Consider the following 72089-nt stretch of genomic DNA (forward strand, 5'->3'; position numbering starts at 1 on the left):
AACAAGTCGGAAAGATGCTCGATCGTAACCGGTGTACCGGAGGTGAGCAAACTGGACGCCATCACCCGGAACTCTAGACGCAAACCCCTGAAAACATATAGGTTCTGCTCATCCGGAGACACCGATCTGCCCGCCATAGTCAGCTCCTCAATCAACACCTGAGCACGCCCTAGGTACTCGAAAGGAGAACTATCACCCTGACGAAGCCCTTTCAGCTGCCCAAGCAAGCCAAGAGCTCGAGCGCGAGTGGAGGAACCGAACGCGCCTTCAACTGCCAGACAGACTGCCCGCGACGTCGTACGACCTACCGCGAGATACATAGCTTCGTCGGAAATAGAGGAGACGAGCATCGAAAGGATCGATTAATCCTGTTGCACCCATGCGACAAACGCTTCGTTCACCACCGGAGGAGTGCCATCAGCGGCGAGAACGGTCGGCTGAGGGCAAGGAATGGAACCGTCGACGTAGCCGAATAGACCCTGGCCACGGAGGAAAGGAACTAACTGGGTACGCCAAAACAGAAAGTTACGTGAGGTGAGCTTGATCGAGACAAAGTGGTGAGCCGACGACATTGTCGGCGGAGCCACCACCGGAGAAGACGCCGGTGTACTGACAGTGACGGTGTGCTCGGACGAAGCATCGGTTTGATTAGAAGATGCCATCCAGGATCGAAACAGAGCGATTGATACCAGATGAGAGTACTGTGCTTGTAGTATTGTATTGATAATCAATAATAATCAGAGTACAGAGATATATTACACATACATACTAGCTAGAAGTAGAGTTACACAGAGACACAACTATAGAGACCTAATAATCAATAGGTATTTCATTTACAGGAAAATATGGGCTAGGGAAAGCATCGTTTTTTGTGCAAAAGTGAACATAATTTTCTACATTTTTGTCCAATTTTACGAAAATAAAAAACTGTAAAGAGAAAATAACTTTCTATATATTTTTGTCCAATCTTACGAAAATCAATAATAATATCCAATTAGTTAACTTTATCAACAATCCAAGCTATGCCCTCTGAAAAGTAGCATTGTTCCAAGCTTTGTTGTGACTGTACAACAAAGGGATTAGTTGTGTGCATTGTCGGATTGTTTATGTATGGTTTAATTGTGCAAATCTGGTGAAAGACTGTGTGCACATGGAGAAATTCCTCGTGGAATTGAAGAAGCAGCAATAACTTGGGACTATGAAATTGTCAAGGGGATATAGTGATGGCTTTCGAGCACTACGGTTGAACTACATGCGGGAGATCCTGCCGAGTGAAATTGATGAACATTAAGCTCGTAACATCATAAGCTGATAAGCACAAGGCAAAACCAAAACAGGGTCGACTAGGAAAATGAGACACCGTGCAGATTTGTTTGAACATATTCGTACGGACTAGTATGTATGTTTTTAGGGGTTTGATTTACGTTGCAGCACAAACTATTTAAGCAGCTACTTATGAACGTAACACATGTTTTGGGTTTATTTACTACGTCAAAAGTATTTAACTTGACCATAAATATTTCGATTGGTCTGTACTGTCAGTTTTCGATCAATTATGAAGGTTCGGTTAAAATTTTGATTATTTCGATTATTGATCAATGCTCACTCCTATCTATGAGGATACGTTGAAATTAAGTTCTTTTGATGTATACAAAGAATCTATGGAATAAAGATCTACCGATATATAGTTTTGTTGTTCCTAAATCTTCAAAATTACATCAAAATTTTGAGTTTTAAAGTACTTAATTTGTACATTGTTAGCATCATAGTATTTCTAACGGAGGGATTTGTATTCCAATAAAAAAAAAATAATAATATAATATAAAATAAAATAAACAGAGGGGTTTCTATCGTAGTTTTGGGAGGGGAAAATTGTGAAGGCAAAACTAATGTTCAGTAAAATATATAACACTTTTTTAGTTGCTAGATGATAACATTACCAAGTATATATATATATATATATATATATATATATATATATATATATATATATATATATATATATATGTATTTTCAAACAAATATAAAATACTTTATTTTATAATTTTTCTCCTTTCAATTCCCAACATATAAAGGTTTAAAAATTAAAATGTATTTATAACCTTCAATTCACATGGTATTAATTAAAAACAAGTCTGAAATATATATGTTATGAATAAACATGTAGAAGTTTATGAAATATAATTCATACAAGCTCACACAAAAGAAACAATGATCAAAATCAAGATTAGCTCATTCCTACACTTAATACAAAGCAATCCCACTTGTCAATGAAATAATTTCTCAGACCAAATTCAAAGCGCTATAAAAAAAATTAATAAAAAAAAAAAGACAACCACATACTCAAAATATGCAACTAAATAAGTTTTTAAAGATAAATTATAGTAAAAACAATAAACCTTAGGATATTTATTAGGGATGGGCAGTAGAGGAGCTAAGAAATTAAATAGAAATGTTTCAATTGATGTCATTATTGTCGAAGTCATCTTCAAAGCAATTGAAGAAGTTAACATTGGTGATCTCAGCATCTTCTTCCTCTTGAATGTCCAGCTACTCAAAAATGATAAGGATTAGTTATTTTAAACTTTTTTCATATGAAAAACTAATAAATATTAAGCATTCTAATAATATGACAAAAAGTTACAGATTATAACCAAAACAGAATATGCCAAAAATATTTATTTAAAACTTTAGATGCAGAAAACATGTATTTAGAATTTTAGAAATCAAAATCATATATATATATATATATATATATATATATATATATATATATATATATCAATATTATGAATAATCTTCAATGCATAGTAAAAAAATTTATGCAAACCTTTTCAAGTTGTTGTTCCTCAAATTCTACTCCTCCGTTTCCGCTTGTTCGTTTTCTTCAATAATGGTTGGCACCTAAATTTAGTTGCATTAAGTAATTAATGACTACGATAAAACAAAAAAAAAATGAAATTTTGTATTTAATTATATATTATAGGAAGTTTAGAAAATATTTGGTGTTGTAAAGTTGTATATTTTATTAATTAATTCCTCAAAATCTCCTTCACTATCTTCATTCTAGTTCCTCTTCAACAGTTCTTTGAAATTTAGTTGGATACAAGAATATATTAATTAAAGACTGGAATGAAATAAAAATTAAAATAGCATACAAAAGTAAGGTTGAGTGAGTTGTATATATAGATACCCAAATATTGTAGGCACGAACAACAAGTTCATTATTTTCATAATCTCTTTGCTCTTCTTGTATTTGTTTGGCAGAGTTGACAAGTCCAGAATAACAATGACACAACTCAATCAACTGTAGAGTGAGTATTTCTCCAAAATTAAGGGATTGCTTCCAATTCATGACATTCTTTAAGAATTAGGCGTTCAAGGACAGGGAAATCATTATCACCAGTGGCCTCCCAGTGCATCAAATCTGATCTGTAAATAAGCAATGATTTTAACTGACAAAAACTACCTTCAGTTAGTTCCCAATATCCTCCTTGGCAAGCTCCATTTTTAAGTTTAAGCACCTGGAGGTTAGGCAACATACCTATAACTTTCATAGCGTCCCATGGCACCAAAGTTCCCTTCAGTTTCAACTTTTTGAGCTGTATTGGAAAAGCATCCACAACTGGAAGTAAAACAGGATTGTGTCTGCTTTCAATTTTTAGTTCCTCAAGATGACCTAAATACCTCAAATTATCCAAACAATTGGGCTGTCCAAATTCCACACGGCCCTCCATGAAAATTCCCATCACTTTTGCATCCGGAATCCTTAAAAACACTTGCTCTGTACATTGGAATGGGCGCAACCATTGAACTGTCTGTATGTATTGATGAACCACAGTTGGAGTACCCAACACAAGTAGTGTTGTGCAAACTTGGAGATGTCTCAACTTTGGCAACTCCCAAATTTCAGGTATCAAAGGATTGGGGTTGTCTGCACTTGTACTGCCACCCCAATTTTCTAAAAGCACAAGAGTTTGTAAATTCCAATCCTTTAACACGGGTAAACTGTTAAGAAACTTGGATGGGCGCAGAGCTAGGTATCTCAAAAGAATTAGATCCGCAACAAATGAAGGTATACCGTTAATGAAGTGGAGAGAACCTAAATCTAGTACTCTCAATCTCTTGAAATAAGGGGTTTCAGGAAGTTGATAAACTTGAGGAGTCATATGACAATCATCATAAAAGCAAAAGAGGAAACCATACCAGTTGAAGCCATTGTGCACATCAAGTTTAATAGGATACATTGATTCAAAACTTAACCAACGTTGAGTCATCATTACAGATGAAGTATTAAAAGAACTATCTGCAACACGTAGGAGGCCCTCCTTCATTGCTTCATTCCTACAAAACTTGTGTACAATGTCGTGCACCTTACATGACTTAATCTTGCCATCTAAGCTCAAACTGTCAACCAAAACTAAACTCCTAGATACAAGATCCTTTAAGTAATCCTCACCAACTTCTTCTAAGCTCCTTTCATCTTCTTCTACCTTCACAAACCCTTCTGCTATCCAAAATCTAATAAGCTTTTTCATTGCGATTGCACTATCTTCACGAAAAACTCCCAGATATAAGAAACAAACTCTCAACACATTAGGTAAGTGGTTGTAACTCAACCTGAGTATCTTTGAAAGGCTTTCAGAAAGTTTTTTGGTCATAGTATTAGTGGCACATAATAGTTTCTCAATCTCCTCTGATTGAGACTCCCGTAGTGACTCATTGGTGGTTTGTACAAGTCCTGCAACTATCACAATTGCAAGCGGCAATCCTTTACAATACTCAACAATGTGTCTCCATATCCCTTCAAGTTTCATAGGCAAGCTTAAGCTTAAGCTTCAATAATTGGGAATCCTCCCACTAAATAATTCCCAACTTTGATCTGGATTTAGGAAAGGCAAGTTTAGACAATAATTATGTGATCCTCCTGTAGAAATGGCCACTTCTTGAAGTCGAGTGGTCACCAATATTCGACTTCCATTATTTTCCTCTGGGAAGCACCTTTTGATTTCATTCCAGAACCATGTTCTCCACAAGTCATCTACAACAATGAGATACCTCTGACCCATTAAACATTTACGTAATTGGCTTGCTAGATCTTCGTTGCTTTTATTGATGATTTCCTTTTCCAGGGAGATTTGGATAGTAGACAAGAGCTGAAGAAGCATTTGTCGAATGACAGGTTGTACAGACGCTTGTGCAGACACAGTTGTCCAAGCAACAACGTCAAAATGAGATGAAACTGTTGGATGTTGATACAATGTTTGAGCAAGCTTTGTCTTGCCTATACCTCCCATGCCAACAATGGGCACAACCCGTCTTTCTTTCCATGAATCTTGAACAAGTAACTCCAAAATCATATTCACTTCGTGATGACGTCCTACCATTGTTGAGCTCCAAAGTAACTTTGAACCAGCAGAATGATGTTCAATCTTTTCACTGGACGAAGAAGGAATATCAATATCATCATCTTTTATTTGCAAATCTTTCATCAGCTGTTTGTTCTTCACCAACTCCATAAACTCTCCGGTGCATTCCATTGCATTTCGCAAGAATATTTTAAGGAATCTTTTATGTTGTATATACTTGCGAAGTAGTCTTCCAATTAATGGCGATCTCCGGTGCTCTCTGCCATACCTATAAATTATTTGTGATTCAATTTCGTCTTCTATTCTTAGTGCAACCTCTATAATTCTCCATTTCCACTCTTTGGTCGGCTTGTCATCATCATTCAATTGATCCGCAGAATGATTATCAAGAAAGGCTAGCAAGTGAGCAAGCCTTCGATGGAGAGCTTCCACTGCTTCTGTCTCTGTATGGTCAAGAACAAGGCGTGGATGAGGTTGCAGGAACTCAAGCTCTATTGTTCGCATCAGTGAAGTTACAGCAAACCAAGCCATAGCCAATACCAAAACTTAGCTTGTTCCTCTGTGTGTGTGTGTTTATGAGTGTGTTTTGTGTGCAATAATTATTGGTCATCCAACTATTGAGTGGTGTCAATTGACACCACTCTTCCTAAGTCCTAACTTGGCTCCACCAATGGTGATCTTAGAGCATCCACAATGGTTGGAAAGAATGTGGGGATAATGTAAGAGTGATTAGGAAAGAGAATGGGGTAGGGGAAAGAAAAAACAAAAGAAAAAAAAAAAGAGAAAATTGATTTAAAAAAAAAAAATTAAAATCTAATGCGGCGCGCCTGACGCACCACCGGGCGCGTGCAGTGCACGCGCCCGGCTTTTGCCCAGGTTGTGGGCGAAACGCGCACAGCCTGACTTCTTCTTCTTTTTTTTTTTTTTTAATTTTTTTTTTATAAAATTTCTGACATTAACCCCAATTTTGCGGGCACATTCTTTTCCAAATAACTCATCCCCACATCAATATTATTTTTGGTTTGAGTGATTTATTTCTGAAATAACTTCACAATCTCTCCTTAGTGTGGATGCTCTTATCTTATTATACAAAAAGCGATTCCTCCCTCCCAGAGGCGGACATGTCATGGGCCCCCACTGCCCAAAATTATTTAGCCCCAAAACGACGTCGTTTTGGAGCTTTTATATATATATATATATATATATATATATATATATATATATATATATATATATATATATATATATATATATATATATATATATATTTACGCGCATTGCACGATTGAGATAATGCTCAATGTTTTTTTTTAAATAAGTACTTTAAATCAACGTTCAGGATTATCAAAGTTAAAAAAAAATGCGGTGGCAATTTTGTAATTTTTGCATCTAGGTCAAAATTAAGGTGAGCGAATCTGTGATTAATGTGCGTGAGTTTTGTGCTTAATGTGCGTGTGTTTTGTGCTTAATGTGCGTGAGTTTTGTGCTTAATGTGTGTGGGTTGTGCTTATCGTGAGTAGTTGTTAAAACTTAAAGTCTGTGAATTAATACTTGAAGTGCGTGAATTTTGTGCTTAATGTGCGTGTGTTTTGTACTTAATGTGCGTGGGTTTTGTACTTAATGTGCGTGAGTTTTGTACTTAATGTCAGTAGTTGTTGAAACTTAAAGTCTGTGAGTTAATATTTAAAGTGCGTGGGTTTTGTGTTTAATGTGCGTGAGGTTGTGCTTAATGTGTGTGGGTTTTGTACTTAATGTGCGTGAGTTTGTGCTTAAGATCTAACACTTAAGGTGCGCCTTAGCTTATACTTCTTTGTTCCAAACACGCGTTTTTTTTTCTTTTTATAATTTTCATTGATTTGAGCCGTTGATCTAAATTTGATCAACTGCTCAGATTTAACCGCACAACCGCACGGGAAGCTATACCCGCACATGAACCATTCCCTATATATATATATATATATATATATATATATATATATATATATATATATATATATATATATATATATATATATATATATATATATATATATATATATATATATATATATATATATATATATATATATATATATATATACTAATAAGAGCCCAAGAGAGTTAGGCCTATAATGGGTAGAAAAAATGGTGGTCAAGTTTTTTAATCAAATGAATGGCTCAGATTGATCAGATTTTAATTTTTTCTTAAGATTTACTAATTTATCCTTAATGAATATGATTATCCGTTAACTTTTCCGTTAAATATTATCTTTTCCGTTAATTTCTGTTAGTTCGCCGTTAACTTATTCATTGATTTCAATAAGAAAGGTCTTAAGTTCAAAGTTTGAACCCCATCCCAATCAAAATTGGCATATTTAGTACTCTATTTTACTTTTATTAAATTAAATAATAATAATTTAGTAGTTACAATAAAATATAATACATATGCATTTCAATCTTTAATTTAGAATTATGTATCTACAATACTTTTATTCAAAAAAATTATTCATTATCAATAAATTAAATAACAGAAATAATTTCATTAGTTATATTGTCTTTATTTTTCTCCAATATAAAAATTCTTTATATTCAAATTCATCAATTGATTATATTCGCTACATTGTCCCTACAATGTCTTTATTAAAAAAAAAAATTATTCATTATCAATAAATTAATTAAGAGAAATAATTTTATTATATTATATTGTCTTTATTTTTCTCCAATGTAAAAATTCTTTATATTCAAATTCATCAATTGATATATTCACTACATTGTCTATTATCTTTTTTGTGCACTATTTTTTTTAATTAAATATCAAAGTTATAATACAAAATAATGTTATATATTTATTTACCAAGTATTTTATTAATACCATGAAAAAATTAAGAAAAATATAATTAATAAAGCCAATCATATTAACTACTTGAGGAATTTGTTGACAAAGAGAGTATTCAAGTCACACAACAAATTGAAGTGAGAACTATTTCGTAATGTCCTTGTTTGATAATCAGTAGTTAGTGGTTAGCGTAAGCGGATTATATTAGCTGATTTGACCAGCGAATTATATCAACTGTTGGTAAAAAGATATTTGAAAAAATTAGCTTTTTAGATTAACATGTAAAATGACATAAGGGTATACATATATTTAATAATAATAATAATAATAATAATAATAATAATAATAATAATAATAATAATAACAATAATAATAATAATAATTGTTTTAAAAAATAAAAAAATAAAAAAATATAATTAAGTCAATCATGTTAACTATTTGGGGGATTTATTTACAAAAAGAGTATTCAAATTACACAACAAATTGAAGTGGAAAACTACATCGCAATGTCCTTGTTTGACAATCAACAATTAGCTCTTCAATATTAGTATATATTTAAAATTTTATGCCCTAATTTTTATTTGCTCTCCCTTATGTCCCGTATTTGGTTTCAACCATACCTATACAATTATTTTATTGACAATTATAATCAATCTTGACTACATTATCTTGCATTTGTAATCTTAGAATTACCTATTTAAATACGCAAATTCAACATTCAATTATTTATGCATGAACAATTCTAATATAATCTTGTCTTGATATACTTTAAAGTACTTATTAAAAAAAAAAACATTGGGCATTATCCCAATCGCGCAATGCGCGTAAAAAACTAGTATATATATATATATATATATATATATATATATATATATATATATATATATATATATATATATATATAGGGTAGGGTAGGGTTCCCAGTGAGAACATGTGCTTAGGTGAGAACGTGAGAACACATCATGTGCATCCATCTAATATTTTTTAATGGTCTAGATTAGATTAAAGGTGTGCAAACGCGATATATATATATATATATATATATATATATATATATATATATATATATATATATATATATATATATATATATATATATATATATATATGAGCCCCAAAACGACGTCGTTTTGGGGCTAAATAATTTTGGGCAGTGGTAACAAAAAACTTGTTATGCAAGAAGTTGTGTACGGGGACAAATTATGAAGTGCAACTGTATGCACCATGGTTGCAAAAATGACGTCGTTTTAACTTAAAACGCGCGTCCCACTTAAAAAAAAAATCAGTTTTGATTATCGGCAACAACATTATGTTGTGCATAATTTGAACTATATATCCAGAATGAATGAACTAAAAATTCAGAATGAATGAACTAAATATCCAGCATGAATGAAAAAAAAAAATTAGTTTCGATTTCCATCTAAATATCCAGAATGAATGAACTAAATATCCAGAATGAATGAATTAAATATCCAGAATGAATGAACTAAATATCCAGAATGAATGAATTAAATATCCAGAATGAATGAACTAAATATCCAGAATAAATGAACAACATAATGTTGTTGAGGGGAATAGAAATTGATTTTTTTTTTAAGTGGGACGTACGTTTTTAGTCAAAATAACGTCGTTTTTGCAACCGTGTGCATCATGCATGGTGCACACGGTTGCACAACATAACCATTGGTGTATGTGTGATCAAGTTGTATAGGTCAAAGAGCATAACATTTTGGAGAAGTAGAGGTTTACTTTAACTAATAAAGTTCTTATGCATCTATGAACATATACTACATTGTAACATAATCAATAGTACTAAAAAAAAAAAAGTTCTTATGCACCTTTCATATTTTGTCTATTTGTCACAATCGATTACACATCTATTGAATGAAGTGTCCAACAGCTCTTTAATGGCATTCATTTATATATTGTACTTAGATTTTCTAAGTTGGTTCTGTCATTCTGTCTCACTATCACTAAATCTTGGATATGTTACACAAATAAAATCTATTGGTCGACTTAAACAACCCTACTAATTACTGGTATAACTTAAAACAATTTTCAAAAGACTTTTACTCAATAAATGTAGATTTGTCATTGCTTAGGATTTGTTGATGAGCCTTTGTAAGATGCTTATTTGCTAAAGCAAAAGATCAAGATCTACCAGACTGTTGATAGGATCTACCGATAGATCTATTAGGATATGTAGGAATTCAGTTCTTTTGATGTATACAACGAATCTATGGGATAAATATCTACATATATATAGTTTTTAGTTCCTAAATCTTCAAAATTACATCAAAATTTTGTATTCCAATATACTTAACTTATACATTGTTAGTATCATCAAACTCTAATAAACAGCATTTCTAACAAAGGGATTTGTATTCTAAAAGAAATATTAAAAAGAAAACAAGGGGGTTTGTAGTTTTGGGAGGGGAAAATAGTGGAGGCAAAACTATTTTTAGTAAAATATATAATACCAGTAATTTGTAGTTACTAGTTGATAACATTACCCGCCAACTACTATGTAGTGTCATGACACCTGTTACCATTTCAAATGGGTGATAGCTTGTAAAGAATTATGAGTGTTTAAAAAAAAAAGATGAAAACATTAGCAAGTATATATGTAATTTCAAACCAAAAAAAAAAAAAAAAAAAAAACAAATATGACATACTTGATTTTATAATTTTCCTCCTTTCGCAAAATATAAAGGTTTGAAAATGGAAATATATATAAACTTCAATTCACATGGTATTAATTAAAACAAGTCTGGAATATTTAGTGAATAAAATGTAAGTAGAAGTTTATCAAATATAAATAATACAAGCCCACACAAAGAAACAATAATCCAAAATCAAGCTTAACTCATCCCTACACTTATTGCAAAGCAAATCCACTCCTCAATGGAACAATTTCTCATACCAAATTCAAAGCGCTAAACTCAAGGAAAAAGGAAGGAGAACATCCACAGACCCAAAATGTGCAACTAAACAAGTCTTTTAAGATAAATTATAGCAAAAATAATAAACCTTAGGATTTTTATTAGGGATGAGCAGTAGACCGGGAGATATGAAGTAGAGAAGATTGTTTCAATTGATGTCATTATTGTCGAAGTCGTCTTCAAAGCAATTGAAGAATTCAATATTAGTGATAGGCTTAGAATCCACTTCCTCGAAAACTTGCCTTGCAACGTTGCTGGATTCAGGATCACTTGCCTTGTACTTCACCTACTCAAAAATTATGAGGATTAGTTATTTCAAACTTTTTCGTATGAAAAAAAAAACTAATAAATATTAATCATATATTCTAATAATCTGACAAAAAGTTATAGATTATATATAACCAAAACAAATTATGGCAAAAATATTTATTTAAAACTTTAGTTAGATGCAAAAACCATGAATTTAGACTTTTAGAAATAAAATCATATATCAAAATTATGAATTATCTTCAATGCATAGTAAACAAAATTTGTTTCAAATCATAGTCATCAACATAAAGCGGGCTATAGAAAACATGAATAATATATAGGTTTTAGACTATTAAACTTGTTGCAATTTTCTATCCCGTGTATATACTGTGATGATATATATATATATATATATATATATATAATTAGACTATTTTTGTTGGTGATAATGAACCACAATCGATTTAATATCCGTAAAATAATATTTATATATATACACACGAAATATATATAAAATATTATTGGATATATATCCGAAATATATATATACACACAAATATATATAAAACGGACCCAACGGTTATATATATACATGTATATCTACGAAAAAGATATACCAATATATATCAACCAAAAAGAAAATATAATCCTTAGATTATAATTCCAAAACAACAAGAAAGAACGGATTTTTGCTTAGAGCATAATCCAAAACAAGAAAGAAGAAGAAAGAAAGAAATGTAAGAGTTAGGCAAAGTGTCTGTCTTTCCTTAAAACCTTATTTGCCACCTCCCAAAAGTGCTAGGAGCGTTGTGGCCTAGGTTTCCCAGGATAAAACGTACAACGGTTCGACGTTTGAGCACCCAAACGAACGAACCCGGCGAACTAGAGCACGGGCAAAACACAGTAGCAAGAAAAGGAGTAGGAGTAGAGGTTTTGAGAAGGAAAATTGCTTATCTTTGTGTGTTGTGTACTCTCGTGTTCTTCCCACACTTGTTGTAAATCACTTGCTCCTACTACCTCTTCTTATATAGGAATTGGAGTACTAAATAGCATTTAGTAGGCATTCATGGCACGTTGGTAACATCTGAAACAGCTGGTCATTAGTGCAGGTTTAATTCAAAATTCAAAATGAATTAATACAGAGGTTAATTCCTGTAACGGATGAATTAAATCTCCACTGTCCAGAAACAGCTCTGGTAGACCGAAGTGCTGTTCAGCTGCAGCTGCATGCTCTCGGCCAGGCCGCAGCGCACGAGAGCAACTCTCGTGTTGCTTGGTCTCGGCCAGCGCACACGGTTGCTCTACGAGAGAGCAACTCTCGTGCCAGGCCGCAGCGCACGAGAGCAACTCTCGTGTTGCTTGGTCTCGGCCAGCGCACACGGTTGCTCTACGAGAGAGCAACTCTCGTGTTGCTCTCTGTTCGGCCTAATGCTCTCGGGCCTCTCGGGCCAGGTCGAACCCAGGCTTAGAGTTTGGAAAACTGATACCGAAAGTTGGCATAACTTAGCCCGCAAGGCCAGCCAATTTTCGGACGACATTCGTGCCCGAAGGTGCCGGCGCACACGAGCTCGGGCTTGAATCAAGCCTCCCCGAAATCATCTCTAGTTGGAATTTGATTTGCACCCCCCCCCCCCCCCCCTCCCCTCGCACGAGAGAGCCTCTATGCTATACAATTCTACAAGTTCTAAAAAAGCTCTAGTATAAAAGGGGGGTGAAATCCTCTTTCCAAATCAATGTGGGACAAACCTCATTTTTCCCTTACATTTTCCAACTCAATGGGTCTACTTTGAGAATCAATATCTCATTCACCCATTATCCGTTTTGAGCGTACAATATATCAATCTCTTCGTCTCACTACGAAGAATCCGAATCCACTTTCACCCGATTCAAATCGGAAGTAGACCCCACTGATAATTGTACCACAAAATAGCCACTTAACATGTCATTTTATGCCATTTTAATGCTATTTTTCCAACAATCCCCCACATGAATGAAAAATTGATTTCAGGGTATTTTGAAATCGGAAACAAACTGTGTTCAATGGTCGATCCCTGCATAGGATAGGTAGGGATCACTATACCCTTTGAACCTTCCCTTGTAAAGACATGTTTACTCTACTGGCTGTACGGTAGAACACGATGTCTTTGAACCGACTGCCGTTTGTGTAGACGATGACATATCTCACACAGGAACCTCCCAACCATGCTCTGTTCTCATGAGTGTGCCCATTTTGGTCGTGGGTCACCGTCCTGGTTCTGCAAGAGTTTGTGAAGAATTGTGCCCATCAATTCTCCTTTGAAGCGACCCTCACTTCTCTCTCACATAGGTGATTCTTTTTCCGAGTATCCCGCATACTCACACATGTCAACCGACATTCGAATCATTAAAGCATCAACATGCTAACCTTGCGCGGGAGTCACTGTTCTAACGAGGAGTGGTAGGGAGTCCGAGACCCCCACAGTGACACGCTCCGTTCCATAATTTAGTTGTCCCATTGAACCTAGGTACCAGCTAGGTTGGGTGTCCACTATAGAACTTTTAGTCTAAGGGCTTTAGACCCATTCCTCGTTCCAATTTCTCCACAACCATTTGCTTACCCTCGGGTTAGCGAGTTAGCGGCCGCTACGTTATCTTTTGACATCACGTAGTCAATAGAGATAACTCCCGTTGTGAGAAATTGTTTAGTGGTATTATATCTACGACTTATAAGTCTAGACTTACAATTCCACATTTAACTCTGTACTTAACCAATTTTGGCTTGACTATCGCAATGCACACAAATTGGAGGTACGAGTTCACCACTAGGAACATTCTCGAAATAATGGCTTAGCCATTCGGCCTACTCGCTCGCGACACGAGTGTAAGGCTATCAGCTTTGATCCCGTCGGATCTTAGCTTTCACAAATTCATTTCGAGAATTTCTGTCCAACCGACTGCACTGGCCTACGTAAAGACGTAGCTTTTGATGGACTTAGCGTCCTTTGATATCCGTGCTATACTTTCCAAGTATGGCTAGATATCCCACGTTGTGCAGTCCAAAGTCACAAGCATACATAAGTATCTCATAACTTCCACTATTGCCTTTTAGTGCGTAACACTAAGGTTACTCGTATGTCTACCGAGTTCGTTAACCGCTAAGGCAATATCCAGCCTAGTACAACCTATTAGATACAATTAAACTACCAATAATCTGAATGTATTCTCCATGAGAAGTACAATACTCGTGATTATTGGCTAGTTGTACGTTAGATCTTACGATGTCCAAGCCACTTGATTAACATCCTTTGCAAGGATTTAATCAACACAATGAGATTGGCTTAACACGAGACCATACGGTCTTCTCACAATTTTAATCTCAAGGATTAAATCTGCCAAGCCCACACCTTTGATCGCATGTCAAATCTCAAATTTAACATGTTCTCGGTAGAATTGATCATGTGATCGTTACTACCCACGTTGAGTTTATCGTGTATGGACAAATAGTGATAACCTCATCTATCGTACGCATTACGTAGACATTTATCACATTTGTTTATACTGAACTAGTGACACATCATTGTATGATAAAAACGTACATGCCAAGTACTAAGGCAATTGTTTCTTCAAACCAAACAATGATCTTACCAGTTACACACTTTCTTTCCATAGCGCGGAACCACGAAACCCTCGGGTTGTTCCATGTCTATTAAGAAAGCGATACATCCATTTCGATAAACTTCCAAGTTTCGCTAAACAGCTCTTGGGAAGTATCATCCTAATGGATTTCATTCTCATCACAAGAGAATATATATTGAGGTAACTGTGGCACTCGCATTGCATGTAATTTAAAATTACAAGCTCGGCCATTTTACTTCGATATAACCAACCGATTTTATCTTCCGACTAGTGATCCGTTTAGGATCTAGAGGTTTTACAACCCGAAGGAAGAACAACCAGTTCCAAGTATGATTCTTTTAGATAGAATCTACTTCACGCTCGGTAGCCTCTCTCGGGTTGGTCCATCTGTAGAAGTCACAACTTCTACATATGTTCGAGGCTTGTTTTCTAACAACCTTGTCAGAAAATCCAATTTATTTTCTAGTAAACAAGTTAGAATATGCGCGTCACATTCTAGCATGTACGTCAGAAAATCTGGACCAAGGGATTTTTCAATCCTGGCTCTCTTGCTACGTCTAGCTTTGAGCTCGGGTTCTCTTTCATACCCTTCAACCATAGCTACGTCGAAAGTTCCTTTCAACGTGCTAGGTCCTTTATTGAACCTTCACAGAAATTACATCTTCAAAGAACGATGAATTTCTTGATTCAGTTTATTGTGTTCTTATGTACATCCAAACTATAGGACTCGTGTACTAAGAACCCAATATACACCTTTGGCAAGATACCCCCACATTTCAGGCATTAGTAGGAAAATTTCCTACGTACCCACAATTCGTAAGGATTTCATACGGGTAACCTTATTTAAAAGGTACTTACTTGTCCAAAGTATTGTCTCACCCCACGTACCTTGAGGTAGACCCGAACTTATCAACGTCTTGATATTTACGTTCGGCAACAGCGTTCGATCGATTGAGGTGAATACCGTACCGTACTCTCGAGTACAATACCAACGCTTGCGCCGAAATCACCAATAGGTGTTTCATGTTCACCACATCAATTATTCATAACCGCATTAATTCACGATTAATTTGGTTTTTCCTTTTAATTCTTATAAAGAATAAACATGTGCTGCACATTAGCACATCTCGTAGAAGCTAACAGATTAGCCTTTACAAATTCATTCGGTTTAGACCGAAAGGCCACAAACCCGAAACAGTGCTTCCGAAATTGAAGCACGAATCAGTGCTTAGTAATGAAGCACGAGACATGCTATACCAAGCACGAATCTTGCTACCAAACTAACGTACCGATTCCAAAGCAATCTCTATTGCTTTAAATTATAAACTCACAACAACCATTGGTTGCTTGACTTATAATTCCAGTGCTACTTGGCACTAGGATTATTAGTTAATTTCACAATTAACCAAAAACTCCTTTCGTGCTAATCACATAACACTTTTACAACGCTAAATTTAATTAGCCATATACGAAAGATTTAAGCTAAGTAGATTAGCATTAAGATCAATCATAATCTAGCACCTTTATTGCTATTGCCAAAGCACCAAATGCTTAAGTTTTCAACACCTAAAGGTGCAGCCACCAAGTGGCCGAAAGTGCCTAATTAAGCACTCTACCTAGTGCTTGATAGCACTGTTACAGTGTTTTAATTTGCACTTCCAAGTGCCAAATTAAATTGCACTTTCCATTAGTGCTACAAAAACACTATTCACCAAAACACAATTTGTCTCAAATTAAATATACTAGTATAATTTGGAATTTTTGATCAAGTTAATTATAACACAATTAACGAGAACAAATCAACCAAATTTTCCAACTAGTTGAATCAAACTCATATAATCGTTCTTAGAATATTATTTAAAATATTCAACACTTGAGCTGTGACGCTCTCGATTATATAGTTATTCCAATTTTTGACAAATTGATCCTAGAAATCCGTATCGTTCTACATGAACCTGAACCGAAGTTCGTTACGGGATTTCAACATGTAACACGCTTGTTACATTTCATTCCGGCCGTTAAGCCATTTTAGCATTTTCCACATAATGCTACGTGATGCACTAGGCACCCGTATTGAATCATTTCATACATTCAATATTATTTCATCAAATAATTCGTATGTACTATGATTCAATAGCTCAATGGAACAATTCATTTTTTTTATTCAACAATAAAAAATGTATCACAAGGATACTACAACATTTATTTAATAAATGAATAAATAGGAAAATTATATTGGAAACAAATTTCCTTTTTCCTATCTCGTAGTAATCCTTTAACCCGTGTGCCTTGTTCTATTTTCCAACCGTCCACTCCACGAGGGTGGTCCATAGCGCACATCGGGGGTACCTTGGTTGTGACCTCACTCGTCCAACCATCCACACGTTTTAAACATAGCGAAATTGTCCTCAACCTTTTCACCAGGATGACGGTTCGCTTCGTAGTGGCATTTCTCCTTCTTCTCATAATCTTCTTGAAAGCTAAGCTTCCGCTTGAGTTTCCTTCGATTACGGTTGAAGTCATTGGTAACACTACCATAGTCCTCCGACCATGTAGTCATTACACCATCATAGGATCCTTCGTGGATTTTAGCCGATCCGTTAGGCAACACAATAGGTACCAATTGTGTGCCATGAGCCACAGGTCTACCGGATCGTGAACCAACGTTCCCCGGAGCACCATCGTGTGTTTTGCAACTCCCATGGAAACAACATTTCCAACGTTGCTGCCGACAACCGGCATCACGGAATGTGCAACATCGTTGCCGTTCCTACCATTTGAATGTGCACCTCCGGCAACATTCACGGATCCAACACTTTTGGAGTCCATCGATTTGTTCATTATCAAAAATAAATAAGGTTTTAAGATTGTTGGTGATAATGAACCACAATCGATTTAATATCCGTAAAATAATATTTATATATATACACACGAAATATATATAAAATATTATTGGATATATATCCGAAATATATATATACACACAAATATATATAAAACGGACCCAACGGTTATATATATACATGTATATCTACGAAAAAGATATACCAATATATATCAACCAAAAAGAAAATATAATCCTTATATTATAATTCCAAAACAACAAGAAAGAACGGATTTTTGCTTAGAGCATAATCCAAAACAAGAAAGAAGAAGAAAGAAAGAAATGTACGAGTTAGGCAAAGTGCCTGTCTTTCCTTAAAACCTTATTTGCCACCTCCCAAAAGTGCTAGGAGCGTTGTGGCCTAGGTTTCCCAGGATAAAACGTACAACGGTTCGACGTTTGAGCACCCAAACGAACGAACCCGGCGAACTAGAGCACAGGCAAAACACAGTAGCAAGAAAAGGAGTAGGAGTAGAGGTTTTGAGAAGGAAAATTGCTTATCTTTGTGTGTTGTGTACTCTCGTGTTCTTCCCACACTTGTTGTAAATCACTTGCTCCTACTACCTCTTCTTATATAGGAACTGGAGTACTAAATAGCATTTAGTAGGCATTCATGGCACGTTGGTAACATCTGAAACAGCTGGTCATTAGTGCAGGTTTAATTCAAAATTCAAAATGAATTAATACAGAGATTAATTCTTGTAACGGATGAATTAAATCTCCACTGTCCATAAACAGCTTTGGTAGACCGAAGTGCTGTTCAGCTGCAGCTGCATGCTCTCGGCCAGGCCGCAGCGCACGAGAGCAACTCTCGTGTTGCTCTCGGGCCAGGTCGAACCCAGGCTTTCTCTGATACCGAAAGTTGGCATAACTTAGCCCACGCAAGGCCAGCACACACGAGCTCGGGCTTGAATCAAGCCTCTCCGAAGTCAGTCATCTCTAGTTGGAATTTGATTTGTACCCCCCCCCCCCCCCCGCGAGAGAGCCTATATGCTATACAATTCTACAAGCTCTAAAAAAGCTCTAGTATAAAAGGGGGGTGAAATCCTCTTTCCAAATCAATGTGGGACAAACCTCACTTTTCCCTTACATTTTCCAACTCAATGGGTCTACTTTGAGAATCAATATCCCATTCACCCATTATCCGTTTTGAGCGTACAATATATCAATCTCTTCGTCTCACTACGAAGAATCCGAATCCACTTTCACCCGATCCAAATCGGAAGTGGACCCCACTGATAATTGTACCACAAAATAGCCACTTAACATGTCATTTTATGCCATTTTAATGCTATTTTTCCAACAATTTTAAGGGGCGTTGAGGTGATTTCACCTTTTTATAATAGTATTTTAATTTTAATTTGCACATCTTAGAGTAATTTCCTAAAACCATTACATTTAATCTATTTGTGAACTTAATTGGTTCACGTTTTCATAAGTGTGGTGGATTTTACACCAATAAAGTTGGTTGTATGAGTAAAATGTTAGAAATTTATGCAGGAATAAGTGATTTATTAATGACCAGGATTTAATGGTTGCTACCTGAATCTAGTTACTTTTTAAATAATTAATGACCATAAAAAAAAAATTGAAATTTTGTATTTAATTATTGGAAGTTTAGAAAATATTTGGTGTCGTAAAGTTGTATATTTTATTTTAAACTTTGTATAAATTTTATTGATAAGAAATATTAGTTTCAAAAAATATTTTGCATATGAAAAGTCAAAATTAAAGACAGTTATAAAGTAGAAGTATAAAGAAATTAGTAAAATATTCATGTATTAGTTAATAAAAAAACAGAGTTTAACGTTGCTCTAAAGACAAAAATTGTAACTTACTTTAATCGCCCGTTCGATTCACGGAATAGGCCAGGAATGGCATAGCATTCCCAGTAATAGGCCTATTACTTTGTTTGGTAACTATTTCTATTACCAGGAATAATATTCCTGGTAATAGCCTATTACCTCAAATAAGGTAATAGCTATTACAAGGGGTCCTCCTGGTATTAGCCTATTACTTAACGCTCAGGAATAGATTTTAGAATCTATTTTCTTTTTTACCCCTTCCTTTAACCTAATTTTTTTAGCCTATATATAAATTTATCCTATTTCACCACCGTCGTTGCCGCCACCACCACCACCACCACCACCATCGCCGTCGCCGCCCCCACCACCACCACTACCACTACCACCCCAACACCACCACCGCCACCACTACCATCGCCACCACCACCACCATCGCCACCACCACCACCGCCGCCACCACCACCACCGTCGTCGTCGTCGCCGCCACCACCACCACTATCACCGCCACCACCACTACCACCCCAGCACCACCACTGCCACCACTACCATCACCACCACCACCATCGCCACCACCACCACCACCATCGTCGTCGCCACTACCACCACCACCATCGCCGCCCCAGCCACCACCACCGCCGCCCCCACCACAACCACCACCACCGCCATCGCCACCACTACCATCACCACCACCACCATCGCCACCATCACCACCACCACCGCCACAACCGTCGCCGCCCCCACCACCACTACCACAACCGTCACCGTCACCACCACCACCGCCGCCCCCACCACCGTCACCGCCACCACCACCACTACCACCCCAGCACCACCACCACCGCCACCACCACCACCATCGCCACCATCGCCACCACCACCACCATCACCAACATCACATATATTTATAAGGGTATTTATGTCTTTCAAAACATATTTCATTTCTATCACTTAAATCAACCAAACACTGTAATATAATTCCTAAAGTCTATTCCTTCTGCGAACCAAACAATAGAATACAATTCCTATTCTATTCCTTGTCTATTCCATTCCTTATGGAATATCATTCTTATTACCTCAAAATTCATTCCGTGAACCAAACGTGCTATAAGGTTATGTTGCAAGAAGGACTAAAATGACTACTAAAAAGGAAATAATTAAATAACTAAATGCATTTTTCCCAATAATTAAACATTGGGATAAAACAAATAATGAAAATAAAATACAACAAATCTATAAATGTTACTACTTTTAAGATTTATTTTTTTAATACAAACCTTTTCACGTTCTTGTTCCTCAAAATTTCCTCTTTTCACTTGTTCTTTTTCTTCAATACTTACGCTCTGAAATTAAATAATTAATGACCAAGACGAAACCATAATGTTTTTTTAAAATAAATAAATAAAAAAATACAAATTTGAGTGAATTATAGATCGAAAAACCTGAAAAGTGTTGTAGTCATGAACTGCAAACCAATTATCTCCATATGACTCCTGTTGCTGTTGCTGAATTTGTTTGGCAGAATGAACAAGCAAAGAATGACAATTGTAGAACTCAATTAATTGCAAAGAGTATAGGTCACCAAAAGTGGAAGGGATCTTCTTCAAACCACTACAATATATAACGATGAGGTGCTCTAGGATAGGGAAAGCATTTTCAGTAGCTGTCCACTGCGCCAACTCCATTCCATGAATGAGCAGTGATTTTAATTTAGGAAACCCACCACCATTAAGTTTCCAATCTTTCCCAATACAAGCTTGATATTTAAGTTTAAGCACCTGGAGATTAGGCAACATTCCAATAACTTCTTCCATTGCATCCCATGGCACCAAAGTTCCCTTCAATGTCAACATTCTGAGTTGTACTGGAAAAGCACTTGCATGTTGAAGTTCAATAGAATTACCATAATCGCCATAAATTTTTAGTTTCTCAAGCTTCTGTAAATTTATAAGATCATCCAACCAATTTTCATCTAACCGAATCAACGGTATGAAAATTCCCATCACTTTTGTATTTGGAATTCTCAAAAATACTTGCTTTGTGCATTGGGAAGGGTGCAACCAATAAATTGTCTGCAAGTACTCTAAAACAACACTCAGATTATGGATTATAAACATCTGGCTAAATTGTAGATGCCTCAACATTGGCATCCTACAAATTGAATATACATTTGTTGTAAAATAACTATCCACCCCTCCTTCTTTGTCTGCCCGAAGCAAAAGTGTCTGTAGATTAGAACTCGCTTTCGACTTCCACATTTCTAATTGTAGACCAGGGGTGGCTATGTTCAGAGCTAGGTACCTCAAAAGAACTAGAGCAACACCAACACCACAAATTCCAATACTCTCAACATCTTGAAATTTGTAATTTTTTTAACAAACCAATTAACTTCATCATGACAAAAGGATAAAATGGATCGAGATGCATTGGAGATATCATCAGATGAAACATCCATTGTTTCAATACTTACCCAACGATAAGTGTGTAAGTGACCAAAATGTCCATCTACAACATGTAAGAGGTCCTCCTCCATTGCTTTCCTCTTACAAAAGTCATGTACAATGTCATGCACCTTACATGTCCTAATCTTACCATCTAAGCTAATTCTATCAATCAAAACTAAATTCCTAGATACAAGATCTTTTAGAAAATCCCCACCAACTTCTTCTAAGCTCCTTTGACTTTCTACCTTCACAAACCCTTCTGCTATCCATAATTTAATAAGTTTTTTCACAGGAATAGAGCTACTTTCTGGAAAAATCCCCAAATATAAGAAACAAATCTTCAAAAAATTAGGCAAGTTGTTATAACTCAAAATAAGTATCTTTGAAATACCTTCAACAAGATCCAAACACATCCTTTCATAAAGTATTCTCTCGGTCTCCTTGGAAATCCATAGTGACTCATTGATTGCTCGTGCAAGTCCAGCAGCTATAACAATTGCAAAGGGCAATCCCTTGAAATAATTGACAATGTGTCTCCATATTGCCTCGACTTCTGAGGGCAATCTTGCAAGATGAATCTGTTGAAGAAATAAATCCCAACTTTCTTCTGAATTTAAAAAAGACAGGTTTAGAGAACAATTATTATACGATCTTGCATACACGGCCACTTTACCATGTCGACTGGTCAACAATATCCTACTCCCATTAAGATCTTCTGGAAATGACCTTTTAATTTCCTCCCAATGGTTACTGTCCCATATGTCATCTAGAACAATCAGATACCTCCGACCAAGTAACCCTTTACGTACTCGGTCAAATAGTAGGTCATCGCTGAGTTGATGGATGAATTCCTTCTGTTTTGGATCAATACACAACAAAAGCTCACGAAGCATTCTACGTCTGTCATATGTTGCAGACGTAGATACGGTTGTCCAGGCAAGAACATCAAAATGAGATTTAACTAATGGATCGTGGTACAAGGTTCGAGCAAAAGTTGTCTTACCTATTCCCGCCATGCCAACGATTGGTACAACCAGTGTTTCTGTAGATTTGTCTTCAAGGAGTAACCATTTGATACGTTCCAATTCAGCTCTGAGGCTGTGGGAAGGGAAGAACTACTACTTTCAATCCTTTCCCTCGATGAAAGAATACCATTCATTTGCAAATCTTCCTTCACAAACTTTTTTGTCAACTCTTCAATTGCATCTTTCAAGGTGTAATGAAAGCTTTGAGCAAGAGGAATCATACCCTGTCCTCCTCTACTATAACTATCAATTACTTTTGATTCAATTTCATCTTCTATTCTCAGGGCAACATCTTTAAGCCTTGATTTCCAGTCTTGCATTGAATTGATTCTCAGATTTCTCAAGAAAATCTAGCAACTCACGTCGCCTTCCATGGAGTGCTTCCGCTGCTTCTGTGTGGCCAAGAACACGTGGGTTGGGGGATAAGAACTCAAGATCTACCGTTCGCATCAGTGAAGTCAGGGCGAACCAGGCCATGGCTTACTCTTAATTTCCTGGATCTGCTGTATCTTATTTCTTCTGTTAGTTTGTAAACTGCAGTGATCTGAAGTTTTTGCAGTGATATACACTATTAAAGCAAACCCAATTGTGGTTTTTGCAGACTAAAAAGTAAAAACCAAAGAACATGCTTTTTAACAAATGGAAATGATGCATTTTGAAGAGTTTTTTCCTGCAAAGACTTGACTTTGCAGCAAAAAATTAAAAAATAACGGACGCGCGTGCTTGGGTTGCTTCAGAGTGGCCGCGGCCTGGGGGCCACTCTGATTTTTTTTTTTTTTTTAATTTAATTTTTTAGGCCTATATGCTAGTTTGCTACACAGCAACGGCCAATCATTTTATTTCTTTTGTAAAATTATTTTTAATCTTTTTTTTGTTTTTCTTGTTTGATTTTGTTGTTAAATTTTAAAATTTTGTATAAAATTTTATGTAATATAAATGTAATATATAACTTTGATACCATATTATTAGAATTGAAAACTTATAATTATAAATTTGTTTTAATTTGACATGTTTAATTTAAATATAATAAAAATAATTATTATAATTATAGTTTTTATAATGATAATAAATAAAGAAATAATTAAAATATAGTGAAATAGAATCGTAGGTTCACAAGAAATTTTGTAATTGAGTGAGATATTAGATGATGAGAATATCAGGGTCCACAAAACACGGGGGGGAAGAAACTCCAAAAGATGAAGATGCTCTTACTCTTTCTCTAACCTATGTTGATTTTTTAGGGTGTTGAACTATGCAATGCGAGTACTTAATTGATAAGCAAATAATTCAAGGGGAGATTAGCTAGGGGTGGGCGTTTTGGTCGGTTTTTTTTTTTTTTTTTTTTTTTTTTTTTAAGATCTCCAAATTTCATTTTTTCCTAATTTTCCGAACATACTACCAAATAATACATATTCACATAATCAAAATTCAAAGTCTAAACATTATATAACAAAATAACCATCGAAAGTTCAAGCACAATACCAAGTACTAATTATCAAGCATCAGTAGATTTTTTCGCACAACCGACTCTTCAGTTAGTTCACTTTGAAATATTTTATTGACAAGATGAATAATCATATATCTGTATAGTTAATATTAAAAGATAGTTAATTTTTGGACACAATCCGTCATTGCTAGTGCACTGGAATATTATTTTCCAGTTCACTCGAAATATATTCCAATACTAGAAAATAATTTTAGTGCACTAGAAATCAAAATTAGAATGGCAATAAAGCACATCAGAAACATGAAACTAAGGAAAATACTGAATATTGTAAATATAACTCAAGTTAGATATAATTGTGAGATAAAGAACAATTGCGACAAACAACAAAAGTGCAAAGTAGAGAACAAGTTATAAAGAAATCAAATAAAAAATTTAAGGGAGATACTAATGAGAATAAGAACTAAACGGTGGAGCAAGCATCAAGGGATGATGGTGATGGTGATGATGATGGTGATTATTATTATTATTATTATTATTATTATTATTATTGTTGTTGTTGTTGTTGTTGTTGTTGTTGTTGTTGTTATTATTGTTATTATTGTTATTGTTATTATTATTGTTAATATTTTTATTATTTTTATTATTTTTTTCACCAGTGTGATGCACGAAATGAATTTGTTATAATATATTAAGAATATTTGGATCGATATATAATTATTTAAATTAGAATATCAAATATTATATAGTGTAATTGAAGGTATGATTTTGATTGTTTATGTGTTTTTATGTTATCATTGCTTGAATTTGAGCAAATAATTGCTCAAATTAATAGCTAATGTATAGATGTACGCATGCGGTGCTATAACTTTTGAGATTTTATTTATTATTGTCCAGTATTTTTATAAATTATAAAATGTGCTCGTTCTCTAGCAACTCAGTTATAAGAATGAATTGATATCCTAAATCATTTGTATGGAAAATATATTTTTTTGTCTAGATATATAGAAATTTTGCCATTTAAAAAAAACATAATATCACCGATTGTATTTACACATTATTGAAACCTCTTTGTAGACAACATTGGTAGTAACAACACAAGTATATCCATCTTCGTCTAGAGCTAACACCTTCAGTCCATCAGGATGAGCGACTCGAGTATAAATATATAATAGTAGAATATCATTCAATAAGTGATCATTTTATATTTTCAGTCAGTTAGTAATATCAGATTCATTTTCAGTCAATTATTCTTTTTTTATTTCCAGTCAATTAGTCAATTAGAATATTAGATGCAATTATATTTTTAACTAATTTCCGTTCCATTTTTAATTGATGATGTAGAATATTTTTATTGAAATATTTCCATTCTATTTTTAATTTATCTTTATAAATGTTTAAAATATACATTTACTATTGATGATGTAGAATATTATTATTGAAATATTTCTGTCAAATTTGAATTTCCGTTCCATTTTTAATTAAAATGCAATTATCTTGATTTTTTTTTCATTTTAGTCAATTATGGATAATTTTTTATTTGCAGTCAATTATTAATATTCATTTCATTTTATATTTTCAGTCAATCAGTAATATCGGATTTATTTTCAGTCAATTATTCTTTTTTATTTTAAGTAAATTAGTCAATTAGAATATCATATCCAGTGATATTTTTACTTAATTTCAGTTACATTTTTAATTGATGATGTATAATATTTTTATTTAAATATTTCCATTCCATTTTAATTTTCGTTCCATTTTTAGTTACTTTTACTATTGTTTAAAATATGCATTTACTATTGATGGTGTAAAATATTATTATTGAAATATTTCCATTATATTTTTAATTTACCTTTACTTGATGATGTAGAATACTATTATTGAAATATTTCCGTTCCATTTTTAATTTCCATTTCATTTTTAATTTTTGTTCCATTGTTTAAAATTGTGAAAGATTTAAGATATAATTGTGATTTGATTTATTTTAATGTGTAGTATTATTGTGAAAAATTAAAATGCAATGATTTAATCATTTTCTTTTCCATTTTATCCAATCATTTTTTATTTTCAATCAATTATTAATATTTATTTTCTTTTTTCCAATTAACCTAATTTCCATTTCTTTTTCTACTTTTAATTTTCGGTCAATTATTAATATTCATTTTTTTTTCAATTTACCTAATTTTTGATCCATTTTTAATTGATGATGATGTAGAGTATTATTGTGAAATATTTATGTTCATTTTTTAATTTACCTTTACTATTTACTATTGTTTGGGTGGGAAATCAAGTAAATATGATTTTTTTTAAAATTATAGTATAGATTAAAATGCAATAATTTGTCAAGCACATTGTGCTCAGATGACACCTGGGTTGGACTCCCATATGGGAGATTGGCAGGTTGTGATTTTGAGCCTTAAGCGTTATTGACTATGAACAGATAAAAAAAATGCAATGATTTAATCATTTTCTTTTCCATTTTATCCAATTATGAATCATTTTTTATTTTCAATCAATTATTAATATTTATTTTCATTTTCCAATTAAGATTCCAAAATGCTATTCAGTAGCAGACAACTGCAATATTGTCCATCAATCTGCATTTACAATCAAAACAAAGAAAATTTTAACAACTGATTCAAAAAAAAAAAAAAATACAAAATACAAAATACAATTATACCTCAAGCCTCTATAGGTTCCCATGTGTCAAAATCTGAACCATAGCCCTTCCAATGTATCTTGGAAAGCACATAAGGTTGAGAGAAATTATATTTTAGACATTTCTAAAGAAGATAGCAACTCACTGGAGTTTCAAACGTACCTTAAAGTATAGTATAGTCCATGCTTTTTAATACTATTAGGATCTCCATAACAAATTAAAACGATATTGTATCATAGTATACCAAACCTAACCCTAATATATTTTGAATATTCGGGCAGGTCAGATATGAAAATATACAACCCCACTCGAAATCCCTTATCCGGCATCGTTTAAGGTTGCTGTTCGGATAGTGTTGTTCAGATGCGGGTTGGGTCGGGGAGCTTGGTTTCGGATTTCGGACTGGGCGGATTTTTCAGGTCGATCGAATTATGCACAACCCTAGATATATTTAAAACGTGTTTAGAGCAAATCGACTCGAAGATGCAAGTCAAAACAACCCGGAATAGTTCAACCCCGTAGTTAACCAAAGGGCCCAAGGCTCCATTGTCGAACTTAGCCCCCCAAAGCTGACCACAAGATCACGAGTACAAATTAAATTTGACAATAAAAATTAGACTATTAGCAAAAAAACAAAAAAAATAAAAAGCAAAGAAACATCTTCTTTGTCGTCGAAAAATGTCATTGCCTAAAATAGGATTTCACATGAAAAAATCATCGAAATGATCAAAAGTGTCTAAAATATGATAGTCTAGGTTGTTAACTGACAAAATTGATTGTCTGGGACTAAATTTGAAATTGCCAGTAAAGACAAGACTTCCGGTGGAATTAATTTATTGAGAAAATAAAAATAAAAATAAAAAGTATTGAAGAGACAAAAATACTCTTTTTTAAAATACAATTTCAGCGGAAAATTCATCCAAAGACATTTTGGAAGGACAAAAATGTCCAGAATATGATAGCTAGGGTGTTAAATGCGGCAATTTATATCCTACACCACAACGCGCGTTGCACTGTGCGCCCAGATGCAAAACGACGTCGTTTTATTTATTTATTTATTTTTTTGAAATTTCCCGCCCCAGTGAATGGCAGTTATTTTTTCTTTAAACAAAACCTTTGTTCAAAAATGTACATAATGTTATACTAGAATACACATAATTGTATACATGAATTTACATAATTATATAACAAAATATACATACTCTTTTTAAAAGATAATACACATAATCTAACATAATACATAATAAACATAAACTTTTAACATAATATACATCAACTCTTAACATAATACACACAAATTTTCTGATTCGGATGTACATAATCGTATAAAAAGAATGTACGTAATTGTATAAAAAATGTACATAATTGTATGAACAAATATACATAATTGTGTGAACAAATATACATAATCACAGCAACTTCCTACCGCGCCTCCCAAAACGACTCCAAAACGACGTCGTTTTGGGAGGTGCGTGGCACACAGTGCTACGCGCACCGTGGTGTAGGATATAACGATTGGTTAAATGCAAAATATATATATATATATATATATATATATATATATATATATATATATATATATATGACTACCCATTTAGTATGGTAACCAAAATGCTATCAAACTACATGGTAATTAGCCACTGGAATTAATTCTTAATCTAAAAACATAATAAGCCTCAATGAAAGTTATATCCTTGATTTATGTCCCTATTTTTGTATGCAAATAAATGTGTACATTTTACTTTAAATGTTGTACATTCCAATGTTATTAGACAAAGCTACCCTTACACCGTTATAACACCATTATTTTTTTTTCATTAATAACACATCATTATTATCATACACCTATATCTATCATATCTTTTTCCTATTTTTAATTATCATTTTATTAAAATCGTTATATATTAATTTAATACTTAATTATATTTTAATTAAATTTCTATAAATGATAAATTATATATGTGTGTGTACAAAATACATATATTATTTGTATATATATAATTCAAATTATAATTTTTAATTATTTGTGTTTATCAATGTTTTAATATTGGGCATGAATTTTCGCGCATCGCGCGTATACAATGCTAGTATATTATATATGTACCTTCACCTGATTATATACATGTTCTAATGTTGTTCTAAATTCATAATATGTGGATAGATAAATAAAATAAAAGTACATAATGTTAGGAACCATGTATTAGAATTTTGATGATACCAATGTAATGTAGAAAGTAGACCCCTAACTCTTTCGTTTTTATTGTATCGCTACTTTCGTTCTAGACGAAAGTTGCCATAACTCATATGTAATTCGTGTTAAGCTAGAACAAACACACGAAAGGAGTTATGAATAGAAGATAAGCTGATCAAGACGAAAGAAGACTCCACAGCAACGAAAGAAGGAGTTGTCATTAAGAAGACAGTTCTTTTCAACAAGTATTCTTCTTCTCATCAACAAGAAGAATGTTCTACCTGTCTGATGTGACTACATCCTAGGACAATAAGGACCTCAACTCATGGGACACGCTACCCGAAGAGCATTTAATGAAGTTGTACTATCTCTGGAGCTAAAAGACAAAAGTCATCAGATCCTCCATACCTTCAACGGCTACATAGTACAAACCCATTAATGAAGCATTAAATGCATGAGGCTCCATGGTCCTTGTCCAACAGATAAAAGGTTTAAAAATTCATTTCCCTCCAACGGATGAATTTTCATCACCTATATAAACCAACCTTCATCAACTAAGAAGGTGCTGGTTCATTTTATCACTCTACTCACTCTCTTGCAAAAAGCTCTTAAAAGTGAACAAATCTCAAAGTTTTTTGTGAACCAGCTAGTTAAGGTGTTAAGGCATTTGAAGTAGATCATCCATCACTGCCCTACATCTTGTAAGAAGTCTTGCACATTTGAAGCAATCATCCCACACCTACAAGACTTCACAGTTGGAGGAATCAAGAAATTCTTTCTCACCAACCTCAACTTAGAAGAAGAAGTTGATAGAGGCGGAGTAAACTCTCGGAGTTGAAAAACCTTCAAAGGCTGTCCGGCTTAGTGATCAAGGAATTCTTTGTGTATTTGTACTAAAGAAGTGATAGTGCAATCCTTCCAGCAGTTGTGGAAGAAGAGTGGAAGTAGGCAAAGTTTGGCCGAACCACTATAAAATCTCGTCTCGCTCCTCTCTTTACTTACTGCTTTAGTTTACTGCTTGCATATCATCATTTTCATCACTTATCTCATCTTCTCATCAAACTCGTGCAACCCTCTCTTAATAATCTTTCCGCTGTGCTTATCCTTCTCAAAAGTGTTGTCAAGGTTTTTCTATTAAAGAATTTAAAGAAAAACGAGAGTCTATTCACCCCCCCCTCTAGACTCACCATACAATCTATCGGGACCAACAAGTGGTATCAGAGCCGAATACCTTGAACGGTGAAGGCTTTTTGCGTTTTACTGCTTGGTAGATCCACCTTTGATTTTTTTTTGGGGATCTTCCTAGTTGCACGATTTTTTTTAAAAAAAAAAAAAAAATGGAAAAGGAACATGCACAAAATCGCTCTAGACAGCTTGCTTTTAGTCTTGCCAAGTTTGATGACTGGAAATTAAGAATGCAGGCTCTTCTGTGCTCTATTCATGATGAAATGTGGGATGTCATAACTACTGGACCTATCACAGTGATGATGGCAAATGCACAGGCTGCTGCTCAAGGACCAGATGCTCCACAAATAATACCAAAGCCGAAAGAGCAGTATAACTCGGAAGAAAGAACAAGAGCAAACCTGGACAATGTGGCAAGGAACATTCTTTACAACTCTCTAGATGATTCACTCTTCCCCAGAGTCAGAAAATGTAAAAATGCTATGGAAGTATGGAAAGTTCTAATGGACTTGGGAGAAGGAGATGAACAAGAAAAGGACAACAAACTGACAATAGCCATGAAGAAGTTCGAAGACTTTAAGATGCAACCAAACGAGACGATCATGGAGATGGAGTTAAGATTCACAAGACTAATGGGAGACTTATCAGACCTTGGAAAAGAACTCACCGAAAAGGAGATGAATCTAAAAATTCTTCGTGGATTGCCGAAGTCATGGGAAATGAAGGTCATCGCGATGAGAGATAATCGTGACATGAAAACAACACCCACAGCCAAAATCTTCAGTGATCTCAAAGCATATGAGTTTGAACATGAACCGAAAGATGCTGAGGAACCAGAAACGAGAAATATTGCCCTCGTAGCAAATCAGGCGGCGTCAACCCCTAACAGGTCGAAATCTAACTCTTGTGATTTTTTAACTGACGAACAATATGCCCTATTTGTCAGGAAGATGAAAAGATTCATGAGAAAGAACAACTTTCAAGATCCACAACGGTCAAGCCACCGAAAGAGGCATGAAAGCTTTCCTCAGGCCTCAAAGACCGAAACCACTGATTCACAGCTGTTGTGCTACAACTGCCGAAAGCCAGGGCACTTCAAAGCAAACTGCCCCTATCCAATGGTTAGCAAATATCAAGATGGAAACAATATCACAAGCTCTTCAAGGGAATCTGGAGAAAAACACAAGAAAAGTGATAAACCAGAATCATCAAATTCCAAGAGTGAGGGAAGAAGAAAAGCAATGGTGGTTGCCGAAAACACTGAAAAAGCAATACCCGAAAGTAGTGCCTCAAGCTCAAGCTCAGAAGACGAAAGCAGTGATGAGGAGAAAGGACTACTATGCCTCTACAGCCAAGAATCAGAGGATCTATGCCTCATGGCAGATGAAGAAGAGGTAAACTCTCAATCTTCTTCTTGCTCTTCAGCCGAATCAAGTTCTTTAGTGAGTCAAACCTCCAGTGAATCTGTCACTAAAATGATGAGGAGGTTTAAGTTAATAAATAGCACTTACTCCAAGTTAAAAGAGGAGAACTCTCGGCTCATGACTAGCCATAATGAATTAGAGCAAGTTCGCATTGAGAACAAAATGCTGATCATTGCTAAGGAGCAGCTCGAGAAAAATGTTCTCGCTCTTAAGGAGCAGTGCACAGCAAAAGAAAAGAGAGAGCAAGAATTGCTTGAAGTATTGGACAAGTTTAACAAGTCATCCAACTTAATGGACAGAATGTTAAACGAATCCAGACTGCCCGGAGAGAAAACCGGAATTGGTTTTAACTCCAGCTCCTCTTCACAAGTCGAAACGAACAAATCCACGAATGCATACTCACATGAGAGTCTTGCAACCATATTTGTTCAAGGACCAACCCAGCTGCCCGAGCCTATGATGGTACATAACAATGTCACAGCACCACAATCAACAAGCCATCCAAAAGGAAAGGCTGTACAACGAATTGTGGAAACAGGAAAGAGAAAACCTAGTAAAGGCAATCCTAGACAAATATGTGTCAAAAGGAATGGACCAAATGGCAGTGGAAAAAGTCCACACCAAAAATTGAGTCAGCCTAACTGGAATTCTCGATCCTATAAAAAGACAAATGTTAACCAGAGGCAATTTCGTCCAAAGAGTTCTGCTCAGGAAATCTCAAAGAACGGACAACCTGAAAGGATCCTCAGAAGATCTGGGTATGGGAATGGAAGGACTGGGCCTTCAGAAGAAGATTGGTTTGTTTACCCGGAACTCCTCTCGAGGAAAGCTCTAAAGATAACACATCGACGTAAACAAACCAATTATCGTTGGCATTATGAAAATCCTTCACCAAAAGAACAACAAAGGAAGTATAAGGACAAAATCTTTGCCAATGTTTATTTCGATTATCGCACCTCCAACGGATACAAAGGACCAAGGATGAGTCATGTGCACTCTAGGTTAATGTGGGTTCCAAAATTGACTACTAACCCCCAAGGACCCGAAACTAAGTGGGTACCTAAAAATACATAATCTTTGATGCAGGACAAACAGGTCATATGGTATGTAGACAGTGGATGCTCAAGACATATGACTGGTGACAAAACAATTTTGAGCAACTTCAAAGAAATAAATGGACCCAAAGTCATCTTTGGAGGAGAAACAAGTGGCCAAACTCGAGGAAAAGGAGATATCATCAAGAAAGGAATAATCATACAAGATGTCTCTTATGTAGAAGGACTTAAATTCAACCTTCTAAGCACAAGTCAGTTCTGCGATAAAGGATACAAAGTAGAATTCCTTAAAGAAGAGTGCAAAATCATAAACACGAAGGATGGCAGGACAGCACTTACAGGCCAACGAAAGAAGAACATGTATGTAATTTCATTAAATTCTTCTAATACTAACATTTGTCTTGTAGCTAAGAGCAATGCAGATCTCAATCAAGAATGGCACAACAAGCTAAGCCACTTGAACATGAAGACAATAAATAAGCTTGCAAAAAGGAATCTTGTGAGAGGCTTACCCGAAACATCTTACACGAAAGATAGGTTATGTGATGCCTGCCAAAAGGGAAAACAGCTGAGATCGTCCTTCAAGTCAAAAGACGTAGACACAAGTTCTCGATCTCTAAGCCTTCTGCACATGGATCTTTTTGGACCAATAGATCCAGCAAGTTTAAGCGGAAGAAAGTACACCCTTGTGGTAGTAGATGACTTTTCAAGATATACATGGGTTCTTTTCTTGAAAAAGAAGAATGAAACAGAAACGGCTCTGCCAAATCTTCTGAAGCAACTTCAAACAGAAAAGGAAGTCAAAATAACAAGAATCAGATCGGATCAAGGAACCGAATTTGTCAACAAAGTGATAAAGGATTTCTGTGCTCAAAATGGAATATTTCATCAACTCTCGGCAGCACGAACGCCTCAGCAAAACGTAGTAGCCGAAAGAAGAAATAGAACTCTAAAAGAAGCAGCACGAACAATGATCTCACACTCAGGTCTACCAAAGAGATTTTGGGCTGAAGCCATAAACACCGCATGCTATACACAGAACAGATCCTTAATCAACAAGTCTCACAACAAAACACCATATGAGCTATGGAAAGGTAAGACTCCAAATATTGGATATTTTCATGTTTTTGGGTGCAGGTGTTTTATTCACAACAATGGCAAAAGCTATCTTAAAGCATTTGACGAAAGAGCTGACGAAGGATTATTCATGGGATATTCATCCATAAGCAAAGCATTCAGAGTTCTGAACAAGCGAACAATGATTATCGAAGAATCCATCCACGTCAAATTTGATGAGCAATCTGAGAAAAACCCTTCTGGATACAAGATACCTGCTATCCCAGCTCAAAATACCCAGAAATCCGTAGACGAAGACATCTCAGACGAAGAAGACTTACTTTCGTCCTACATGAAGTATCAGCCGAAAGTACCAGAACCCGAAATGTCATCTGAACAAGCAAATGGAAATCAACCTATCAATCCTTCTAGCAACGCACCATCTGAACCAATGATCTACATAGACCTCCCTTATATCCCAGAGATGGATACTCAGCCTTCTCAAGATGTCTTTGAACCAGATCTTAGATGGTTGAAAGATCATCCACCAGATCAAGTTATTGGAGATGTTCAAGAAGGTGTTAGAACAAGAGCGTCATTACACGAAAGTATGATGGCATGCTTCTTATCCCAAATAGAGCCGAAATCTGTAGATGAAGCTTTATGTGATCCTGACTGGGTAATAGCTATGCAAGAAGAACTTCATCAATTTGAACGAAATGAAGTATGGGAACTAGTACCAAGACCATCACATCAAAATGTCATTGGAACTAAATGGGTTTTTAGAAACAAAATAAGTGAAGATGGACTCATTGTTAGGAACAAAGCTCGCCTTGTGGCTAAAGGATATTGTCAGGAGGAAGGTATTGATTTTGATGAAACCTTCGCCCCCGTAGCCAGATTGGAAGCTATACGAATATTCTTAGCTTTTGCAGCTTACAAAAATTTCAAAGTCTATCAAATGGATGTCAAAAGCGCCTTCCTGAATGGACTTCTTGAAGAAGAAGTATATGTTGAACAACCTCCTGGTTTTGCTATCAACAATGACCTCGAAAAGGTGTACCACCTTAAGAAAGCTCTCTACGGTTTGAAACAAGCTCCACGAGCTTGGTATGATACACTATCATGTTTTCTAATCAATCGTGGCTTCACGAAAGGAGTGGTTGACAAAACACTCTTTCGTATAAAGGATAATGATCATATCCTACTGGTACAAATATATGTTGACGATATTATCTTTGGAAGCACGAATCCAGATCTATGTGAAAAATTCTCCAATCTCATGAAAGGAAAATTTGAAATGAGTATGATGGGAGAACTGAATTATTTTCTAGGCTTACAAGTCAAACAATGTCCTGATGGGATATTTATAAACCAAGCCAAATACACAAAAGATCTGATCCGAAAGTTTGGCATTGATGGAAAAAGTTCCGTCAAAATACCTATGAGTACATCCCTTAGGATGGACATTGACAATGAAGGAAAGGAAGTTGATCAGAAAAATTTTCGTGGTATTATTGGCTCTCTTCTATACCTAACAGCAAGTAGACCCGATATCTCGTTTGCTGTTGGTGTATGCGCTCGCTTTCAGGCTAAACCGAAAGAAAGTCACCTGAGTGCGACTAAAAGGATATTGCGATATCTTAAGGGCACACAAAATGTCGGCCTCTGGTATCCGAAAGAAGGATCATTTGATCTGATAGGATACTCAGATGCAGACTTCGCAGGTTGTCGAATCGATCGAAAAAGTACCTCGGGAACATGTCAGTTCCTAGGAGGAAGACTTGTGTCTTGGTTTAGCAAGAAACAACATTCCATTGCTACTAGTACGGCTGAGGCCGAATACATAGCAGCTGGAAGTTGTTGTGCTCAAATCTTATGGATGAGACATCAATTAAGAGACTATGGGATAAATGCCCAAGAAGTGAGCATTAAGTGTGATAATACAAGTGCTATAGCAATCACACACAATCCAGTTCTACACTCTCGGACCAAGCACATTGATATCAAGTATCATTTTATTCGTGATCATGTTGAAAAGAAAGATATTGCTCTCGAATATGTTAATACCGATGATCAATTGGCAGATATACTCACTAAACCTCTGAGTGAGACAAGATTCTCTCTTTTAAGGCATGAGATCGGAATGATTGAAATGACCTAATATGTGATGTTGCTTCACTATGCTTCATAATAATTTACCATATCTTTTCATGTACCTTTATTTTCGTGTCTCTCACGCAAGAAAGTGTCAGTATCCAAAAGATTTTGTATAGATCTCCACGACACTTATTTGCCTATAAAATAGTTTTGCCATACATAAGACATACTCACTTCTTTCTAAGAAATGATTGCAGGTATGAACAAAGAGAAAGGAAAAATGAACGAAGCAGAAAAGAGGGCTACCCGTCTGAAGCATCACTTACAGGAAGCAAGCAAGCTCCCTAATGCCACCATCATAAGCTTGAAAGAAGAAGGAGAGATGATCAATGTAACCTACTCAATGCCTAACCCCGAAAAAGAGACGCTTGACACTATTGTCAACGAATCTAGGGCCGAAAGGAGGTATCGTCTGGAACTAGCCAGTCAGGAGGCCTATGAAAGAATCATGATGATGAAGAGCTCCAACAAAGACTCTTCATCGTCACCAACCTCTCGATGGTATCCCTTTCCTGAAGTTCCTCCACCCAATGTTCAATCCTATGAGGATTTCTCAAGGGTCCACTCTCGGGTCACATATCAGCCACCCGAACCCACTCTCTCTCTAGAAGAGTTGGATGAATTCGCCAAAACAACAAATCTGGCTGATGTGACTGATGAGATGACCCGATTGGAACTTCACGTGCCCTATCGTTTCCTTTGAACTGTAGTAGGTTGAGCCTTTTATGTTTAAGTCTCTCTCTCTCTTTCTATCCTGTATGTCATGATGGCTGTGTTATCCAAATAAATGCTTTGCATAAGTTCTTATGATTTCGGATCACAGAAAGGTTTACCGTTATGTGCATTTATTGCAAGTTATATCTGGTCAAAAAGAGTTCAAAAATTCATTATGAATTTATTGAATGCTAAGCACGTTGAAACTAAGGCCGTACAGGGAATCAAAATTTCAGTCCAAACTGAAATCAGCCTTATCTTGAACACTGTAATGAGCATTGATTGCAATATTGACGGATTTACGGATAAGCTCCTTAATCCTTGGCTATAAAAAGGGAGAGAATTTCACATAATTCTCACCATACTCTCTTTCTCTCTCTCAATGGCACCTAAGAAAAGGTTCACAAGAAATGACTCTCGCAAGCTCCAAGAGGCCTCTAGGCGCCTCAGGGAGGAGCAAGGTGACTTATACCCAGGCAATAGTCCTAATGTTCCTATCAATCTCGTCTCTGATTCAGACTCATCGTTTCAATACGATGATATGGCTGGATTCATCGTTGAATCAGAGAATGAAGAAAAGATCCCAAAAGAATGGATTGACAAGGACTACATGGCCTTTCTGGCACAAGAAAATTTGGAAGAGAAGTATGACAAAGATGATGAGGCTGAGTCCTCCACTGGTTCCAACTTTCCGCGCTATAAAAGATGGTATAGGGAAGTGTTTGGAAGGGTGAAGAAAGATAAGCCTGAATGTTCTTCATCCAAGAAGGTTGAGAGGAAGAAAAAGTGATTTTCTGAAAATCATCATCTATGTTTATGTATCTTCTCTTCTCGTTTGATGAATAAAAGCGTGCCTATCTATGTGCTAATAAGATGTAATGTCTTATCTGTGTAACCTTGCTGACTGTCTTAGACGTTTGTTCTGATCGAATCTTACTCGAATCTTTCGGGTAACTATGTTGATTATTCAGCATGAATCTCTCGGGCAACTTTATGTACATCTTATGAAATTCTGAACAACATTCGAGTTTTTGAATCGTACTCAAGACGCTACTTCTTCTTGAATCTGAACCGTCCATAAAGTTTCATTGGGATCAAATGGCCGAGAAAATCGCCTCTATCCCACTAGTCTGACAGGACAAAGACGTGCATTTAATGCACCTCTCAGCACTTGAGTGCTTTTTCTCTCTCCTCATTAAATGAGGGAATGATCGTTTCAGATCTGCACACGTTCTTATCACGTAACCATGATGATCAGTTACCTTTTGAGGAAGAAGAACCGCTGAATTTTTTTTTTTTTTTTTTGAATAAGTTTTCTTAATGGGCTGTTTTACGAACACCAACCCGGAGCTTTATAAACCCTGCTCAAACCTTATAACTCCGTCTGTTTTACATCTCTCAAATTTCATCCCTTCCCCTCAAAAATCTCTATAGTCAAGCTTTCTATCATCAATGACGGCTCCTTCCGAAAAGAACCCAGAGAACCCTGAACCATCATCCACTCCAGTTATACCAAGCTTTCCCACCGAAGACATAGAGTTTATTAAGTCCAGAATTCCTTTTATCGTCGGAGGAAGTATGTGGGACGAAGAAGGGTTTCGTAAGTATGTCTTGGATAAAGCCTTTGGAGATCGGATAATCGCTCTTTTACTTGAAACAGGTTTATTTGGTTTGGTAACTCACCGCTATGATGAATGGTACCCTCTTGATGTTACTCAGTTTTATTTGAATGCTTATGTGGCTTCTGATTTCTCAAGCATATCTTCAAGAGTTAATAACCATCATATTGTGTTTACTGCTGAGGATATTCGATCAACTTTTGGGTTTCCCAGACGAGATGAGTCCTACAAGTCCAATCTGGTATATTATCATCTGGATCCGGAGGATTTCTATGAATCCATACGACACAAGGAGGCACCTTCCAAAGATAAAATCTTTTGGCCCCTCAAGAAAAAATGGTTCCGGTTAGATTATGAGTTTGCAGTAGACATCTTCAACAAGATTGTGGACCACAAGACTTCTGGCACCGATGATGTCACAAGGGAAAAACTGAAAATGCTGCACGCTTTTCTTCATGAGCATAAGGTTGATTGGTCCAAAATCATTTTCCACAACATCGCTCACACCATCACATACAATCGCAAGAGTCCTGGAGACATTGCAAAGAAGATGGGCTTCGGTTTCATTATAAGCCATCTTCTTACCACAAAAGGAGTGATTCTACGAGCTGGTGCTCCACCTGGTCAAAAGGTCTGTCACATGAAACACAAGCCATCTGGATATGACAAACAGAAGGCATTGGAATTGGGCATTCCTATTGAACCCAATCTACCCAAATGAAAGTCCAAACGAAAGTTAAAAACCCCCAAAGCTGACGAAGAAGCTCAACCAAAACCAAAACGGCAGAAACAAGAAAAACCCTCTTCTCGGGTTAAGTCTCAAAAGTCAGACACCATCCAATCAAAGACGGAAGTTGATCCTTCTCTCGAAACCTTGATAGTGCAGAACTCCTCTGAAGATGATGATGATCAACCTCTCATTCGTCTAAGCAAACGAAGTCGAATGAGATCTGTTCAAATTCGGGAACCCTTGTCAAAAGAAGCAACTTCACAGGGGGAAGATATTTCGAAAGCAGCTACCTCTGAGGGGGAACTGAAAACCTCTCTGCCCGAAAGCAGTCCCGTTGCATCTCCTGTTCCTCATTCACAAGAGCCTATCCTAGCAGAGCAACTCCTACGAGAGTTGACTCAAGACCCTGCTACTGTAGAAACGGAGGGAGGATGTCAAAGTTTTCCACAAGAGCCGGGCTCTCCAGAAAACATCCCGAAAGCAGCCTCAGATGTTACAACTGATGCTCATTCTCTCCCACAAGAACCTACTATTGCAGAGCAGGTAATTCTGACACAAGAACCTGCACTAGTAGACGAGATAACAGCTGCTCAAACATCTTTTACCCCGAAACCATCTGCTCGTCAATCTTCTCCAGACCAGTACACCCTTGATAAATCTCTCAGAGAATCGATTGAAAGAGATTACAATCGAGTTCTACAATGGCACAAGTGGCGCACGGCACCTCTCAGAGTCTTTCTCGAAACTTTTGAAGCCATGATCGACGAAGAAGAATTCGCACTTCAATGGCTTGAAACTCAGGACGTCACAAAGGCTGTGCGAATTGAGGAAATCCATCGAGTGTACTCTTATAGAATAACTCATCGATCTCTCGGGAAGGAAAAAGCTCCTTTGGTAGTACCTCTTCATAAACCTCCGATGGATCCAGCAACTGAAGCCGAATTGAAACAACTTCGCTACATCATGCTGCTATCCAAAATTAAAGCCCAAATGGCAGAAGATCATCCTCGAGATCCCAAAGGAAGTGCTAGTGGAACGAAAGATGTTCATGGCAACGAAATCGTCGAAGAGGATGAAGAAGAAAGTGAAGACGAGAACAATGAAGACGACAATGAAGATGATGTCAATGATGATGAAACAGAAGACGACAACAGTGATTCTGATGATGATAATGATGATGACAATAATCCACAAGGAGGAGAAGGTGCTGAAGACGAAGAACCAGAAGATAGCCACACTATCTTGGTCGAAACAGACTATGATAACTGCCCACAAAGACCACCTCTCTTGAGAATACCATCTGAAGACGAAGACTCGGATGAAGCATCCAGTAAAAATCCAATTCACTCATCACGTGTTATCATTCCAGTTCATGAGGGCAAAAAGGAAGCCTCACCTGAACCTGGCCACTCGATGCATGGTGGAAATCTGGAAGCACCACATCATGACGAACACAGGAACTCTTCTCCAACACACATTGAGGACGATTCTATCGCTGAGTCCCCACGGACCATTATGAACCTCATGCGAGAAACTGTTCATTCAGCTGAACTGATTCACAAGCAATATCTCGCCCTAAGGGAGAAGGACACGAGAGTATTGAATGACTTGTGTCAAAAAGTCAATCTACTCCTTGATGTACAATCTCAACCGCAGCAACCGAATCCTTCTCACGACAAAGCTCTTAAGCAATTGGTAAAAAGAGTTTCTGATCTTGAAGAAAGTTCAAACAAAGTCGCTAGGCAGCAACACGAAATTAAGCATTCTCACTACGGCCTCAAGGAACGTGTTGACCTAGCTTGTACCAAGATTGACACTTATCAAGACAATTCCTATCAACTTGGTGAATATGCTCTTCAGATTCTAGGATATGCTCAAGACATCCTGCTTGCAATCAAACAAATCCCCTCTGTACCTCCTTCTGCCTGCGCTGATGATGCCAAAAAGGGGGAAAATAGGGATAATGACAGAGATAAGGATGATGACAACCAACCAAGAAGGGATAACACGAAAGAAAAATCTTCAGAAAAGCGAGTCTCTCCACACAAAGTCTCGGATCTCTCTCATCAACCTAAGTCTCGTGGACAGTCTCATAATCAAAGACGCTATGGTCGCACTCAAGACAGACCTCACAAGGCTCGACAATCTTTCGGCTCTGAAGCCAAATATCTCTTCACAGGACTGTCAAGAAGAGATCAAGCAAGTCTGAGACAAAGGCTCATGAAAAATACCTCAGTTACCATGGATGGCATTGGAAACTTCGTGGACTATGTCCCATACGAAGAAGGAAGCGGTAAGAGGTTTGAAGGTTGCAACAATCCCATCTGGTTGAAGAAGAAAGACAACCACACGAGGCAAAACTACATGAGCACTCAGAACGAAAGGATTAAAAGACAAAACAAGGAGTTGTGGGAAAAACACGATGAAGAGATCAGGAGAAGAGATGATGAAGCTAGAGAAAGAGAAAGGGTTAAGAATCTCATCAAAGATCTATCAAATATAACCAAAGACTCTCCTGATAATGTCACGTACAACGCAGCTTTCAAAGTGCATAAAGAGTCAGGCAAGAGTTATCAAGAAGGAATGAATTCATTTGAACTGATCTCCTGGTGGAAGTCTGGAGTAGTGGATGGCAACAACATTCGAGAAGCCTACAACAATTACACGAGTTTAAACATCAAAGGAGGATATGAAGAGCTCGTCAGAAACAATTCAATCAGGACTTTCAGAGCAAGAATCAACGAGAAGATAGACTACGAGAGAACACAAAGAAGACAGGAAGAGAAGGACAATCAAGAAAGAAAGAAGGAAGCTCAGCAAAAGTTGAATCTTTTAGAAATGTAAGTTATCCTTTACTTTGATTTATTTTGACAGAGTTTTTGTAATGACTTTATCTGAATATCTATGAAACTCTCATTGTCACACATCTCGTGTCACTTGTCTGAATTAAAAAGTCCTTGTCTTTATTTCTGCTGCTTCTTCGTAGAAAATACTTGTAAACTCTCGATAATGGCTGTGTTTTTAATAGAATTATCCTTAAGGAGCACTTTTCAGCCTTATAAGAAGAGTATAGGTTTTGGCATCATCAAAAAGGGGGAAATTGTTAGGAACCATGTATTAGAATTTTGATGATACCAATGTAATGTAGAAAGTAGACCCCTAACTCTTTCGTTTTTATTGTATCGCTACTTTCGTTCTAGACGAAAGTTGCCATAACTCATATGTAATTCGTGTTAAGCTAGAACAAACACACGAAAGGAGTTATGAATAGAAGATAAGCTGATCAAGACGAAAGAAGACTCCACAGCAACGAAAGAAGGAGTTGTCATTAAGAAGACAGTTCTTTTCAACAAGTATTCTTCTTCTCATCAACAAGAAGAATGTTCTACCTGTCTGATGTGACTACATCCTAGGACAATAAGGACCTCAACTCATGGGACACGCTACCCGAAGAGCATTTAATGAAGTTGTACTATCTCTGGAGCTAAAAGACAAAAGTCATCAGATCCTCCATACCTTCAACGGCTACATAGTACAAACCCATTAATGAAGCATTAAATGCATGAGGCTCCATGGTCCTTGTCCAACAGATAAAAGGTTTAAAAATTCATTTCCCTCCAACGGATGAATTTTCATCACCTATATAAACCAACCTTCATCAACTAAGAAGGTGCTGGTTCATTTTATCACTCTACTCACTCTCTTGCAAAAAGCTCTTAAAAGTGAACAAATCTCAAAGCTTTTTGTGAACCAGCTAGTTAAGGTGTTAAGGCATTTGAAGTAGATCATCCATCACTGCCCTACATCTTGTAAGAAGTCTTGCACATTTGAAGCAATCATCCCACACCTACAAGACTTCACAGTTGGAGGAATCAAGAAATTCTTTCTCACCAACCTCAACTTAGAAGAAGAAGTTGATAGAGGCGGAGTAAACTCTCGGAGTTGAAAAACCTTCAAAGGCTGTCCGGCTTAGTGATCAAGGAAGTCTTTGTGTATTTGTACTAAAGAAGTGATAGTGCAATCCTTCCAGCAGTTGTGGAAGAAGAGTGGAAGTAGGCAAAGTTTGGCCGAACCACTATAAAATCTCGTCTCGCTCCTCTCTTTACTTACTGCTTTAGTTTACTGCTTGCATATCATCATTTTCATCACTTATCTCATCTTCTCATCAAACTCGTGCAACCCTCTCTTAATAATCTTTCCGCTGTGCTTATCCTTCTCAAAAGTGTTGTCAAGGTTTTTCTATTAAAGAATTTAAAGAAAAACGAGAGTCTATTCACCCCCCCCCCCCCTCTAGACTCACCATACAATCTATCGGGACCAACACATAATAATGTGTTAATTGCATATACATCATTTGAATTAAAGTCTACAATACGTATGGTAGACCCTAGACCACAATATTAGAATTGTCCAGACCGGTCTCCAAAAAGGCAAAAACAAACAACTCAAATAATTGCAAAATGAATACAATAATGTTTAATGATAAGTCGCTCTGATCTAGGATATGATAGGGAAAGCATTATATATATATACTAGTTTTTTACGCGCATTGCGCGATTGAGACAATGCCCAATATTTTTTCTTAAATAAGTATTTTAAAGTATATCAAGGCAAGATTATATTAGAATTGTTCATGCATAGATAATTGAATGTTGAATTTGTGTATTTAAATTGGTAATTCTAAGTTTACAAATGCAAGATAATATAGTCAAGATTGATTATAATTGTCAATAAAATAATTGTATGGATATGGTTGAAACCAAATACGGGACATAAGGGAGGGCAAATAAAAATTAAAGCATAAAATATTAAATATATACTAATATTGTTTGAGGAGATTCCGGCAGTAGGATTCGTGGTTAGAGTTCTATTAAGACTTTAATATTAAAATTAGATTAATGTTGTAGTTATAATTCTATATTAGACTTTAGTATTCGAATTAGACTAACGGTGAATTAGCGGTACTTAATGGAAATGTTAACGGATCGGATAATCATATAATTAAGGATAAATTAATAAATCTCAAGGAAAAATTAAAATTTGAACAATCTAAACTATTCATTTGATTTAATAATTTGACGGTCATTTTTTCTACCCAATGTTTATAATTAAATAAATATTTGAAAGTATATAAATGCAAGATTATATATGAGAAGTTCAACATAAGTAATTTAATGTCTAATTTGCGTATTTAAATATGTAATTCATAGTATATGAATACAATGTAATATAGGAGATTCATTATAATTGTTACTAAACTTTTTTTAAATAGTAACCAAGTATTTTTGTTGCAAAGGGTTCTAATATATTTAATGAATGCACATATATACAAGATCAATGAATGAATCAAAGGTACCAGTCCTTTAGGTGTTTTGCTCAGTGTTCATTTAGTTCAACCATTATTGTTGAATAAATTATTATCGATAAAGCTAAGAAATTCCTAATTTAAGAAATTTAGATGTGGTAAAAATTTAAATTTTTTAATTATAATGTAACCCAAAGATATTGGACGATTGATAAATATGATGTAACCCAAAGATCAAAATGCTAAAGAAAGTGTTTTGTTATTCAACAGTTTGAAGCAACAATTTATTCCAAACCACGGAAAATACAAATATTGCAATTTACAATATTTTCACTTGACGTTTTTGAGAATGATTTCCCCAAAACACATCTATATTTTAAAAAAAATTATTATTAAAACAATTATTATATATATATATACATATATATATATATATATATATATATATATATATATATATATATATATATATATATATATATATATATTATTATTATACCCTTAGGTCATTTTAAATGTTAATTTAAACAGCTAATTTTTTCAAATATCTTTTTACCAACCGTTGATATAATTCACTGGTCAAATCCGCTAACGCTAACTGCTAACTGCTGATTGTCAAACAAGGACATTGCAATGTAGTTTCTCACTTAAATTTGTTGTGTGAATTTAATACTCTCTTTGTCAACAAATCTCTCAAGTAGTTAATTGGTTTTATTAATTTAAATTTTTTAATTTTTTCATGGTATTAATAAAATACTTGGTAAATAAATATATAGAATTATTTTGTATTATAACTTTGAGATTTAATTAAAAAATAGTGCACAAAAAAAGATAATAGACAATGTAGTGAATATAATCAATTGATGAATTTGAATGTAAAGAATTTTTACATTGGAGAAATATAAAGACAATATAACTAATAAAATTATATCTCTTAATTAATTTATTGATAATGAATAATTTTTTTTAATAAAGACATTGTAGGGAAAATGCAGCGAATATAATCAATTGAATTTGAATGTAAAGAATTTTTATATTGGAGAAAAATAAATACAATATAAAATAATGAAATTATTTCTATTATTTAATTTATTGAGAATGAATAATTTTTTTTGAATAAAGACATTGTAGAGACAATTCTAAATTAAAGAAATACATATGTATTATTTTTTGTTGTAGCTACTAAATTATTATTTAATTTAATAAGAGTAAAATAGAGTACTATGCCAACTTTGATTGGAATGTGGTTCGAACCTAAGATTTTTCTTATTGAAATTGAAATCAATGAGTAAGTTAACGGTGAACTAACAGAAATTAACGGAAAAGATAATATTTAACGGAAAAGTTAATGAAAAATCATATTCATTAAGGATAAATTAGGAAATCTTAAGTAAAAATTAAAATCTGATCAATCTGAGCCATTCATTTGATTATAAAATTTGACCGCCATTTTTTCTACCCATTATAGGACTAACTCTCTTGGGCTCTTATTAGTATATATATATATATATATATTGTCAGTAGCTAGCTGTCCACTGCTTCAAAAGCAAAAAAAAAAAAAAAAAAAAAAAAAGTCTGTAATGAACACATTATTTTTAATTATCAATAATGAAGCTGCTTAAGAACGTAAACCTGCCCAGTACACACTAATAGCCTAAACTTACAATATAACCTGTAATCTCATCTGTCAAATCACATGCATTTCATCTTATTGCAATTCAACAATAGTTATGCTGTGCAACCGAATGTACCATGCGCATGGTGCATACGGTTCAAAACGACGTCGTTTTGATTAAAAACGCGCGTCCCACTTTAAAAAAAAAAATCAGGTTCGACTCTCAGCAATCGCATTATTGTGGATATATAGTTATGAAATTGTGGATATATAGTTATGAAATTGTGGTTATATAGTTATGAATTTATGGATATTTAGTTCATTCGTTGTGGATATTTAGTTCAATCATATATTGTAGATATTTAGTTCATTCATTGTGGATTTTTACTTCATTCATTCATTCATTGTGGATTTTTACTTCATTCATTTTGGATTTTTACTTCATTCATTCACTGTGGATATATAGTTATGAAATTGTGGATATATAGTTATGAAATTGTGGTTATATAGTTATGAATTTATGGATATTTAGTTCATTCATTGTGGATATTTAGTTCAATCATATATTGTGGATATTTAGTTCATTCATTGTGGATTTTTACTTCATTCATTCATTCATTGTGGATTTTTACTTCATTCATTCACTGTGGATATATAGTTATGAAATTGTGGATATATAGTTATGAAATTGTGGTTATATAGTTATGAATTTCTGGATATATAAAAATGCTATTGCCAGGAATCGAACCTGATTTCTTCTTTAATTGGGACGCGCGTTTTTTTAACCAAAACGGCGCCGTTTTGCAACCGTATGCACCTTGCAAGGTGCATTCGGTTGCACAGCATAATTTGCGGCAATTCAACCAGCCAACCTAAACATGCATGCATGGGTAGAAATTTCCCAACCATTACACTTATTCTCTACAAATTTCTTTCCAACTCTACAAGAATTCAAGAGGTAGAAGCCAACATAAACTTAGGACTGTGATGAATCCACAGTTTTGAGATCATTATTCCTCAAAATCCCCTTCACTTCCTTCTAGTTACTCTGATCTTTAAGTTCATCTTCAAGTTTCTCTTCAGCAATTCTCTGAAATTTAGTTAGATACAAGAATATATTAATTAAAGATTAAAGATGGGAATGAAATAAGAATTAAAATAGCATACAAAATTAAGGTTGAGTGAGCTTTATATATAGATACCCAAATATTGTAGGCACGAACAACAAGTTCATCATTTCCGTAATCTCTTTGCTCTTCTTGTATTTGTTTGGCAGAGTTGACAAGCCCAGAATAACAATGAGATAACTCAATCAACTGTAGAGTGAGTATATCTCTGAAACTAGAAGGGATTGCTTCCAATTCATAACATTCTTTAAGAATTAGGCGCTCAAGGACAGAGAAATCATTATCACCAGTGGCTTCCCAGCGCCTCAAATTTGATCCGTAAATAAGCAATGATTTTAACTGACCAAAACTACCTCCAGTTAGTTCCCAATGTTGTCCTTGGCAAGCTCCATTTATAAGTTTAAGCACCTGGAGGTTAGGCAACATACCAATAACTGTAGTCATAGCATCCCATGGCACCAAAGTTCCCTTCAGTTTCAACTTTTTGAGGTGTACTGGAAAAGCATCCACAACTGGAAGTAAAACAGGATAAAAGTGTCTGCTTTCAATTTTTAGTTCCTCAACTTGATGTAAATACCTCAAATTATCCAAACAATTGGGCTCTCCAAATTTCCCCATGAAAATTCCCATCACTTTTACATTCGGAATCCTTAAAAACACCTGCTCTGTACATTGGAATGGGCGCAACCATTGAAGTGTCTGTATGTATTGATGAACCGCAGTTGGAGTACCCAACACAATTGTTGTGCTAACTTGGAGATGTCTCAACTTTCGCAACCGATCCCAAATTTCATGCATAAATCCATTGCCAACCCCTTTTCCTAAAAGCAAAAGAGTTTGTAAATTCCAATCCTTTAACACTGGTAATTTGCTAAGAATCTTGGATGCGCACAGAGCTAGGTATCTCAAAAGAAATAGATCCCCAACATATGAAGGGATACTGTTAATGAAGTGGAGAGAACCTAAATCTAGTACTCTCAATCTCCTGAAATGAGGGGTTGCAGAAAGTTGATAAACTTGAGGAGTCATATGACCATCATCATGGAAGAAAAAGAGGGAACAACACCTGTTGAAGCCAGTGTGCACATCAAGTTTAGGATACATTGATTCTAAAATTAACCAACGTTGAGTCGTCCTTACAGTTACAGATGAATATCTACTTGCAACATGTAAGAGGCCCTCCTTAGTTGCTTCATTCCTACAAAAGACATGTATGATGTTGTGCACCTTACATGACTTAATCTTTCCATCTAAGCTCAAACTGTCAATCAAAACTAAACTCCTAGATACAAGATCCTTTAAGTAATCCTCACCAACTTCTTCTAAGCTCCTTTGATTTTCTTCTACCTTCACAAACCCTTCCGCTATCCATAATCTAATAAGCTTTTTCATTGGGATTGCACTATCTTCACGGAAAACTCCCAGATATAAGAAACAGACTCTCAAGACATTTGGTAAGTGGTTGTAACTCAACCTGAGAATCTCTGAAAAACTATCAACAAGGCTGTTGGTCACAGTTGCACATAATATTTTCTCCATATCCTTTGATTGAGATTCCCATAGTGATTCATTGATGGCTTGTACAAGTCCTGCAACTATCACAATTGCAAGCGGCAATCCTTTACAATACTCAACAATGTGTCTCCATATCCCTTCAAGTTTCATAGGCGGCATGCTTAAGCTTCTATAATTGAGAATCCTCAAATTAAATAATTCCCAACTTTCATTTGGATTTAGGAAAGGCAAGTTTACCGAATCATTATGTGATCCTCCTGTAGAAATGGCAACTTCTTGAAGTCGAGTGGTCACCAATATTCGACTTCCATTACTATCTTCTGGGAAGCACCTTTGGATTTCCTCCCAGGAGTCCGTGCTCCACAAGTCATCTACAACAATGAGATACCTCCGACCCATTAAGCGTCTACGTAATAGGTCTGCTAGTTCTTCGTTGCTTTTATAGATGACATTCTTTTCTTGGGTGATTATAGACAAGAGCTGATGAAGCATCTGTCGCATGTCAGATTGTGCAGACACAGTTGTCCACGCAACAACGTCAAAATGAGATGAAACTGATGGATGTTCATACAATGTTTGAGCAAGCTTTGTCTTGCCTATACCTCCCATGCCAACAATGGGCACAACCACTCTTTCTCTCCGTGAATCTTGAAGAAGTAGCTCCATTATCAGATTCACTTCGGCATCACGACCTACCATTGTTGTGCTCTGAAGGTTTGAACCAGCAGAATGATGATGATGCTCAATCTTTTCACTGGACGAAGAAGGAATCTCATCATCTTTTATTTGCAAATCTTTCATCGACGGCTGTTTGTTCTTCACCAACTTCATAAACTCTCCGGTGCGTTCCATTGCACGTTGCAAGATTATTGTAATGAATCTAACATGGCCCCCTCTGCTGCCACAAATATCAATTATTTCTGATTCAATTTCGTGTTCTATTCTTAGTGCAGCCTCTTTAATTCTCCCTTCCCACTCTTTGGTCGTCTCATCATCATCATTCAATTGATTCTCAGAATGATTATCAAGAAAGGCTAGCAACTGAGCAAGCCTTCGATGAAGAGCTTCCACTGCTTCTGTCTCTGTGTGGTCAAGAACAAGACGTGGATAAGGTTGCAGGAACTCAAGCTCTATTGTTCGCATCAGTGAAGTTACAGCAAACCAAGCCATAGCCAATACCAAAACTTGTTACTCTCTCTCTCTCTCTCTCTCTCTCTCTCTCTGTTTATGACTGTGTTTTGTGTGCAATTATTATTGGTCATTCAACTATTCATTCAATTATTGAGTGGTGTCCATTGACACCCGTGGCTCTCTCTCTCTCTGTTTATGACTGTGTTTTGTGTGCAATAATTATTGGTCATTCAACTATTCATTCAATTATTGAGTGGTGTCCATTGACACCCGTGAATCTTGAATGCAAGACGATACTTGACCGGATGCTTTTTTACGGTTCTCATTTAGGGAACGTCGTCAAAAGATTAGATGTGATGGGGTGTGTAAGGATGATAGATGTGAAGAGTTAAAACGGGGTGAGTGAGCACTACTGAAAATTATAGAATTTCCGACCACCTGAAAGTGATCTTAAATCAAGTTGATACCAAAAAGTGGTCGGAAATAGCAACAAAGGTTTTTCCGGATACCAAAAGTGGTCAGAACAAGACTTTCGACTTGATTTAAGATCACTTTCAGGTGGTCGAAAATTTCATAATTTCCAGTAGTGGAGAACCACCCCGAGTGTCGTACTCAAGGAGTGATAACTTGGAAGTGTTGAGAGAGTGTTATGGTAAGGATATTTGAGCTCGAGGTTCTTGGTTAAGGGATTGCATTAACAGATTGTGGTAGAATAAGAGAGCAACGTGAAAGAGAAATAAGAAAGGTAAAATAAATGAAAGGAAAACAGGCTCAGATTGTGCTTCGATTGCATTGCATGGTTGGCCATACCGAAGGTTAAGTGATACAGACGTGTTAAAACTCTAATCACGAGGGATAGCAATACTAATGCGTAGCCGATCCGGTCTAAACGTCACTCGAAGGAACTCTTGTTCTCTAAGAGGCATTACAACGAACATCTCACCTACATCCCCTTTCGGACCTTATCCTCTCAGATCTGAGGGCGGGAAATGCAAGTGGTAAAGCTAGAGTGCATCACAATCTCTTGCCAATGCACTCATCCGAGATCTAATGGGCGAGTTGCGCACCTTACACACTAATCTACACGAAACTCACTTCCAACAAGACAAATAAGCCAACAACAATCATGAATCACAAATACAATACAAATCAATCAAACGCAATCTAAACAACAATCCTTTCCCCTAGAACTTTAGACAAACATGATAATAAGCAAGATCCAGCAACTATAAAAAGGATGAACAAGATTTAAATGATAAAGGTCAAAGATAAGATTTCACCCAATATGAAACTAGATCCCTTCCAATGTTTATAGAAGACGAAGATCCAAGCTACAAGATCTCCAAATCTTCAAGCTTCCTTGCAAAACATCTAGATCTTAGACTAAAATCCTAGAAAGAAAATAAAAGCTAACCATAATCTAAAACTTCTCTCTAAAAGAAAATGTTGAACTCTTGATCTAAAATTGTCTCTTCTAAATGCTGAATTTTCCCTTTTTATTCGCACTCATATTCACATACGGTCTCACGCTGTGAGGCCGGCATGAATAGGCCATAAGTCCTCCGTGTTGAAGCTTCGTTCGGCAGCTCTCATTCCCCGTTCACAGCGTCCTCACGCCGTGGGGAGGGGCGTGAATGGGAAATAATTCCCATTCCGTCCCTCTTCTCGTGCGTAGTCCCGGTGTGTTCGGTCCTTGTTTGCGTGCTCGTCTTGGCCTTGAACTTTTTGTCCTTTTTGCCACGTTTTTTGTCTAAAAATACATGAAAACAAGTAAAATGTAATCGGAAATGTATTTCTGTGCTAAGTTGTACTTTTAGGACATTTTGCTCTAAAAACATGACTTCTAAGTCAAAATTAGTGCACAACTCCTTAGAAAAACTGCTGAAAACTTAGTATATTTTGAGGCTTATCAATACTAATGTTCTACTTGATTTTATATTAAGTTATAATCATGTCCATTAATTAAGTCATTTGTCAATAACAAATAACGAAAAATTAAGTGCAGAAAATAAATCAAGTACACAAGTAAATTGTTACGTAGTTTGGAGCGCTTCTCCTACGTATGCGGGGCAACCCACGTCTGCCCAATCTACTATGGATGTTCACCCAAGGAGTTTTACAGGAGTAACTACAAATGGCTATCAGCCATTACTACCACAACCCTTCCTAACACCTACTCAGGACTGAACCGTGCATGCCATAACAATCTTCAAGTGAAGCTTCACCTAACCTAGGTACAGACAGTGCAGCTCAGGTTAAAACTCACATAAAACAAAGTAATGAAATAGATTAAGAAGAAGACACAGTATAGAATTTCATTTCTCCCCATTTGGCAGTTCTCAATTCGTAGATTTCCACAATGGGATGCCTTCCTTTTATATTAATCCACCAGCTTGATCCATATTAATTGCATCCCATTTTCTTCGAAGAACCACAGCTACACATTTGATTTTGAAATCCTCATAATACATGTTCTGCTATTTCCCTTTCTCAAACAACCAATAATTGATAGTCACTCAAATTAATATCATATGATAGGAAATGGTCCAAAAAGCTTAGTCTAACTTAAATATATTTAAATTAAAATAAAATAAATTAGCCAACATAGGTTTTAAATGTGTACTAACTTTGTACACTTACAATTCCCCCTTTGACAATTTATTTGGCAAAAACTATAGTATCTTATACTTTGGGCAAACACAAGAAATAAATTAATTTTATTAAAGACCCTTAGTATATGTACTAGACAATACCCTAAGATAAGAATTAAATAAATAATTACCAAAAGCTCTTTTGGACCATGTTCCATCCATGAACCCACTATATTAAGTTCCAAACAATTCTGTGTTGTTGAAGAATCCAATGAAGCTTCAATATTAAGAGAATAAACATTCCCCAAAAAGTCAAACAATACACAGAAGGTAGATTAGCTAAATAAAAGCTGAACGGCCAATAATAACTTCATATCGGAGAGATATAAATTAATAACCATAAACTTCATAACAGAAGAGTAATATATTAGTTAGAGATTACCAAATAGAATACCGTAGAGTACCAAAAATATTACCATATGCTGCAATCATAGTCAAGCCAATACATCAACTATTTAACTACTACTCCTGCTTTCTTACTTCTCCCCTTATTCCAAAAAAAAAAAAAAAAAAAAAAAAGGGGAGTATGAGAGTAAGGGTTTTTTTTTTGCCAAATAAGTGACAAAAAGGAGTGATGAACATCAAATAGTGGATTAGACTAACAGGCTGACGTGGTGCCCGAAACTGAATCATCATCATCAGACTCAGTATCAGTAGTAGCAGCTATGGTTTCAGCAAGGATCCGGGAATGTATGTTTTCCAGGCGTGTGATTTCTTGAAGCTGTGCACCTAATAGGTTTTCCAATCCTGAAATAGTAGCCTGTTGTGAAGCAACGAAGCTTTGAAACTGGGCAATGTAAGCCTGAAGAGTGATAACAATCTGTTGGCGGTCAATCAGAGTTGGTGGCTCCTGCGAAACAACACTGGAACCATAAATAGGGGCCGAGACTGTGTCAGTAGATAAAGCTAGAATAGAAACAAGTGGTGTTACCGCAGATAAATCCGGTAAAACATTTAGAGTACCGTGATCATCATAGTGATGTTTCTGAGCCAAACGATCATAAAAAAGTAGGTGTTGTCATGCTCAGTCATGGTTTTATCTTTGTATGGCTTAAAGCCCTGATTCTTGAGCACACCAAAGATCAAACTGGATAAGGAAGATGGACCTTTGCTTCCATCTTCTTCACAAAAGACATGAGGTGAGAAAAAATTACTTCTCCAAGATTGAAGGGTTGTCTGTTTCAAATTTTATAGAGCAAGGCAGCGAGTTGATTGGAGACAAAGTGAGGCCGAACCACAGGTATCCAGTTTACTGATGCAAGCCAAAGTAGCATTGAATAAACAATAGTAAGTTTCAGACTTTTGAGTCCAGTGCTCGGCCATGATATTTCCCTATTGTGAGTCAGGGCGGCTTACAGTAGATGTGCACTCGGATCAGGAACCGGTTGTTGTGTGTGTCTGCCCAAATATTCATTTATCTCTGCAGGGCCAAAAGGGTACCACTTGTCTCAAATAAACACCTGCTGAAAATGTGTGGACCCTTCAGTGAATGTAATCCATGGTGAGGTTTGTGTAAAACTCAGCGGTCAACCAAGCTAAGTAGGGCCCAATGTGCTGTAGAGATGAAAAGAGATGTTGATCCCGCAAAATCGGAATGATGTTGCACTTCTCGGCCAATTCCTCCACATTGATCGATTTTTCCAGAATCAAGTCCCTATTTGCATGCACCCTCCACTCAGCCATCAAAGCAGTTGTCAATAGAATGGGCCTATATGTTTTCTTGGATTCTTTGGGCCTAGAACTGGATGGAGCAGATACATGGGCAGTTTCAGTACCCGTTCGGGACCGAGTCATCCGATGTGGAAGAGTGGACCCCCTTCGTTGTTGCTTAGTTTCAGACACAAATTCAACCTCATCATGATGCTCCAGTTTGCGTTTCTCAACTGTACGGTGAAATAGAGACTTTTTCTTTCCCTTTTTTCGGGAAGATTTTTCCAAGGGTACAGTAATGATAGGGACAGATTCATGGGTTAGAGACACACGAATTGGAGCATGCTCTGACTTGGAGGAAGGAGCAGAGACTGACACGAGTATGGTGAAAGCAGAGCAAGTCATAGGCAAACGAGATGGAGAGTAATAAACTGAGCCACATTGCGTATGGAAAAATTCGAAGGAATAGATTGCACATAGTCAGATAAAGCTATTAAATTCTCAGAGACACTAGTAAATAAAGTATTTCTAGGCAAATTATGGGTGGCAGGATAATAAGGATCCCCCGGATTGAACACACAAATTATCAGTAGACAAGGAATATGCAAATTACTCAGGTAAAGAAACATTAAAATCTATCTTCCTAGATGTGGATAGCAAGTTGGTATCCTCTAAAGGAGAAGGTAAAGGAAATACCACAGTTTGAGGGGAAGAGGCATTCACGGTCTCGGGCAGCGGTGGAGTAGGCTCGGCAGTCGTAGAAGGCACTGGCCATGACTCAGCGGTGAGATGTCGGGCAAGTGCTTGAATTTGGCGAGTCTCCTTGGTTGTAAGACTATCAAGAAGAGCCGAGTTTTACATGATGGTGATAGGGTGTGATCCGTATCTTCAGGAGATAAAGGAGATTCGGCATCAATGATTTTTCGAAAGAAATCAAGCCTCTCAGATTTTGATGTATAAGTGGTAAAGGGAATCTCCATTGTTGAAGCTTGGTGAAGGTTGGTAATGGTGGAAAAAGTGCAAGGTTGAAGATGAAAGGATGGGGGTTTTGGTTTCAGCGTATAGAGAAAGCAAGAAAGGAAAAGAACAATTAAGTTGTGATGTTGGGGTTTCTCAAAAACCGTGTAGTGATGGGATATGATAAAAGAGGTGACATGCACTTTTAAGTCTATGTTGTAGAGTTAATTTATGAGAAGATGGAAGAGTTTGTTTTGAATTAAATATCTAAGGTAAGTTTGGGCCCTTTGAGATTTAAATGGTCGAACTGATGCGGAATCCGTGTGAACCAAATCTGCAAACATAAGGAACAAGATTATAAAATAATGTAAGGTAATTTATTTAGAGGTACCTGAGTTATTCGAAATTTGTAAGCCAAGGGATTGCAGACTCCAAGTGCAGCTCTTAGCAGTTCAAATAGCAATTTATCCAACGATTTGGTAAACAAGTCTGCTAGGTTCTTGTCGGTGAAAATATAATCCAATATTATTTCTTTTGCTTCAACTAATTCACAGATGAAGTGATGACGTATGTTGATGTGCTTTGTCCTGGAGTGTTGAATCGGGTTTTTGGAGATGTTAATTGCGCTGGTGTTGTCATAGAATAGTGTCATATTTTCTTGATTTAGATCGACCATAGTCTGATAACATTTGACGCATCTAGAGTAGTTGTGTGCAGCAACTACCCGCAGCTATGTACTCAGCTTCGCCAGTACTAAGCGAGATTGAATTCTGCTTTTTACTTAACCATGCTACTAAGTTTTTCCCGATAAAGAAACAACCGCCGGACGTACTTTTCTGTTGTCGGCGTTTCCAGCCCAATCAACATCGCTAAATCCTGTAAGACTTAAGTTAGTGTCATTTTAATACCAAATACTGTAATTGAGCGTACCTTTAACGTGTTTTATAATACGTTTCGCAGCTTTCAAATATGATTCTTTTGGATTTGCTTGGTACCGTGCACACATACCGACACTTAACATAATATTCGGTATACTAGCCATTAAGTATAGTAGAATGCCTATCATACTTCTGTATAAAGTAGGATCAACAGAGGCTCCTTTTTCATCTTTGAACAGTTTTGTTGTCGTTGAGATAGGTGTCCGAGCGTCCTTTGCCGATTCAAGACTGAACTTCGATAGAAGGGTTTTTGCGTATTTTTCTTGTGATATAAAAATCCCTTCACTTGAATGATTAACTTGCAACCCAATAAAATAGGTCAGCTCACCGATCATGCTCATTTCAAACTCTTGTTGCATGACTTTGACCAGTTGATCCGTGGCACCTGTCTGTGTAGATCCAAAAACAATGTCGTCAACATAAACCTGTGCAATAGTTACGTGTTTACCTGATCGTTTGATGAATAGTGTTTTGTCAGCTCCCCCTCGCTTATAGTCGTGTTGAAGAAGATATTGAACAAGTCTTTCATACCATGCCCTCGGGGCCTGTTTAAGACTGTACAGAGCTTTTTCTAGCTTGTATACATAGTCCGGATGATGTGGGTCTTCAAACCCTTTTGGTTGAGTGACATAGATATCTTCCGTGAGATAGCCATTTAAAAAGGCCGTCTTAACGTCCATCTGAAAGAGTTTAATTTTTAAGGCGCAAGCAATAGCGACCGACAAGTAGACGAATTGATTCTAGGCAAGCGACATGGATAAATGTAAGAGTTTAATTTTTAAGGCGCAAGCAATAGCGACCGACAAGTAGACGAATTGATTCTAGGCAAGCGACAGGGATAAATGTTTCGTCGTAGTCGATCCCTTCAATTTGAGAGTAACCTTGAGCTACCAAACTGCGTCGGTCAAAAAATCCACTTGGTACCTACAACAAGTTTGAGAACTAGAGTCCATACCTTATTTGAGAGAGCTTCAATGTTATACAATTCAATAAATTTCTAAAGGACTCTTGTATAAATAGTGGGACAAATCCTCTTCCCAAACCAATGTGGGACAAAAGCTCACTTTTTTTCCCTTCATTTTCCCAACTCAATGGGTCTACTTTGATAATCAATATCTCATTCACCCATTATCCGTTTTGAGCGTACAATATATCAATCTCTTCGTCTCACTACAAAGAACCCGAATCCACTTTGGCCGGACCCAAATCAAAAGTGGGCCCACTGATAATTGTACCACAAAATAGCCACTTAAATGCCATTTTAATGCTATTTTTCCAACAATTATTGGGTGTTGTTGTTAAATACATAAATTGATCATTTAATTATTGATATTTATTAATTAATTTATAGTAGTTTAAATTTTTCATGGTTTTTTATTCTCTTTCAATATCAATGTATACCAAACATTGGAATTGAAAATCTCAATAATTTGATCTATTTTTTCAAACTAAACACTGCAATTTAAATTTCCAGCTTAATCAAACATTATTCATCCTCTATAAAATTGCAGTTCTTTTTATACATAATTCTCTCATTCCAACCAAATGTTCCGTAACATTAACATGGATAAACAACAAATTCCGTCCAAAACAGCTGCAAGGAGTACTACTTAGATCCAATATATACTCTAAGCATCCCGAAATTTGTAATTTTATTAATAAACCAATTAACATTATCATGAGTCATGACAAAAGGATAAAATGGATCGAGATCTACTCCAGTGATCTGATATACACTATTTCTCTTTCTCCGCTATTCAGTATTCACTTTTGAGGGTGTTGAACTGGTCAATGCGATTGATTGATAACCAAATAATTCAAGTGGAGATAAGGCAGTCCTTATCCCAGCAAACATCTCCATTCTCAAAAATGGATCCCACTTCCACATCATCCCATTTGCAAATCATCTACTATTCACACTACATCCCTACAAATATCTCTCACTCTAAAAAATGAGTCCCACTTTCATTTTATATTATATATATAATAATAAAATAATAAAAAAATAAAGAAAAGTACAATTTGCAGGTGTAATTTTGCAATTCCTCATTTTTTCGTAAATTGACAGAATTAGTTGACTGATTTAGATTACTGATTGAGTCAGTTAATGGGCCAATCAGTAATGATAAATCATGAAGGGAATATAAGAGAAAGGTAACAGCACAAAAGCCAAAGACACAGAATGTTTACCCAGTTCGTTACGGTGTGTATCTACATCTGGGGGACGATCACATAGGCGTCCAATCCACTAAAACATAAACCAATGTACAGAGGTAGATATACAATAATCTTACCCAAGTGCCCCACAGAAGGTACAAACCCAATCTACACAGGTTTAGTGGATTGTTGAAGATGGAGAGCCATGCATACAGAAGTCCAATGAAATCCCTTCACTTGGAGAGCCCACTCTGATGCAGTCCACTTCAGTGACGCTCTATAAGGTTGTTCCCACAACAGTGTGATCACAGTGTCCTTTAATTTAAGCAGCAGTAACTCTTCTCAAGTTCATCATCTTAATCACCGTGAACATATTGTATTGAGAAGATGCATGACAATCAAAGATCTAGTATCATATAGCAGATATGGAGTGTTTCTTCTTATTTTCGGCGTAACCCTAATTCCGTTCACGTAAGGGTACTTATAGATCCTTCAATAAACACTCTCCATAGATGACTTTGATTGTAGAAGGTAGGACTGTAAAAAAGGAATGTAATCTCAGCAGATTAGGTCCATACCTTTCTTAAAGATACGCTGATCATCTTTCCATACTGGTCTGATAAAACCGCGTGAGCCTTTTAAGGAAACAGCTTCCTAAATCAGATCTTCAGTGTCAGTTCTTCTGTTGTTACTTCTGATTGATCAGTCAGCTGTAGAACCAAACGGACAGACTCTAAACCTATCTTAGTATGCCATAATAATATTGCCAATTATAATATGGGGTTTTTGGACATATAAAAACACTAACAGCAGGCAGCCATGCTGCCTTGCAACTTTGCATTACACATCATATAACAAAAATAAATAAAAATAAAAAATAAATCCATGTGGCATGTCAAATCATCTTGCAAATGGGTACATTTGCAGAGATAATTTCAGCCTAAGGTTGGCTCTGTACGTTGATGTACTTTTACACTCCTTTTACTAGTCAACTCGTTTTCAGTTCCTCGATAGGTGTGTCCAATTAATCATTGTTTTAAAGAATTGGAAAATCACCAAACAGTGGACCGCAGCCCAAGAGAATGTCATCTGACCGCAGCCAGGAAATATGAACCGCAGCTCATGTAGAAACGTTTGATCGCAACCAAACGGTGGACCGCAGCCCAAGAGTGTAAATTTGACCGCAGCCAGCTTCTGAACCGCAGCTCAGGGTAACCAATCCGATCGCAACCGAATTGGGGTATCATGCACACATAACACATAGCAAGCACATGCAACCCACATTAACACATTGGGAAGGGGAGAAATCGTATAACAAAACCTATGCGTGATACTTCACATACTAAGAATGGTCCTAAGGGGTTCATACTTCTTCCACCTAGGTCAACGGGATACCAATTCAACTAGCATGCAATATAAAAGACTCATAAACCTACGAACGGTACCCGAAACATCAAACTAGACACGACACGATGAACGGAGTCCGTTGGGACACCACGGGGATCGGGGAAACATCAAACGGGGAAGCCGGGGTCCCGAATGGGGGAGATTTCCAGCGGGTAGACGGTGGGTGGGGGGCCACCCGCCGGCAAGCACTGTTCCGGGCAGCGGGTCGCCGGCGGGCAATTGCCCACCCGCCGGCTGCCCGCTGCCGGAGACGTCCCTTCTGGCCGCGGGTAGGTGGCTGGTCCCCTACCCCCCACCTACCCCCCACTGACTCTTTACACACAAAACGCCCCGGGAACCATTGTGGAACCCGAAACCATGCTTAGACACTTTACAACGCAATTAACGATCAACACGTAGACAATTAACGGATCAAATACGAGAAACGTACGGCACATAACCTATCATGCTTTTCTAAACATAATCGACACCCAAACATGCGATTTCCCCACCCGATACACCAAGAATAATATCATACGATACAACCTAGGGTTCTAATCACTTTTATACCAACAAGAATACGATTCGTCTTCTAATTACAAGATTCGGTAAGAATATCACATAAGCATCAAGAACATCACACAAGCATCAAGAACGCCAACAAGAACATCAACCTAGGGTTCTAATTACTTTTACATCAACAAGAATACGGTTCGTCTTCTAATTACAAGATTCGGTACAAATAACACATAAGCATCAAGAACGCCATACAATTATCAAGAACGACATATAATCATCAAGAACTCCACATAATCATCAAGAACACCATAATTATCAAGAATCTCCCAATATCAAGATTATCAAGATCCCCCATGGGATCATCACATCAATCATCAATAATAATCATCACAAATCATTAATACACAATAGTATGGGGAAACCCTAAGGGGGAATCATAACTATGAAAATAGGTTTTGTTGAGACATGGGTTACCTCTTAGCCTTAATTAATTCCTTGGCTATGAATGATCTTTCTTTAAGCTTTCTTGCTTTCTTGATTTCTCCTAAGGGAATTCTTGGAACTCTTTGGATGGTGGGAGATTATTGTGGTGGGAATTCTAGGTGCCTCCTAAGTTCCCTATTTATATACCTAGGGGTCTTATTTTGGGGTCTAATCCTTTTGGGATTAGGGGTTGGGTTTAGAGATGAGGGCCCACGGACTATGGTGGGCCTTTTTCCCTAATTAATCATTATAATTTATCTTTTCTCTTGGGCTATTGATTAATTAATTAATTGGTTTTGGGGGTCGTAACACGGGGTGTTACACTCTCCCCCCCTTACCAGGGGCTTCGTCCCCAAAGCCCGGTGTGATAGCCGATCCTTTCACCCCTAGACATCTCGTACCTCGGCCTCCTGATTAGGAATGCGGCCTTACGTTTGCCTTGGCTCGGGGTAGGCTGAACTTTTGGTGGTGTTGTGATAGAGGAGTTCCGGGTGTACCTCGGTTTCCTGCGCTGGAACTGGATGCCCCACGAGTGCCCAAGGCGGCCTCGATCGCTGCTACCCTCTGATCGAGTGCGCGCGTGGTGCGAATCAAGGATGAGAACCCTTCTTCCATGATTTGGTTCTGTCGGTTGAGTTGTGCGAGAATGCGCTCATTGACCGAACCCTCGTTTTGTCCCCTCGGGTCCCCTCCTGACCGTGGGTGCACTGACGGGTTAGGCCCGTCATCCTCCTCCTGTTCCTCATTTCCCTCCGAGCCCCCACAATCTTGCATGGCTCGCTTGAGCTTCTTGTTGGAGATGTCCAATCGGTCAACCAATTCTCTCCGCTCTTCCTCGGGTTTTTGGTAAATTTCTTCGAGGGTGAGGTAATGTCCCCCTTCGGTGTAGTAGATGTCGTTGCGGCGGAGGTTTTGGGCATTGAAAACCATGCCATTGGCGGTCTTGACCTCGGTGTGGCTTAGGTCCACCCCTTTCTTTTCCATGATCCAACTTAGGATCATCCCGTAGGGTAGACTAAGCCGGTTGTTTGTCTTGCAGAATTCCATGTGCTTTAGCATGAGTGCCGGAAGGTTGAACTTGATTTTATGTTTCAAGAGATAAGCAAAGGTGCACTCTAGGCTCCCTACGTCCTTGCTTTTATTATTGGTGGGCAAGAGGCTATCGGTTACAATCATAACCAATATCTTTTGCTCCGCCGATAGCCACTTCCGGTTTGGCCGTGTGGCCGAGGTGAACCCGTCCTCCTTCCCGAGTAGGTACCCGAGGTAATCCTTGTATCCCATAGTTTGGGTATCAATCCACCCCGTTCGGTCATAGTTAGACACACCCGTGGTGGTCAATTTCAAGAGCTTGGCCAACCGGCCCTCGGAAAGCACAATTTCCTTGCCACGGACCTTGGTGGTGATTTCTACCTTGTCACCTCGTTTGGTGGCCACAAGGTGTTGGTAGAATTCTTTCACCAAGTCGGGGTATGTATCCCCTTTGATGGCGAGGTAAGTGTCTAAGAGCCCTTGATGTTTAAGCATGTTAACCAATTCCGGAGAGAATTGGTCGGGTTCAAGTGCTTTACCTCCGATTACGGTGTAATCGGTATTGCTCCACTCCGGGGTGCGGATTCCGAGGGGTTTCTTTGGCATTGTGGTGCTCTTTTGTTGGTGACGTTTTCTGGCGATTCCTTTTCTGGCGAGACGGCGGTGGTTTTCCGGCGAGTTTTCCGATGAATTCCCGGTGGCGGTTTTTCTTTTTTTCGCGGGAGACGACGGCGAGCGGCGTTCTGGCGTCGGTCCGACGAGGGGAGGCGACGGCGTGCTGGTGGCGGCAGCCTTGTGCGTTCGGCGTTGCGTGGCAGCGGGTTGCTGCCGGGTGCGTCGTGGGCGACGGGGGCGGTCCGCTGGGGCGGTGGCGCGGCGGCGTGGCGCTGGCGGGCGGTGTTCGGCCGGTGGTGGAGATTCGTTGGCGGTGGCGTTGGGTGGTCGCCGGGTTCTTTGGGTGGGGCGGTGTGGTGTGAGAGGGAGAAGGAAATAATGGGGAAGGAGAAGGGGAGGAAGAAGAAGAAGGAGAAGGGTTTTTGATTTGGGGGTTTTGTGGGTTTTAGGGATTTGGAGGGGTTTAACAAGGGGGTGTTCCCTTGTGGTTTCAAGAAACACTCATGGGCTAGTGGTTAGGGCTTTAACTTGTAGAGGAGAGGTTTAAGGTTCTATTCCTAATGGTAACATTAAATATTTATTGATGGTGTGGTCCTTGTCTTTTTTTGTTATTTTGTCCTTTAGTGGGGGAAGGGTTGGGTTGGTGATATAACTTGTGTTTTACCTCTGTGGTCGAAATTCGACCAAAAATCTTTATTCATAATAATTCCGAAATAGCTAAGGTAAGTAAGTGGTTTTTACGACAAGTGGGGGGTGGTTACAAGGGGGTGTGACGGCTTATCCCAGACAGTATTCGTTTTCTTGATTTTCTTCCGTGGGGTCCGCATGGTCCTCGTCTTCCGGGATTGGATTTCCTTCTCCGAGGTCCTCCTCGTTTCCAAGGTTGGCTTGAGTGTGGCTCATAACAAATATTTTCCCGGGAGCGCCATAACTCCCTTGATGACCGGTGCCCCCGTGTTGACCCACGGCGGTGGGGCGTGGCCTTTGGGGTCGAGTGCACTGGAAGGCCTTGTGTCCTTCCTCTCCGCAATTGAAGCATCGCTAGGGGTTGCCCATGCAATCCTTGCCTCTATGGCTTTTGTTGCATTTCGGGTAAGGGAAGCTTCTTGGATTAGCTTCATTGTTCCCCAGGGGCGGTCTTTGATTGGCCGGATTGTTCGATCTTGCGCCGGTGTCGTTTCTCGTCCTTTTCACCGGCGGTGCCCCACTCCCGGTGTTTCTCCTTCGTATTTGTTCCTGAACTCCGCATTGGAGTAGTTGGATTCGATAGAGATTTGCGGCACTGGAGTAAGCCTCATTGAGGGTCTGAGGCCTGCTTACCACTAGTACCTTCCGGGCTTCGAAGTTGAGGCCCGATACGAATCTTTCTATTTTGGTCACCTCGGTGGGGACTAGCTCTAGTGCGAAGCGCGCCAGCTCGAGGAATCGTTTATGGTATTCCATGACGGTGGCCGTTCCTTGTTTCAGATGGAGAAACTCTTTGTACATGGATGCTTTCACGTGGGTTGGATAAAATCGTTCTCGTAGTCGTGTCTTGAGGCTCTCCCAGTTGAATCCCGGTTCTTGTCGGTAAGTGGGCCCCTCGTGGATCCACCAGAGATCGGCCTCGTGTCCGAAGTAGAACGAGGCTATCTCTACGCGACGTCCCTCCGGGCATTCTACTACTCCTAGAATCTTGTCAAGGGTCCGGATCCATTCTTCTAGGACCGCGGGGTCTTCTTCTCCTGAGAACGTTGGTGGTCGGTGGTTTGAAACTTGTCGGGCGATGTCTGAGTTTGCGTTTGATGGAGGCGGTGGGGGCCTGTTGTTGCGAAGGGCTACGTCACTTAGTGCCTGCGCGACTTGCGTTAGTTGTTGTAAGGTCTGGGTCAAGGGATCGTCAGTGGCGGGCTCTGGGGTCCTCGATTGTCTTCTGTTTGGGGCCATGCTATCGTCTTTTTGGTCAGCGTTTATAAGAACGTTAAGTTAGAGTTCGATGCACTTCTTATGAAGTGATAAGTGGGGGAGGGCTTTAGAATGGGAAAGGGTAAAGTGCGGGGAATTATGTGTAGGTTTCACAATCTCACCGCGCGCCCTAAGATTTCCGAGTCCTATGTTCCTAGGTACCTAGAGTTCAAGCCTAATGTCCTAAAGTCCGGTCTTAAGAGTCTTTTCCTAGGGTCAAACTTAGGCTCTGATACCAACTGTAACACCCCAGATTTTCAAGACATTTAAAACTTATATAACAAGGATAACATCTCATTAAATCCCAAAGTATAACATAAGCGTACGGGGTGCTATGCCACACCTGGGCTAGAGAACCCAGGTGCACAGGCTATCTAACTAATATCCTCTGAAATATAAATGCATAACATGGCACGCAGGCCGAAAGGGAAACTACTCTACTTCTACGCTCCAGTCTAGCGCGCTCTAGTGCTCTAATCCTCTGTGCTTGAAAGCCAAATATATCTGTTCAGCGAGAGATGCTGGTAACCCACTCCAACGCGTTGAAATATAATACATATAGAGATATATATAGATATACGAAAACCATTTTGAGCATGAAGATATATCCTACGAACTCTAGCTTTTAAACCCGGGAATGACTCGACAGATAAGGCTAGACACAAGCAACAGTTATAACAAGCGTATACAATCCACAACAGGCAAGACAAATAAAGCTGAGCACAATTAATAATCATAACCCAACATAAACAATCCCCAGCATAAATCCCATAGTCACATCCCCCAAGATACTCATAATCACAACTCATCCATATCTCATCACATAGCACACTTTGTTGGCGCCACAGGACCAATCGCATGACCATACATGAGGGTCAGCGCATATAGCTCTGACACGGCCTCGCAGCACCCTGCCCCGTATCGCAACACGGAGGGGTCGATCGCAACCGACCAATGAACCGCAGCTCATCATAATGTTTGATCACAACCAAACAGTGGACCGCAGCCCAAGAGAATGTCATCTGACCGCAGCCAGGAAATATGAACCGCAGCTCATGTAGAAACGTTTGATCGCAACCAAACGGTGGACCGCAGCCCAAGAGTGTAAATCTGACCGCAGCCAGCTTCTGAACCGCAGCTCAGGGTAACCAATCCGATCGCAACCGAATTGGGGTATCATGCACACATAACACATAGCAAACACATGCAACCCACATTAACACATTGGGAAGGGGAGAAAGCGTATAACAAAACCTATGCGTGATCCTTCACATACTAAGAATGGTCCTAAGGGGTTCATACTTCTTCCACCTAGGTCAACGGGATACCAATTCAACTAGCATGCAATATAAAAGACTCATAAACCTACGAACGGTACCCGAAACATCAAACTAGACACGGCACGATGAACGGAGTCCGTTGGGACACCACGGGGATCGAGGAAACATCAAACGGGGAAGCCGGGGTCCCGAATGGGGGAGATTTCCAGCGGGTAGCCGGTGGGTGGGGGGCCACCCGCCGGCTGCCCGCTGGTAAGCACTGTTCCGGGCAGCGGGTCGCCGGCGGGCAATTGCCCACCCGCCGGCTGCCCGCTGCCGGAGACGTCCCTTCTGGCCGCGGGTAGGTGGCGGGTCCCCTACCCCCACCTACCCCCACTGACTCTTTACACACAAAACGCCCCGGGAACCATTGTGGAACCCGAAACCATGCTTAGACACTTTACAACGCAATTAACGATCAACACGTAGACAATTAACGGATCAAATACGAGAAACGTACGACACATAACCTATCATGCTTTTCTAAACATAATAGACACCCAAACATGCGATTTCCCCACCCGATACACCAAGAATAATATCATACGATACAACCTAGGGTTCTAATCACTTTTATACCAACAAGAATACGATTCGTCTTCTAATTACAAGATTCGGTAAGAATATCACATAAGCATCAAGAACATCACACAAGCATCAAGAACGCCAACAAGAACATCAACCTAGGGTTCTAATTACTTTTACATCAACAAGAATACGGTTCGTCTTCTAATTACAAGATTCGGTACAAATAACACATAAGCCTCAAGAACGCCATACAATTATCAAGAACAACATATAATCATCAAGAACTCCACATAATCATCAAGAACACCATAATTATCAAGAATCTCCCAATATCAAGATTATCAAGATCCCCCATGGGATCATCACATCAATCATCAAGAATAATCATCACAAATCATTAATACACAATAGTATGGGGAAACCCTAAGGGGGTATCATAACTATGAAAATAGGTTTTGTTGAGACATGGGTTACCTCTTAGCCTTAATTAATTCCTTGGCTATGAAGGATCTTTCTTTAAGCTTTCTTGCTTTCTTGATTTCTCCTAAGGGAATTCTTGGAACTCTTTGGATGGTGGGAGATTATTGTGGTGGGAATTCTAGGTGCCTCCTAAGTTCCCTATTTATATACCTAAGGGTCTTATTTTGGGGTCTAATCCTTTTGGGATTAGGGGTTGGGTTTAGAGATGAGGGCCCACGGACTATGGTGGGCCTTTTTCCCTAATTAATCATTATAATTTATCTTTTCTCTTGGGCTATTGATTAATTAATTAATTGGTTTTGGGGGTCGTAACACGGGGTGTTACAACATGTGATTCATCTGTGTTGCCATGTACTCTAACTTGTCTCTTGGGTCTAGAATGTTTGCAAAGAATATCATCAAGTTCATTTTATCTATATCCCCCCAATATTTCTCAAACTTAGCCTTCATATTTTCTCCCATCAGTTTCACAGAACCCTAGCTTCCACCATGCCATTCAAGAGGCAGTATAAATCAGAAATTTCAGAAAAGAAAGTGTTAGAAGTGACATATAAAGAACCAGAAATTCTTATTGTCATATCATAAAAACATTTCAAGATCTCCACCAAACTCTTCACAGACTCCCAATCAAGAAAATTAGGAACAACATCAGACATATCTGATTTGTAGGCAGTATCACTTTCTTCAAGTGACTCAAACACTTTCTCATATGTATTGCAGATTGTAACATAAGATATGTAGAGTTCCATCTGGTTGGAACATCTAGACACAAAGAAGATTTCTGTTCAATCCCATTCCACTCAGCCAAGTTCCTAAATTTCTTAAGTCTAGCAGGTGAACTCCTCACATATCTTACAGCCTCCCTTACCCTCTTCACAGAAGCATCACATTGTTTCAGGCCATCTTGGACAACAAGGTTCAGAATATGGGCAATACATCTCATGTGAATATACTTGCCCTTCACAGTAGATGTTCTCCAAGACATCAATTTCTTTTTTAAAAATCCTATAGCAGTGTCATTAGATGAAGCATTGTCTACAGTTATACTATACACATTCCTAATCCCCCAATCAAGCAAATAGGTTTCAAGGACTTTTGCTACAGCCTCACCCTTATGTGATGTAATAGGGACAAATGAGATAATCTTCTTGTTAAGCTTCCACTCTTCATCTATAAAATGGGCAGTCACTACCATGTAGTTAATTCTCTGAATAGAAGTCCAAGTGTCAGTTGTAATACTGACTCTTTGAGTGTTCCCCCTAAAAACACATTTCAACTTCAATCTTTCCTCTTCATAAATCAGATTGATGTCCCTACTAATTGTCCATCTAGATCGAATCTTAAACCTAGGACAAGCCACCAGAATGAACTTCCTAAACCCTGGACCCTCCACAAATCTAAAAGGCAGTTCATCAATTATAATCATTTCAACCAAGACCCTAATAGCTTCCTGGTTAAAGACCCAAGTTCCTAACTCACCAACAGTAGCAGGAGATGCATAAGAATTTGTAATAGCTTGAAAGGTTAACAATGATTGTCTAGTGTCTTTAGAGTGGGGGTTTTTTTTAGACAGCTAAGCATGTGGTTTCTCAAGGAGGTAGTACTATGCTTTTTAGATTGACATTGATATATTTTGGCACAATATATACACTTGCCTTTGATAGTAACACCAGTACTATCCTTAATTTTTTCATAATGATCCCACACTGGAGATCTGGACTCAACAATCTTCCTCTTCTTCTCAGGAACTGCAGTAGTAGGTTGCACATTCTTCATAGGGACTTTAAGGAATTAACTATTAAGGGTCATACATCCATAAACTTATAACTTATAAGTTATAATCTATACAGGCATACAGGGATACAATCACAGTATCACATTAATCACACAAAGTGACAAAGAAATCCAGAAATCAGGAACCTGTTAGCCTGAACTGTACATTCATCATTTTACTGGATTTCACAGTTGGTAGTTACAATTGGGGCTTCCACCATTTTCACCAACACTGAACAACCAACAGGGGTTAGGGACTTAGGGGCTTCCATAAACAATACAAACAAATCATACAATCACAACTAAGTGATTCTAAAAAGTCTCAACAGATTGACATTGTCACAGTCCACATACTCATAGAAACCCTAATCAAAGGATCAAAAATTCACAAATAAGGGACAACTGGACAAGTGACATGCCATCCGGAACTTCTCAACAGATTCACATTGTCACAGTCCACATAATCATAGATTGATCAGTCATAGAAACCCTAATCAAAGATTCAAAGGATTAAAAATTCACTAATAAGAGACATGTGACAAGCCATCCGGAACTTCTCAACAGATTCACATTGTCACATTCCACATAATCATAGAAACCCTAATCAAAGGATCAAAAATTCACAAATAAGGGACAAGTGACATGCAATCCGGAACTTCTCAACAGATTCACATTGTCACAGTCATCAGAATCATACAATCACAACTAACACCAAAGTATCACAACATATAAGAGTATAATCTAAGTATGTCTAAGATTAGGGTTTAGAGATTACTTCGTTTCTCCAAATCAAACCCCCGAGAACAAAGGGCTTCAAATCCGTTAGACCGTGACAGCACTCTACAATCCACCGCACCGGCCACTGGACACCGGTCGTCCAGAATAGGGCTTCCACCGAACAATATTACCTAGCTTCCACCTGAGACTCACACTCTCACTCTCTAACTGAGCAAGTCTACAACTCTAGAAGAAACTCAGAGAAAACGAGAGAACTCAGAGTCTCACACTCTCATAGAATTAGAGAACTGGAGAAGAAACTAAGAAAGAAGTAAGAACTAACTAGGGTTTCAGATTTCAGATGAGAAAGACGAGACTCACGAGAGAACGAGTCTAGAGAGTTCTCAGAGAGTCAGAGGTCAGAAGAAAGAAGAGGAAGCTGCGCAAATGAGTGGAATGGCTAGGGTTTCCATCGAACGCAACATATATACACTGCTAGAACGACGTCGTATACCTTAGGGTATACGAACCCTTACCCTAATTCGGGTAGTCGGACGGGTTCGGGGGGATTTTATAACCCCCAACCCGCCTCCTACTAACCGTCTTTGTTTCGTCATGTCGGTTCGGGTAATGAGGTTCGGGTTCGGATTGCCCCAATAGTATATACTCGGGTTCGGGTCGGTCGGGTTATTCGGGTGGGTCGGTTTTTGCACAGCCCTATAACCCACTGCTAAGTTCTAAATTGCACTTACTTCCAATAGCTATTAGTATTAATTTTTACTATATAAATGGAGGAGGAATGTTAGAAATTTATATAGTAATGGAAATTAAAGTTTCAGATGTACTACCATAAAAGTTTAAATAATATTTGGAGTTGTGGAGTTATAAATATTATTTTAGTTTGGTAGAAAGTAAAATGGGAAATATGATTTTATGTATGGTTGAAACCGAAAGTTCTCAGATTGATTGGAGTTGGATAATTGCATTGCTTAAGGAGTAGATGTCCTTCCGTTCTCTTCGTTGGTTACACGAAACTTTGGTTCGTGTGAAGCATGTATTGTACCTTCTCATGGTCACTCACCTTTCTTCTTTCGGCAAAATGAAACTTTCGACCATTTTGAATGTTTCGGCCAAATGAAAGTTTGGGCCATGGTAATTAACGAAAGTTAATTTGACAAAGCCTTTTTTGTTTGGTTTGTGGTTGCTGCATGGTGTATGTATTATATATATATATATATATATATATATATATATATATATATATATTATTAGTTTCGTTATTTTGCACGAGAACATGCAATAAAGTTACTAATATATATATATATATATATATATATATATATATATATATATATATATATTTGTATGCAGTGCATGAACCTACGAAGGTCGTCCATGTATTATAACATATATATGGTTCAAAGTTTTCTCATGTCTGATATATCAGATAAGATATATCTTATGAAAGTTAAGTTTTAAATTTAAATAATTAACTTCCATGTAACATCTCCAAACTGCTGTATTTACATCTATAAATACTTGGAGAAATGTCTGAAAAAAACTTGCATAAGACTGAGATATTTCACAGTACTGCATTTCTACAGGAAGTTCTTAAACAGAGTAACTTAAGAATTTCATCATCTTCTTGTATCCCATAAGATTAAATCTTGAACCTTATCCCAAAAGTAAGGTATTTGTTTGGCAGAGTTGACAAGCCCAGAATAACAATGACACAACTCAATCAACTGTAGAGTGAGTATATCTCTGAAATTAGAAGGGATTGCTTCCAATTCATAACATTCTTTAAGAATTAATTAGGGAAATCATTATCACCAGTGGCTTCCCAGCGCCTCAAATTTGATCCGTAAATAAGCAATGATTTTAACTGACCAAAACTACCTTCAGTTAGTTCCCAATGTTGTCCTTGGCAAGCTCCATTTATAAGTTTAAGCACCTAGAGGTTAGGCAACATACCAATAACTAGCCATAGCATCCCATACCATCTACTGGAAGTAAAATAGGATACAAGTGTCTGCTTTCAATTTTGAGTTCCTCAAGTTGAGGTAAATACCACAAATTATCCAAACAATTCGGCTCTCCATGAAAATTGCCATCACTTTTGCATTCGGAATCCTCAAAAACACTTGCTCTGTACATTGGAATGGGCGCAACCATTGAAGTGTCTGTATGTATTGATGAACCACAGTTGGAGTACCCAACACAAATGTTGGGTATTCCAAAGGATTAGGGTCGTCGTCTGCACTATTTATGTTGGGTATTCCAAAGGATTAGGGTCGTCGTCTGCACTATTTTCTAAAACCACTGTTAATTTCAATCCTTTAACACTGGTAAACTGTTAAGAGACATGGATGGGCACAGAGCTAGGTATCTCAAAAGAATTAGATCCGTAACATATGAAGGTACATTAATGAAGTTGAGAGAACCTAAATGTACTACTCTCAATCTCTTGAAATGAGAGGTTGCAGGAAGTTGATAAACTTTTGGAGTCATATGATCATCATCATCATGAAAGCAAAAGAGGGAACCAAACCTGTTGATGGCAGTGTGCACATCAAGATTAGGATTCATTGATTCTAAACATAACCAACGTTGAGTCGTCCTTAAAGATGGACCTGGTGAACACTTCCAGCTAATAATCTAGATATTGCTTGCCACTTAATAATGATTGAAATATAAAGTAGGAAAGAATTGAAATTTAAAAAAAAATGTATGGTACTATTGATAAATAGTAGCATAACAAATTTCACCTTATCAGTTGTGGGTTATCTGATCTGGTGCATCCATATCTATACATAAGTCCACACTGATAGATCTAAGTTGTTTATTTACAAATTAAATAAAGTCTAA

General features: G+C 37.3%; 5 protein-coding genes across 8 annotated transcripts in view; all 5 read right to left on the bottom strand.

Moving 5' to 3' along the window:
• Positions 1–2152: 2152 nt before the first annotated feature.
• On the bottom strand, positions 2153–5206 carry LOC109191810 (putative late blight resistance protein homolog R1A-10). 3 transcript variants are annotated; one of them, XM_019342489.1, is made up of 4 exons: positions 3545–5206; positions 3194–3455; positions 2831–2904; positions 2153–2550 (listed from the first exon to the last, which is right to left on the bottom strand). In XM_019342489.1, exons 1-2 carry the CDS (start codon positions 4815–4817, stop codon positions 3400–3402), a joined length of 1329 nt encoding a protein of 442 aa, XP_019198034.1. In that variant the 5' UTR covers positions 4818–5206; the 3' UTR covers positions 2153–2550; positions 2831–2904; positions 3194–3399. The 3 variants fall into 3 exon arrangements, with proteins under 3 accessions (XP_019198034.1, XP_019198031.1, XP_019198032.1); XM_019342486.1 differs by having other exon boundaries at positions 3194–5206; XM_019342487.1 differs by having other exon boundaries at positions 3159–5206.
• On the bottom strand, positions 2919–48647 carry LOC109191812 (putative late blight resistance protein homolog R1B-13). Of its 2 annotated transcripts, none has more exons than XM_019342492.1 (2): positions 47501–48647; positions 2919–3090 (listed from the first exon to the last, which is right to left on the bottom strand). In XM_019342492.1, exons 1-2 carry the CDS (start codon positions 48528–48530, stop codon positions 3062–3064), a joined length of 1059 nt encoding a protein of 352 aa, XP_019198037.1. In that variant the 5' UTR covers positions 48531–48647; the 3' UTR covers positions 2919–3061. The 2 variants fall into 2 exon arrangements, with proteins under 2 accessions (XP_019198037.1, XP_019198036.1); XM_019342491.1 differs by lacking the exon at positions 2919–3090 and adding an exon at positions 47148–47389 and having other exon boundaries at positions 47502–48647.
• On the bottom strand, positions 10989–23202 carry LOC109191811 (putative late blight resistance protein homolog R1A-4). Its single transcript, XM_019342490.1, has 5 exons — positions 23121–23202; positions 22509–22724; positions 21116–21555; positions 20951–21016; positions 10989–11412 (listed from the first exon to the last, which is right to left on the bottom strand). The coding sequence occupies exons 1-5, from the start codon at positions 23131–23133 to the stop codon at positions 11275–11277; spliced, it is 873 nt and encodes a 290-aa protein (XP_019198035.1). The 5' UTR covers positions 23134–23202; the 3' UTR covers positions 10989–11274.
• Positions 48619–49442, bottom strand: LOC109191751 (putative late blight resistance protein homolog R1B-16). Its single transcript, XM_019342402.1, has 2 exons — positions 48717–49442; positions 48619–48624 (listed from the first exon to the last, which is right to left on the bottom strand). The coding sequence occupies exons 1-2, from the start codon at positions 49440–49442 to the stop codon at positions 48619–48621; spliced, it is 732 nt and encodes a 243-aa protein (XP_019197947.1).
• A 22597-nt stretch (positions 49443–72039) lies between these two features.
• LOC109191813 (exopolygalacturonase clone GBGA483-like) overlaps positions 72040–72089 on the bottom strand; it is a 991-nt gene continuing 941 nt past the window's right edge. Inside the window, exon 2 of the mRNA XM_019342493.1 lies at positions 72040–72089. This exon is cut by the window's right edge and continues 780 nt beyond it. The gene's annotated coding sequence lies outside the window, so the exon portion shown is untranslated.

Source organism: Ipomoea nil, unplaced genomic scaffold, assembly GCF_001879475.1.
Source record: "Ipomoea nil cultivar Tokyo-kokei standard unplaced genomic scaffold, Asagao_1.1 scaffold1720, whole genome shotgun sequence".
Classification (NCBI taxonomy): domain Eukaryota; kingdom Viridiplantae; phylum Streptophyta; class Magnoliopsida; order Solanales; family Convolvulaceae; genus Ipomoea; species Ipomoea nil.

What these genes read in the sequence shown, in the direction of transcription:
- LOC109191810 (XM_019342486.1), bottom strand. Translation starts at nt 4,817, where the DNA reads ATGAAACTTGAAGGGATATGGAGACACATTGTTGAGTATTGTAAAGGA.
- LOC109191751 (XM_019342402.1), bottom strand. Translation starts at nt 49,442, where the DNA reads ATGCGACAGATGCTTCATCAGCTCTTGTCTATAATCACCCAAGAAAAG.
- LOC109191812 (XM_019342491.1), bottom strand. Translation starts at nt 48,530, where the DNA reads ATGTATCCTAAACTTGATGTGCACACTGGCTTCAACAGGTGTTGTTCC. An exon ending in TTCGTGCCTACAATATTTGG is followed by an intron (nt 47,390 to 47,501) that starts GTATCTATATAT and finishes ACTAAATTTCAG; the next exon opens with AGAATTGCTGAAGAGAAACT.
- LOC109191811 (XM_019342490.1), bottom strand. An exon ending in GTGTTTGGATCTTGTTGAAG is followed by an intron (nt 21,556 to 22,508) that starts GTATTTCAAAGA and finishes TTGAACTTCAAC; the next exon opens with ATGCAAGTGCTTTTCCAGTA. An exon ending in ATGACTACAACACTTTTCAG is followed by an intron (nt 21,017 to 21,115) that starts GTTTTTCGATCT and finishes ATTTAATTTCAG; the next exon opens with AGCGTAAGTATTGAAGAAAA.